Genomic DNA, 72,089 nt, shown 5'->3' on the forward strand with positions numbered 1-72,089 from the left:
ATACACACACACACACACACACACACACACACACACACACACACACACACTTATACATACATGCAGAATACCAGAAAAGAAATTCCTCACAGCACATCATCATTAAAACACAGAACAAAGAAAGCCTATTGAAAGTTACAAGGTGGGGTTGGGGATTTAGCTCAGTGGTAGAGCGCTTGCCTAGGAAGCACAAGGCCCTGGGTTCGGTCCCCAGCTCCGAAAAAAAAAAGTTACAAGGTAAAAACACATTGCATACAAAGGGAAAAATATTAGAATAACAGCTGATCTCTGAGTAGAATTTTTGAAAGAGCCTCAAGCAATGCATTTTAAGTTCTAAAAGACCAGAACTGCCAACCCAGACTAAGGTACCAAATAAAATGATTTGTTATAGTTGAAAGAGAAAGAAAAACTTCCCACAACATAAACAGTCTAAAAAGTGTCTGTCCAGAACACTAAGCCTTAAAAAAATCATTGGAAGCAAAACTTTAGGCTGAAAAGAGGAATAAACATAGTCAAGAAACTATAGAAAGAAAATAAGTAAAGGTATAGTTACCGAACCACAAAGTACTGTGGAGATAACAGTAGAAACAAAACTTCAATGACGTCAATCAACACACAGCTTTCAATAATAACTTTTAAATAAAATGGCCTCAAATCTCCAATCAAAGGATTCAGGCTTGATGAATGGATCAAGAGATTCTGTACATCTGGTCATCGTAGCTTTAAAAATATACATGCCTTAGAGTGAAAGAATGGACAAATACTAGAACCAGGAGCAGGATTGGATTGCTTGTTCAGATAGGCGAAAACAGCCGCACAAAAACAGTACCACCACAGCAACCATAGCAGCAACTCTAACGACAGCAACAAATAACAGTAGCAACGAAAGCAGCAGCAACCATAGCAGCATCAAGGCCAGCAGGCTAGAAACACATCCGGAGCAGAGGACAGTCTTGTTTGGCCTCAGTGGGAAAGGATGCACTTAATCCTGTGGAGATTTGATGCACTAAGCTGGGGAGATACTAGGGTGAAGCTCCCTCTTGGGTGAATGGGATAGGGGATGGGGGAAGAACTCTGTGAAGGGGAACCAGTAAGGGGAGCAACATTTGTGCTATAAATAAATAAAATAGAATCTTAGCACAGTCTGGCCTAAAGTCTTCACCATGAAGACCTGCTATTATGGTGTCAGAAACTTCCATGCAAACTTTCAAAGAAAGGCAGCAACCTGTAGTTCTACCCAGTTATGAACAGTGTGGCCTGGTGATCTTTGAGGTGTAATAGTGGCACCCATATATTGGGAGCAACCAATGGATCTTTGACTGAACTTTAGACTCACCCAACAAGAGGTAAATCACACTTGGTATTGGAAATCTAGCCAACTGTCAGAGGCTAGTGAGGTCATAGATCCTGGAGAAGACCGTACAGGCGCCACCTACTAAACTAGTGAGGTTCTAACTGAGTTCTTAACTGCAGCTCTCACTATGCTCGACAAAGATACTTCTCTTTGCAACAGATGGAGAGGACAGCAGAAAACCACAACCAATAAAAACCGCAGAGCATAATTAACTACGCAGTTTGTAACCTCAACTGACACATCTATAACACAACTCCTTCACTCAGGGATCATAGCAGAGGACTGTTGGAAAGGTTGTAAAATGCATAGGATCAGTAAGTCTACTGTGACATCGTGTCTCTACAAAATATTAGGAAAACAATTCCTAAGAGGGTTTGGTATTGTATGTAACATTATATGGACCGATTATGTTGTATTTACATATTTTATATTATACATATTCATATATATATATGAACACAAAGAAAAAAGCTATACATTTTCATGAATTTGAGAAATATCAAGGAAGGTGTATAGGACAGGTTGAGTGGGAAAAAAGGGAAGCATGATATAATTTTCATATTTTAACCCAAAAACTAAAAATAATTATAAACACATTCAAAGCTATAATGATAAAAACAGTACAGTACACAACACACACACACACACACACACACACACACACACACACACGTAGATCAACAAGTATGTGCAATTACAGCCATCTGAAATCCGATAAAGATGACAAAATTTACAATGGATAAAAGACAGCATTGTCGGCAGCACTGGGAAAACTAGATGGCCTGTAGAAGAACATAATAAAATTAGACTTCGGTCACCCTTACCACTCTCTCCTTCCAACCCCTCCTGATGAGCCCCTTCTCCCTGTCTCCTTCTCAAGTTTGTATCCTCTTTTGAAAATTTATTTCTTTTTATTTTGAGACTATAATATAATTATACAATTCATCCCTTCCCTTTCCTCTGACCAAACCCTCCTCTATGCTTCTCTGAGTCCAGTCAGATCCAGCTGTGCATGTGTGGGTGGAGGGCCATCCATCGGCACATGAACCACCTAACAAAGGTTACACTCTTAAGAAAAAATTCCTTTCTTCCCATACCAGCTATCAACTACTGACTTCATACTCCCTCTAGATCTTGTAATCGCCCCACCCCATCTTTCATGATGTTCACTCAGTCTTGGGTGACTACACCTGTGATAGTCCACTTAGGACTGACAACTAAACAGTCACTTGGTCACTGCACTGTGACCAAGTCATGTGTCTCTCTCAGTAGTAACTACACAAAGACTCCTCAGTCACAATGACTGGAAGCTGCACAAATCTTGGAGTAGAGAGATACATATTTAGAAGGCAGTTTGACATTGTGCTCACTTAGCAAAATAACAGAAGTAGAATCACACTATGGCCTAGGACCTCCCCAGCCATGGGATCTTAGTCACATTTACCATACCAGACACAAGATCCTTATAAGTTGTATTTTAAAGAGCTGTATGAAGGGATTCGTAGGGTGAGGTCTCCAAGGATCCTGAGTACAGCCTTTCCTTCCCAGAAAGCTAGGGTGTGTATCCCTCATTCGGTTTTCATGGTGTCTCTGTGAAGTGTTCATTTCTCCTAGGTAGAGAGCAGGACTCCTCCTGACCAAGTGTTTTTATGATCTACTATCTTATAATCTAGGTAGGAGAATCTCTACACAGGCCCCATGAAAGAAGGCAAATTAGTTTCTATGTCCTGCCCTTAAAGACAAATTCTACAATGACTGCCTTGTGTGGAAAGTAGGGAGCAAGAGAAAGGTTAAAGGGAAGGAGGAAGGGAGGGGAGAGGAAGGGAGGAGGAGGAGGGAGGGAGAGGGAAAAGGAGAGGGGGAGGGAGAGGGAAAGGGAGGGAGGGAGGGAGAGAGAGAGAGAGAGAGAGAGAGAGAGAGAGCTGAGCTCTGTTCAGTTTCTGGAGTTTCAAGCACCTCAATATTTTATAACCATTTTCCATCTTTATTATTCCAAACCCATTTTGACACAATATGAGCAAAACCAGCTATAAGCCATGAACCATAAAAAAATATAGTCACCACACATCACATTCTATAAGTTTCATCTTCAAATTATGTCCACAGCATGACCAGTCCACTGCCCAACAGGCAAACAGTATGTGTAGTCCATACCCTCTGCTGTGGGATGGCTCCTTTTCACACACAAAGGCAAAGCACTTTGTCCTCAGGATGGATGGTTTTCTGGCCCTTTGGTCATCCTACCTGTGCCTGCCAATCTGCTTTCACCACTCAGACTGCTTGGGCATGAGTCCACTTCCTGTTTTCCTTGAATGGCACCAAGCAGACCCAGCATGGAGCAAGCCTGCAGCATATTCTTCTCCAAGAGATCTGCGGACTCTCTCTTCCTTTCTTACATTGCTAGAATGCCACCTTCCAGTTTTCCCTTCACAGTCAAATTGCACTAAGCTACCACCTAAGCACTTAACACTGTCTAGTAGGAATCTGCATGTTCCCTGGGTAAACTGTCACTCTCCTGGGACAAGCACACTCATCCTCTCCTCTTCTTAGTCAGTGATGGCACACACCTATAGCTGCAAAGCCAAACACTGACCCTGGATTTCCCTCCTTTTCTCACATCTCATACTTATTGATTATAGCTTTCCAATACACCCAGTCTGTGACCAGCCTTAGTACTATGACCTTGAAGCTAACCCGCTTGGTTGGTTTGAACTACTAGTCTTCACTCTTGACCACCGTGGCTTTCTGAAACTCAAGCTGCACCATCGGGTGCCTCTGACCACTACTGTCCAGTTTTCCAGTCCCATGCCAAAATGAGGCTCTGAAACCCACCAGGCAATATTCTAAGTGACACCTTCCCAGTGCCTCTGTCCTCAAAGCCAAGTGATTCTTCCAGTTATACTGTATCCTCTCGGCTCACCCACCTCAGAGCCCTTGCACTGTTATGCCTGGAACCTATCATCCCCTCACCACACCCCTGGGTCCCTTACACTCTCCTCCAGCCATGCAAACTAAGAAGCGTATTCTGACAACTTAAGAGAGCACTCTTCTCCAGTTCATAAGTCACTTAACTCTGTTATGCTAATTTGTCTGCATCTTTTACCAGACAAACAGCCTCCTTAAAGGCTGAGGATTTGGGTTATTTTACTTAGAGAAAATACGCCTAGCACAACATAAGTAATTTTTGACAAGTGAACACTGTTTTTTCATAAAAGCAATTTTACTAAAAAGAAAATATATCTTCTCCTTGGGGGAATAAATTCTCAGCCCAAAGTAACACATGACCCTACTTCACACTACATACAGTAATTAACTCAAACTGGGTCAAAAATAAAGTTGGGGCAGTTCAAATTATAAAACCTTAGAAGGAAAAAAACAGAGAAGAAAATCTTTGTGACCTGTGATTTGACAGTAGGTTCTGCAATGTGACGCTCCAAACACAGCAACCGAAGAAAAATAAGTTGTCCTTTCAAAACTGTGTTTTTCAAAGGCTACCATCATAAAAGTAGAAAACATAAGAAACAGGGAAGATACATAAATCATGTCTTTTATAAGAGGCATATTTAGAATACGTAGGGAATAAAGGACTGATCCTTAGAAATGAATAATAAAAACAGAAATAGCATAACTGTCTTTGTTAGGATTTCACTGCTGTGAACAGACACCATGACCGAGGCAACTCTTATGAGGACAACATTTAATTGGGGCTGGCTTACAGGTTCAGAGGTTCAGTCCATTATCAACAAGGTGGGAGCACGGCAGTATCTAGGTAGGCATGGTGCAGGAGGAGCTGAGAGTTCTACATCTTCATCTGAAGGCTGCTAGCAGAATACTATAAGGCAGCTAGGACTAGGGTCTTAAAACCCACGCCCACAGTGACACACCTACTCCAACAAGACCACACCTCTTAATAGTGCCATTCCCTAGATCAAGCCTATACAAACCACCACAACAACTAAAAATGGGCAAAAGAGTTGAATGGACATTTCTCCAAGTGAAATATGGATGAAGGTGGGCCCAAGGGCCTGGGGATGGGGATCCTCAGTATTAGCTGTCATTACAGGGAACCCAGTTACAAACACTACCATTGCCACAATGAATGGGGAAACAGGTGGCAGGAGCTGAAGGGAACACGGAAAAGCTGAATGCCCTCCACACTGCTGAAGGAGTGTGCACAGACACAGCAACTCTGCAAAATAGCTCGGCAGTTCCTCAAAAGAGAAAGCAGAGTCACTATGCACATCAAATCCTGTGCTAAAAGTCTTTTTAAAAATCTGGTAATTGATATGCTTACTTCTAGAAATTAAAAATAGACTGGAGGTAGTCTGGAGGTTCCTCAGAAATTGGACATAGTACTACCTGAGGACCCAGCTATACTACTCCTGGGCATATACCCAAAAGATGTTCCAACATACAACTAAGACACATGCTCCACTATGTTCATAGCAGCCTTATTTATAAAAGCCAGAAGCTGGAAAGAACCCAGATGTCCCTCAACAGTGAAATGGATACAGAAAATGTGGAACATTTACACAATGGAGTACTACTCAGCTATCAAAAACAATGACTTCATGAAATTCATAGGCAAATGGATGGAACTACAAAATAGCATCCTGAGTTAGATAACTCAATTACAAAAAAAACAAACAAACAAAACAAAAACAAAAAGACCCCAAAACAACAACAACAATAACAACAACAACAACGAAAACACCCAATTCTTCAATTCTTCCTAAAAGGGAGAACAAAAATAGTCATAGGAGGAGATACGGAGACAAAGTTTGGAGCAGAGACTGAAGGAATGGCCATTCAGAGACTGCCCCATCTGCGGATCCAGCCCATATACAGACACCAAACCTAGTCACTATTAGGGATGCCAAGAAATGCATCCTGACAAGAGCCTGATATAGCTGTCTCCAGAGAGCTCAGTCAGAGCATGACAAATACAGAGGTGAATATTTACAGCCAGCCATTAAAATGAGAACAGGATCCCCATTGGAGGAGTTAGCGAAAGGATTGAAGGAGCTGAAGAGGTTTGCAACCCCATAAGAATAACAATACCAACCAACCAGAGCTCCCAGTGACCAAACCACCACCCAAAGAGTACACATAGACAGACCCATGGTTCCAGCTGCATATGTAGCAGAGGATGGCCTTGTTGGGCACCAATGGGAGGAGAAGGCCTTGATCCTGCCAAGGCTGGACGCCCCAGTGTAGGGGAATGTCAGTGCTGGGAGGTGGGAAGGGTTGGGTGGTTGGGTAGAGGAACACCCTCACAGAAGAAGGAGGAGGGGGATGGGATAGGGGGTTATGGATGAGAAACCAGGAAGGGGATAACATTTGAAATGTAAGTAAATAAAGAAATATCCAATAAAAATGAAAAAGAAAAAAAAAGATGCTCCAAGTAGCTGTGAATTGTTAAATGAAATCCCAGTGTCTCGGGTACTTCTAAAGTGTTAGACAGGAAGAATTCTGGGGTTCCCAAAATAATACAGGCAATTACTGCCATTATGGCTGACCACCAGAAAGAGCTGGTAAGATCCAATTACTGAAGACACCCCATAATCTCCTCAAAAGACATAGAGAAATTAAACCAGAACTGGCCTAGATTTTTCCTCCCTGGGGATGAGCCCACATAGTTCTGGAACATGCTTTGCAAGCTGGGGAAGAATCGTCATATCACGGTTACACTCAGCTGTGGACCCTGTGTGCAGTACTAGCAGTCAGCAATGGTAGCCATGCCCACTAATGCGATAGTGGTATACCTGTTATAGGAGACGTCAACCACGCTCTGTATGGATTTAATGAAATTCTATGAGGGGAAATTTATGTCTTGTGCTACAAATCTGGTAAAAAAATCCCATGGCTGGGAATGTCAGAGGTCCTAGTGAAGTAGCTATTGCTATTGATTTCTTAAGTTTATGTGATGGGTCTCTCAAACTCTGTCAAAATAACAGAGTTACCATCAGGTTTGGTCAGAGAAACTTCCTTTTGTCGTGGTCAGTGGCCATAACTGTTGATAGTCATAACTGGTCAAATGCTGAGAATAAGTGCCTAGAAATATAGGATGCCAAAGCCTCTTCCTCCTGCACTCAGTGAACATCATAGAATAGGAGACAGAAGGGATATACTTTAGGAGGAAGATTGAGGAGTGACGCTGAATACTGATTGCTAGTCATAATATGGCCACTGTACGTTGGGTGTATACCAGCTGAGATCACCTGCACAAGATTCTACCTGTCGGAATCCTGTAATGGATGGGAGAGGGGCTTGTGTGCCTCAGCCCCTCCTGTGCTATATCATAGATGCTATGGTTTTGTGGGGGGAGTTTCAGCGGGGTAGCCACTGTTAAGGTCCCCATGTTCCTGTAACAATTCCTCACCCATATTCTGTAAGGAAGACTAATGGACCTCATTTAGTCATTTAAAAAGGGAAAGTGCAACAGAGAGTGTTTTGGGAAAGGAAGGGAGATGACGGCCAAGAAGGGATAATGGAAAGGAAGAAACACACACACACAGAGGTATGGAACATCATAATGAAGCCCATTACACATGATTATCATATGCCTATCAAAACCTAAAAAATTAAAGCATGTATTCCCTCAAAATTTCATGCATCAACCTTCACAGCAATCACAATAAGGTAAAAGGGACACCACAATGACCATCAACTGATGTGTGGGTAAATAACTCCACATCACAGATTATCTTCCAGCAAGAAGAAAGTGTTGTTATGTATGTATAAACATTTTAAACATGTTACGTGAAAAGCCTGTTACAGCAGCCATGTCGTGCACAGTTGTGTTTTAATGTAATATCTAGTATAGATAGAAGTTATCAAGAATAATTAAATGACTGTCTAGAACCAGGGGGACAGTAAGTCTCAGGTGACAATTAAAGACTGAAGAGGTTTCTTTCTAGATGAACAGAGTTCTGGATTTGCTTGAATTAATGGTTAATGTAAACTATTAAAATATTACATCTTTGTTTATTATCTGACTCAAAACAGAGAGTCATGATGATTTGCACTTTATCCCTTTCACTGGTGTTTCCAAAGAGCTTAGAATAGTGTGTGACACACAGTAGGTGCTCAATAAATGTTGTGATCGCTAATCCTGTCACAGCACTGCAAAACATCACACAGTCAGACCTGGCCTGATTACCCAACCATAGCAGGGTTATCTGAGATTTTCCAAAACAGATCAATATTTTAGATGGAATCATTTTATTAATTGGCAAAAAAATATTTTTTCTTTCAGTGAGCTGTTTGATAAGCAGAAGTTGCTGCATTATTAAATGTTTTAATGAAGTGTCCTCTCACAGAAATTGTTTCGCCTAAACACACTGGAGTCTCATCTTAATTTTAACTTTGCTAATTAAGTTATACAGAACGATCTGCATGGGAATTTCAGGGAAGACCAATGACAGCACACACTGGCTGGATACAGTGTATTTGATACCTCTTGCACTTCCTAATGGCTTTTAGATACTGGCCAAATCAGGCTGATTATATAGCCCAGTGTTAAAACTTGTCTTCATGAAATCTGTAGTCTATTTCCTTAGGAATCCAGCTATCAGAGCAACATCTGTTTATTTCTCTGCTGTGGTTTGTGTCTTCCTCTTAATTTTACTATTGAAACCGAAATACCATTTAAACCCCTTTTTTATTCAAATTCAAATTTCTTCATCGGGCACTCTGTGGAGTACTGGTTTCTCTCACCTTATGTAGTGCTGCAAAGCTATTTATAGATGCCACAGTTTTTGAATTAAAAAAAAAATGGTTAGCCCCAGAAGGCTACCTTGAAAAAACACAGACATTCAAATAGCCAGTAAAATCAGGAAATGGACCACAAGCTCAAAATGCAAATGCACATTTGCTACCTACGGCTTCCCACAAAGCATTTTATTGAGTTCAGAATTTAAAAAAATATATTAATTTCCCAGTAATCCTAAACTCAAAGCACTGGGATGACATGCACACACTCTTACTATATACTAAATATTTTCACTGCTTCATTCGTTCTGAGCAAACATATATTTCTTCCTCTTCCTCAAAAGAATATGTGTATACACACACACACACACACACACACACACACACACACTCACACAAATCAGACGCTGTAATAAATGGTGTTTAATTGTTGTTAACCAAACGTGTCATTAACTATAAGGAATCATAAAAGACATATCTTTTAAGAACCTTAGAGGTGTTACAGCCTGTGTTTTTCTACATGAAATGTACAGTAATTGAAGGTGACACAATCAAAAACACCTTTGTGCTGCGTATTTCAAGTGAAATGGCCGTGTGGAAAGCTGTGTTTGGGTTTTCTCCTCTTGGTCTATGGTTGTCATGGTAAAGAAAATATTTTTACCTGGGATTGGGAAGTAGTGGTCTGGCCACTGGCCCCTGCGGTGGCTGTGGATGGATGAATGGTGTCTGCATTGGCTCCCGGGACTGCTATCCTTGCCTATGGTAGCTGTGGTCCTTCTGGGAGTATCTAGAGGGAATCTGAGGAAGGAGAAATCGGCACAAAAATGGAAGGGAATGCAAATCCACAGCAAACATTTAAAGCATCGGTGTGAAAGACAAGGAGAGTGGGGAGCAGAATTCCACTAGCCAGCTACCATCCTTCTATTTAAATAAGATTCACAGGAGAACTAGAAAAATTCCACTGCAATCCACTTTGTAAATTCCACTACCAGACAGGATAAAATACATGCAACAGCGCTAAGTTTCATGTGTGCCTCCAGCCAAAACAGTGAGTGCTGAAAACCCAACTCCAGAGCGACAGTGTTGGAAGGGAAGGCTGTGGTACCTAGCTCACAATGAATTATTGCCCTTATTGCAAAAGGGGCTTAGGCCAGGGATCCAGCTCAATTGTTGGACAACACCTGGGCAAGCGTAAGGGTCAGGGTTAGGATCCACATAAAAACAAGGCAAGCTTGGTGATGCATCTTTGTAACCCCTACACTGAGCAGAAGGAAGCACATGAAAGGGCTTCCTAGCCAGCCAGCCTTGCTGAACTGTGAAACTCCAGGTTCACTGAGAAACCTTGCCTCTGAAAAACAAGGTAGAGAGCAATAGAGCAATACTCCAAACATTAGCCTCTAGCCTTCGCATTTACATGCACATGTGCGCACCCATGGTCTCTCTCTCTTCCTCCCTCCCTCCCTCCCTCCTTCCCTCTCTCCCTCTCTCTCTCTCTCTCTCTCTCTCTCTCTCTCTCTCTCTCTCTCTTACACACACACACACACACACACTACATGTAAATGCACAAACACAAACACATTCACGAACATACACAGGAACACACTCTCACGTATGCACACACATGAACCAATAGACATATGCATGCATACAAACACGCATGTGAACACACACATGCAGGTATGTATGCATACACACATGTACACATGCTCACATGCTCACTCTCCCATGCATCCATACACACATGCATGCATAGGAACACATATACAGGCACGCACACACATACACACACTCACACATTCATGTACACTCGCACGTGCACAACAGGTAGGCTTGACCCTGTGCATTATATTGCATGTTTCTTAGCCCTCTTGCCTTCTCCTGTGGGATGTCATGGCCGATGCACTCTTTCATAGGTGTCCCCTCTCCAGATATGGGCTTCTTAATCTTGAATATCCCAGCATCCCAAGCAGTACAAATATATCTCCGTTCTTAAAATACCTTCTGTTTCATATATTCTAGTACAGAAGTACATAAAAGGGCAAACACAAATCCCTACTCTTCCTAACTTGCAAAAGACCATATGCACTCCTTCGGCTCAAAGAAAAATCACATCCTAATCTTTGAGCTACAATGAACATGTATTCCATTTATATTTGTGCATGGAACTTTTTCTGTGGTGATCTTGTTTAGAAGTGACAACTACTTACATATGAAGGTAATTTTAAGTCAAGCTCACATTCCAGATCTTAAAATGGGTATACTCTCAGGCCTACAATGGACTTCTGTTTTCTGTCACAGGACTCTGAAAATAACTGATTGCTCCAGGTTGAGGTGTTCATGTGTTTAGAGGGCATAGATGTCTCCTGCCCATTTTAGAATATATGAGGTTTTGAGTGTGGAGTGGTAGACCTTCATCAAGCCAAGGACTACATGTTCAAAGCCAGTTACCGTCTAACATTATTTTTTTCTCTTTTCCACCGCTTTATGCATGTGGCTCATTTTTAATTGCTTGGGATTTGCTTTCTCACAGTATCTCCACAGTGTCTCTCACAGTGTCTAGAAACCAGAATAGACAAAGATAACAAACAATAAAAAAATGTAGTGAAAAGAAATTTACTCCTCTTGACTCAGAAATATAACATTGAAATACGATTGGAAGAAAATAATTCATATAAAGATTTCAGGGTCCAGGGTAAATGTGGGGAGTCTGTATGGGCTATACACAGCACTTTCTCTCCAAGTTTACAGTTGTTCTTTGCTCTAAAATCACACATATGTGGTTCAGAGATTCATTGCTTTCTGGGCGTTCTCAAGTCCCCAGGTTCCAGTCCCCAATACTCAGTAAATTAATAAGTATGCATGTTCACTCACATGTATGAATTAAAGTTATACAATTCCCTCTTTAAACCACAGTGCTGTCATCACACTAATGACATTTTAAGCATAATAGCAATTTATCCAGAAATTAAGTATTTCGCCAACCTTCAGAATTCACTGGACCTATCTCTATTCTTTTATTTTCAATATTTCTGGATGCATCCAGTTCTTATGAACTCTTTGTCTTCATGCTGACCCTGCAGCAGTGAGGTTTCCCCGAGACATTCATCAGAGGTGTTGACACGTTCCAGTCAGCTCTGCTATTGGTCCTTTATGCAACGGTGTTGCTTCTATTTCTAAATACAATTCCCATTTATTCTTATAGCACATTCATATTATTTGTAATTACCCTAGAATATCAACTATTTCTGAGGAGAACAACGGTTTGTTTATTCTCACAAAAGCACTGGACTGGCCCACATTAACTCCACACTTGTACATTCTTTCTTCCAAAAAGCATCCTTCTTGCACACACTTCTTTTAGATTCTGTGTATGAATAACAGCTACCATTTTTCTTCTTCTATTCCTACTCAGATTTCTTTCCTTTCTTTCTTCTGCAGCATTACTCTGGCTAGGACTGCCAACCCTGTCCTGACTAGAGGTGAAGAGGTGACCAACCTTACCTTGCTCCAGATATTAGAGGAAGCTTGATCTTTCACCATCAATACAATATTAGCCGTGGGCTTACTGCCAAAGCATTTATTGTGGTCAAGTATTTTCTGCCTACATTTAACCTTTTCAGGGTTCATTTTAATAATGAAGGGATGTTGAATTTTGACACATTTTTTCCTGCATCTTATAGGATGGTGTTATAAGGTTTTTGTTTGTTGTTTGTGCTTTTGTTTTATGTGAGTATTCGATCAGCATGCACGCCCATATGCCACAAGAGAGCCTCAGAACCCATTGTAGATGGTTGTGAGCCATGATGTAGTTGCTGGGAATTGAACTCAGGGCCTCTGGAAGAGCAGTCAGTGCTCTTAACCTCTCAGCCATCTCTCCAGACCCCTGATTTTATGTTTTATACAGGTTCTGTCAATGCCTTGTAATGTATTTGCTGTTCTGAAAACATTGATTGTTTGCTTTATTCAGGAAATAAATCACAATTGATGATGAAGGGCAATGCTTTTAGAGTACTGTTGAGTTTGTTTTATTAGTGTTTTATTGGGGATATTTATTCCTGTGTTCATCCAGGACATTGCCCTGTAGAGTGTGCAGTCATTACTGAGCTTTAATAATGAGGTGGTATTCGCTACATAAAAGGAGATTTAAAGTATTCATCCCTCTTCAAACTTGTGTAAAAATTGATGGACAATTATAATGAATTTCTTTCCTAATGTTTTATATACTAGACAAGCATGATTCCTTCCTACATTCTAAAACTTATTTGGATACTCATAGATAAATATAGTTCTCACACTGTATCGAAGTTTGGCTTTACAATAAAAGGAAACCACTACAGAAAACCACAAATGCACATAATGCAGAATTTAATGAATCTTGGGAGCCCAGGCCAGGGTATACAGGTTCAATATTGCTCCTGTACCTAGGACTCAGGGAACATTACAGAGGCATGGTGGAAAGATTGTAAAAACCAGAATACCAAGAAGTCTTATGTGAGACTCTATCTCTTAGAAATAGCTATGTAAACAAGACTAGAACACTGACAGTGTCAATAGACATGCTAAGACAGAGAGGGAAAAATCTCATGGCATATACCCTTAGTCATAGGACTCTCCTACCTCAGAGGAGAATTAGCCTTTCCCAGGGATGACTCCCTAATTATTTATTCAATATCTATGCAAGTCCATAGGAAGTCTTTTGTAGGTGAAGAATATTAGTTTAACTCCCCCACCCTCACCCCAGATTGTGTTATAGAAACTCCATCTGCACTTTGATGGGTTTTATTAGAGGAATGATTAGAAGTATTTTTGGCTTTTGATTTGTGAGTTTCCCATAGATTTTTGTTATCATGAGTCTTACATGAGAACCCTGTACTTACGACAACTGATTTCACCTGGATAAAGGTTCAATTCGATCATCACAACAACTCCACAGCTTTATTTCCTCCTGTGCATTTTGTGGTACGGACGTCCGAATTTATATCATTTTGGTATATGTCTTCTATGACACTTACTTTATAGTTTTTTTAAAGAATGTAACTTCAGCTTTTCTGTTAGTGACAACACTATAAACAAACATTATATTTGTCGAGTATCCTAAGCATGGGGCTCTACCATTAGCTTTGATGCTTCTGCGAACATTACATTAGCAACTGCTGGCTTTGGCTTTGGCTTTAAGAACTCCTATTGGTAATTCCTAAAAGGCATGCCAGTGGTGATAAATTTCTTCAGCATTGTTTTGTCAAAGGAAGGGGTTTGTTCCTTCCCAACTTTGAACCTGCCATTCTTGCCTCTCCTGGGTTAAATTGGGTCTTGTCGCGGTGTCTTATGATTAAATAAAGTTGTCTTACATCTTTAATCAATTCTAGAAATGTTTCATCCATCATTTTATGTGACATTACTTGTATATCATAAGATTTTGTTTTCTTTTTCTGGCTATTAGACTTACGATGAAACTTCTTGACCTATTCTGCATAAGTCTACAAGCTTATAGATATAGAGAATATTTTCTTCACTTAAATTGCAAATACAAAGACAATATCTATTTACTAATCTTGTATTTGCTTGTGTGTGTGTGTGTGTGTGTGTGTGTGTGTGTGTGTGTCTGAATATCTAGGAGAACAAATACATCAATACACATAAAGATATACATGAATATAGGTTAAATTCTGAGCACTTTCAGCCCTACAATCTCTTCATGAGTGTGTTCGCTGTAGTTTGAATCATCCAAATTTATGTGAATCACTTTTCAGTTATAATATTTTACATGAATATGTTTAAATATTCATGTTTGAAGATTTGCCTTTCTCATTAGAATTGTTCCTTCATTCACCCATTTAATATATAAATATAACCAAAAGTCCCCTTTCAAGATTATTCTACTTTTTTTATTTTGTCTATAGTAGATTTATATTTTTGTCATCATAACTTGGACTATATCTCAGCCCTTGAATTCTTTGATGCAGCTTAATACTCACTCTTACAGGCCTACATGCTCACACTTTGCTCAGCAGTGCTCCCTTGTGAGCAGAGCATTTTTGATACTTGCCCGGCATCCCAATGGCGTCCACAATCAGGACACAGTAGTAACAGGAGGCTCTGGCTTGCCAGTGGCAGTTGGGTCACTGGCAATGACTTTCCTTACTCTCTGACTTCAACTGATCTTTGAGGTGACTTGATCTTCTTGTGCTCACAGGTCCACATGGGCCACCCTCCCTAGATGCAGCAGACTGTGTTTTCCACGCTTCTTTCACCATCCTGAGGGGTCTACTCCAACCTTTGCTTGGAGAAAAATGCCAGTCTATACCCTCAAGTCTTGATGTCCACTGATGTCCCATTCTCCACAATAATGTAATTCTGCCCATACACTTAGAAGCCCAGAATGCCTCCGTGTTTTGTGTCTGCTTTTCCTTGCTAGTTTGGTAGAAGCCTTACCTTGTTCTACAGTAGCTGCCTCCTTTGATGACACTGATGGGTGTGTGCCTGGATGTTCTGGACATGGAAAAAGACGAGCAGCCTGACTGCTAAAGTTCACACAGCTGGGTCCAGGAAAGCTGAGGGAGGTGATGAGGAGATAAAGAATGTAGAATCACACATACCGAAAAGCTGGGGTCGGGTAGGGCGTGTCTTCTGATGGAGATACACCAGCAGCCTGAAAACTCAGTATGCTTTTTTTTTCTCTTTTTTTTTTCGGAGCTGGGGACCAAACCCAGGGCCTTGCGCTTGCTAGGCAAGCGCTCTACCACTGAGCTAAATCCCCATCCCCCTCAGTATGTTTTTAAAGCACTATACACATGTCCAGCTAAAGGAGGAAGAACAGGGTTCCCTGATCTCCGTGGGAGGTCTCTATTTTGTAGTCATTTGGGAGGAGAAAGCTGTGGTTGGCAGTTTCTACACACTGCTTTTAGCTATAGGTCGATTGTTCAAGGGGAAGGCCTTGCCATCCCCATGGCCCTGGAGCACTGGGGGCCTTGGCATGGTCATGATCATATCAACAAACACACTCAGGAGTTCATCTCCTCCCACAGGATGCCTCAATTCAAATCTCAGTTTGACCAAACTGCCACTTGTGTGTGAGCTTGTGCAAATCAATCTTGAGCTCAACTCAACCTCTCAGCTACAGACCAGAAACAGGTATTGGTGGCAGGAATAAATGGGATTTTACATGGAATGCAGAAAACATTAGTCTCTGTAGTGCACACTAATTCTCATATTAACAGCATAATTGGCCATAACTGACCCACAGTCTTAGTGAGGAAGTAGGGTGGTGCAACATAGTCTCAATGAAAAGGTAGTAAGTGAAATCACAAAACAAAGTCATAGAGAAAACAGTTAAGCAGAGTCATTCCTCCATGAATTCCTAATGCATGCTAGAAAGCCCCCAATCTAGGTTATTTTAAAATTTAAAGCATTATGAAAGGATTAGATACTCATTAAAACTATCAGTCAACTTTCAAGTTATCTCTCAGGCAATATGGAATTTCTCCAGTGAGGTGCTATGGGGGTAACTCCGCACAGCCCTGTCTCCTTGTAACCACAGGGAGGGGACTGTGGCAGCAAGCGAGTTTCACAGCAGGGTCATGCTTGCTAAGGGTGTCTTGTGTTAAATGCATTCTCACCATGGGATGATCTCAAGCTATGATAAGTTTACTGCAATCTTACCCCACCTAAACTCAAGGAACATTTCCCATCGCTAAGTGACACATCCCATCCCCTGTGACTAACAGTCCATAATAAGATTACAATCCTTCTTTTAACTGTTATCAATAATCCTGTTCTAGAGTGGTGGACAGGTAACCAGGATGTTTTGGGTAGCAATATTAAAAGCGATCCGTGCACCGAGGCTTATGAAACATACTGACAAATTATCTTACCAAGTGTTTTTCACTTTGTATTTCCACCAGACGCAGCACCATCACGTGTGACCTTAATGCAGACAGGTCTAGCTAGCACTAGCTCACTTTGCCATCGTACAGCTGTAACAACCTGCATTTTCTGCCCAGTAAATCTATGTTGAACTCTGTTATCCCGCAAGCAAATTACATTCCCGTTTTGGTGGAGAGTTGAATAAAATCATCTTCTTTAAAAGGTGCTCTGTTGGACTCCAGGTTTCCACCATCACAAATACCTTTACAAAGTCACTGAGGACACTTTAGCTCATTCTTCCTGAAAGTTCTAACCTGGAACCCAAAATTACAAAACCTGATTCCCAGGGGGTGGGGGGGAGATTACATGGTGTAATTTAATTTTATTCTTCTGTCATTTTCAGAGAATATGTTCTATTGGGGGACAAATTTGGACATTCAAAACATTATATGATACAGCACATAAGCAACTGTGGTGATTAGCTTTAGTCAGTATGCTACAAACTAGGGTCACCTGGGAAGAGAGAACCTCAATTGCAGATCTACCTCCCTCACATTAGCTTGTTGGCATATCTGTGGCCATGTTCTTGTCAAATTGATATGAGAGGGCTCTGCCTACTGTTGAAAGTACCACCTCTGGGTGTGGTCCTGGATTATACAAGAGAACAAAGAGAACAAGCCATGAGAAGAAAGTTAGCAGGCAGCACTCCTTCATGGCTTCTGAATCGGTTTCTACTCCAGGTTCTTGCCTTGAATTCCTGCCTAGGTTCCTAGGAAGTGTTAACCAAGTAAATCCTTCTCTCCCCCAAGTTCCTTTTGGCCATTTTCTTATCAGGATAGAAACATCACTAGGATACCAACTTTGATGGTCCCTCTACCTTCCTTTAATACACTGTGCATGCTCTGGTGTTATACTGTAACATGCTAATGCCTGTTTGTTTTGATGGTCACTACCTACACTTTAATACACTGTATTCGTAGGTGTTACATTGTAACATGCTAATGCCAGTTTGGTCAATGTCATTGTGCTGATCAGTTTTGTTTTTGGGGGGTTTTGTTTGTTTGTTTGTCAGCTTGAGGCAAAGGAGAGTGACCTAAGAATAAGAAATTAAATGGAGGAACTGTGTCTTTAGATTGGCTATGGGTAAAACTTTCAGCGCATCATCTTGGTTACTAATTGATGGAGGAGGAGGGCCCAGCTCACTGTGTGAGGAGACATCACTGGGAAAGTTTTACTGAATTGTTTTTCTCTATTCTTCAGCTTGCTTTTCATTGGAAGATTTCAAATCTACTAACTTTTCCTCCAGCCATGCGGGCTACTAAAACTATCCTATTAGTTTTTGTATGGCATAATTCTGGAATTTGCATTTAGTTCTTCAGTATAATTTCCATTTTCTGCTATGAGTCTAATATGTTTATCATCATGTATACATTTCCATGTCCCTTTGAACATACTTATAACTGCCTTAGGTAGGGTTTCTATTGCTGTGAGGAAACACCATTACCGAAAAGCAAGTTCGGAGGAAAGGGTCTATTTGATTTACACTTTCAGATCATAGTCCATCACTGAAGGAAGTTGGGGCAGGAACTCTAGCAGTGCTGGATCCTGGAGTCAGGAGCTGATGCATAGCCATGGAGGGTGCTGCTTACTGGCTTACTCAACCTGCTTTCTTATATAACCCAGGACCACCAGCCCTGGGGGAGCACTACCCATCAGCTATGTCCTTTCCATTGATCACTAATTGAGAAAATGCCTTACAGCTGGATCCCGTGCAGACATTTCCTCAATGGTAGATCCTTCCTCTCTGATGATCTTAGCTCATGTCAAGTTGACACACAAAACCAGCCAGTACAATAACATTAAAACTTCATTTGCCATGATGTTCTCAAGATTTGGTTTGAATGATGGTATCTTTCTTGACGTGGATTGTGTTTTCTTATTTCATAGCACATTTACCGTGTTTGTTTTAATCCACTTTTAGACATAAAAGCAACATGCATAGAGGGCCTGAAGTCTACCTACAATTTTGAAATTGCTAGGAAGCTTGATATTGTTTTACAGACCTCTGAATCTCTATTGTTCTGAACTGTTTTTCTCCATTCTTAGGCTTGCTTATCATTAGAAGGTTTCAAATCCACTAACTTTTAAGACTCATTTTTGTAGTATCAAAAAGTTAATTTAACTAATCAAACTAAAGTCTGTGTCTGGGTCATTAAGTCAACACCTATAAACTCTATTGAAATATGTCAGCTTCCACTTGGAGTGTTTTGGTATTGTTGCTGCTGGATGTAGTAGTAGTGGTGGTGGCGGTGATGATTATGTTTGTAGTGATGGTGGTGATGGTGGTGATGGTGGTAGTGGTGGTGGTAGCAATAGTCTGGTAGAGATTATTGTTTTGTTTCTGTGCTTCCAATAGTCTCCAGCTATCTGCTGTCGAAAGGGAGTCAAAGGACTTGAGAAGTTTCGATATGTTTTAGGACTCCTCTTACAGTAGCATCTTGCCATAATTTATATCCCGATTTCTGGCTGCTTGTTCAGTCTCTAAGACAGTATCCTGACACTTCATTAGGCTATGTTTTTCTACCATCAGATCCATATTAGGGAATGTCCTGGACAGTATACCCCAAACCCTTTAATCCTGTTGCTTTGATTGGTCTTTTCTGGATGTAATGTACTATTTCAAATCTTTTCTTTCCATTTCCCGAAAGGTTACTCCATCTCATGTGGCTGTCTGTCCATTCTTCTTAAATTTCTTAAATTTGATCATTGTTATGACCATAGGACAGTCAGTCCTACCAAGTCATGTCACGATTTCTAGTAACCAGAAACTGCACTGTATATTTAGAAGTTTTGTAATAACAGCCACCGAGAAGCCTGTGAGATTCAAATTACTCACGACTTCACATTCTAACTTTTCTAAACTTTCCAAGAACCACTAAATCTTGAGATGAACAACAATGGATGTAATAGCAAAATCAAAAACAAAACCTAGAGTTAGCTGTCTTAGTTAAGGTCTTACTGCAATGAACAGTCACCATGACCAAGGCAACTCTTACAAGGACAACATTTTACTGGGTCTGGCTTACAGGTTCAGAGCTTCAGTACTTTACCATCGAGGTGGGAACATGGCAGTTTCCCAGGCAGACATGGTGCAGAGGGAACTGAGAGTTCTACAGCTTCATCCAAAGGAAGCTAAGAGCATACAGGCTTCCAAGCAGCTAGGAGGAGGGTCTCAAAGTCCAAGCCCACAGTGACACACCTCCTCTTACAAGGACACACACATAATAGTGCTGCTCTCTGGGCCAAGTATATTCAATTCACCACATTAGCAATAATTAAAATCAATAAAACTGCTTACTCTGATATAGTCAGCCTTCCAGTGCCTTCTATGAGTACCAGAGCATTTCTATGTACCCCATGTATGTCCTTCACTATACTGTAAATCTTTTATACATCCCTTGTATTGTGTAACATGAAGTAAATGTTATGTCAATCAACTCTTAGTTCTACTGTAACATTTATGTAATAATGGCTGTATTGAGTATGAATGATTCGTGCTCTTGAATACTCCATTCTCAGTTGAATCTACAGGTTAGAGAGTTGTCTGCAGTCACAGAAATGCAGCGTAGTCTGCAGCAGCTAGAATGTTCCAGCTGGAATTCACCTTCAGACTTAATCTCAATCATGCAGCAGTGAGAGGCAGGATCAGGTGAGGCCTTAAGAGGTGAGATCATTAGGAGGGGTTACTGTTCCCCCGAGAGCACTGCCTCTCTGAAACTGCGCTGATTTAGGTGAAAATGAGGGGAGGTCGCCTTGTGTGCCCAGCCTGTCTGTACACAGCCACTTCCTCTTCCTTTTCTCCACGGGAGTTGAGCCATATAAGACCCACAGCAGCAGGAGAGGGGACTCTGGTTCCTGCTTTTGGACCTTGGGAACCATAAACTAAAGAACTTCTTTTCTTTGCAACTCACCTGTTCTCAGATATTCTGTTGCTACAACCATGCCTAAACCTTATTTCATAGAATTAAATCCAATTCCTCATGAAGGGGAAAATTAAGTTGGTGATGTAACTGAAATGTGAAATTGGCCCACATTTCAAATCACAATCCCAGAACTTTCTAGAAAGAAGCAAAATTGTGGAGCTTTTCATTCATTCTCTCATATAAGCACCTACTGGCCATGTATAACTATTGTCTACTCACAGGTGGTATTAAAGAACTGAAGTCTTCACTGTATTTAATTTAAAGGTTTTGGTTTCAGGCTGCCACACATGACTTGTGTCCCATGTGCTCCATAGCACAGAGGAAAGCAAACAACAGAGATGTTGAAATAGTAGAAGTCATTCTTGACAAATTAATTAATATTAATGCATTTTATAAACCAAGAAAGCAGAGAGATCAGAGATACTATGAAACCAAAACAGTATTGTAAAATCTTTAAATGCACACACATGCATGTACAAAGACACTCATACATACACATACATATACACACACTAGCACATACAGATATGCACATATACACATACATACACACACAAATACACACACATACACACATATTCATACAGACACATACATACACACATACATACACAAACATGTATACACACACTCTCATACACACATGCATACACACATATACACACACATATACATACATATACACATACACATACTGACACATTCAGACACATACACACGTATACACACTCACCATATACACATACACACATGCACACATATATACACATACACACAGATACACATATACATATATACATATACACACAAATACACACATATGCACATATATACACATACTCACACATGCTCACACATTCAGATACATACAACATATACATATACTCATACATGTACACAAACATACATACACACACATAAACATATACATGCACATATCCATAAATATAAACACTCACACATACACACACACACATATATGACATGTGTTTTAGAATAAAAGACAATGACAAAATTGCAAAATGAGAAAAATGGATTTATTAATAGACTGAACACTTCCCCACAGAGGCAGTGCAGTAACTTATTTCCCCAAATCAAGGAAAACACTCACCTAAATTGTAACTTATGTGTATGGTGGACATGCAAATAAGGTGGAGTTGCATTTTGCGTAGAAGGTAGCATTTCAGCTCAAGAGAAAACCAAGGAAATTGAAAGCGTTCCAAGGATTTTCTTCACACCCTGCCACAAAGTAAAGAGTGGTACCAACTCTCACTAACTTCCTCCCAAGCTGGAATGGATCATGGCTTCTGAGTCAATATCCACTTATAGACACTAAGCACAGTGAGTTCATTTCTTGGATCTTGTGTCAGATTTTCCTTCAAAGACAGTTGTGCAGGCTCATGGAGAGCCTGAGGCTACTGGAAAAACCATGAAGACACCAGACATTCCTTGTCAATCCATTATGAACTAAGTTAGATAGGGACTGGCCTCAAACTATGTTTCCTTGAAATGCAAATTCACAGAACTCATATAGATGAATTCCAAAAACTCATAAGTAAATACAGAATTCTAGTATAACGTATTCAGAGAAATTATAGAAATGATAGAAATCAATGGGTAGCCGGAGAAATAACTCATGAAAGTTCTTGTCTTGCTAGCATGAGGACCTGAGTTGACCACCTAGTACCCACATCAGAGAACTCAGGAAGACAGTGTGGGCATCACCCTAGGGCTAGAGGAGTGGAGGATTTGGAGGTTCATTGGCCAGTGAACCTGAGCTCCAGATCTCAGTTGAGAGATCTTGTCTCAAAATACAATTTCTGAGGAACAACACTTGGTGCTGCCCCAGTTTACCCACACTCTTGCTCAAGAAGGGGCACAAGCACACACACACACACACACACACACACACACACACACACTCACATGGGGGGAGATCAAACTCTGGTTCTAATTATTTCTATTTCAGTTGCACAAAATAAATCAAAACTACCTTTTTCCTTTGACCTCACCAAATTACGGCATCTTAAGCTATCTTTGGAATCACAAGGAAAACAGCATAAGAAAGCTAGAGCATCCCCGAGCATAAACAATTACTGTCGTTCGGAGAGACCGGCCAGCTGAAAGCATGTCCTAATTAAGGTGTCAACACAAATTGTCTGCCTTTGTCTAGGTCTAGAGTGCACCTAATCTGATATGTTTCCCCTGTCTGTATGTTTCTATTTTTTTTTAAAATGTGTGTGTGCAAAATGGAACAATCAGACTTACCTGACTGATCCGGTTACTTCCCAGCGAAGGCGAAAACAAACAAAAGCATTCATTAGCATCAGGCACTTGGAGAATCCCTGAGTCATACCAGCTCCAAATGTGTCAGAGAGGGGAAGAAAACACAACTTCAAGCTTCATTCTATTAAACCTCTTCTAAATAGTATTCTGTGGTGTTTCGACTCCCGAAAACTATCCTAGACGGGCCAGGCTAGTCTAGTACTCGTCTTTCTCTGACTTAACTTATCCGTTTGACCTTCCATCATGGAACCAGTAGAGGTGACACCAGGAATGTGCCTGGTACTTAGCACAGCACTTAGGGAGCCATCATTGCTGTAGACACACTTACCTACTCTTCACGGAGGGCGCCTTTTGCCTCTTAAATTGAACTCTGGTGTGGTGGCATTCTTATGCTGCCTGCGACGGTGGGCGCTCCCTGCTGCTTGATAAGGAGACTTGTGTTTTCATTCCAGGGTGGGATTTTTTTTTCATTTTGAATTATTGTTTGGTTTGCCTCCCATACAGTTCCATTTTGAGCCACCAGTGCATGCAAATTGCCTTATTTATTACCCGAAGATCAGGGTCCTGTGGTTTGTGTGTTTGCTCAGTTCCTCGACGTTATTAGCTTATCCTGGTAAAGAGACTATGGGTGACTCTCGACTGCCTTTTGAGGCTTCTCATTTGTCTTTGTGCTTTGCTGGTACTCCCTGTTATCTTACCACTTGCCATATCTCAAACATGGTGCTTCCATTTCTCCACCAGAATCTGAGAACTGGTATGTGTAGAAAATTGCCATTCCCTGATTGCCAGCCTTTCTCCTACCAGCATTCTGCAAGGTGGGTCTTAGTCTCCAGTCAGAGCTCAGTGAGTTGCTGGGGAGACCCTCGGGAATCCGGAGCTGTCTCTCTAATTTCGTTCTGGGTAAGAGGTCTGACCATATCTGTGACTTTTTTTTTCTTAATCCTCACATCACCCAGACTCTTGTACACAGAGATATCATAAAGTCCCATATAAACTGAGCCCCTCTGGTTCTAAGTGAGATTGATACAGATGGCTAAGTGATAAAGAGCACTTGCTGCTCTTGCAGAAGACCTGGGTTCTGTTCCTAGCACCCACATGGGGATCCAACATCCCTCTCTCCTCTGAGAGTACCCACATGCGTTGTTGTGTATGTACTGACAAGCAGGCACACTTACATACACATAAATTAACTTTTAAAATACCCAAAAGTAGAGGGTGCAGTCAAATGCAGATCAGAAAGATGTCTGGTGAACAGTCCTGATGATCCAAGTTCAGCCTTTGGATCACACATAAAGATGTGAGGAAACACCCAACTGTACAAAGGTATCTTCTGCTTTTCACTTGCACTCAAAGGCACGTGTGCCCTCAACATACATCATGCAAATAATAAAATAATAATCCTTGACTCTGTAAAAACAGAAAAATAAAATTATATGCTCTTTTTAAGCTAATCCCAAAAATACAAAAAAGAAATGTTTGGTTTGATGTATTAATTCTGTTATCACCCACTCTGTCCTCTGAGAAAGCAAAAAGAGGGGAGATGGGTGTGTGTAAGTAGACATTCTCTCACCTAAAAAGATGTCTGATCTTTGGTCCCCTTACAGTTGACGACTTCCTGCAAGATGATGTTTGTCTCTGAAATGTGTCAAGTAAGTCAATGGGTACACTTCTGATTGACACTCTAGTGGGGACCATGGAGATAAATGCTAAGTGAACACCACACGGTATCGCTCACAGGCATTCGTGAGTGCTTTGTTCATGGTGAGCATGCACGAGAAGGCTTCACTCACAGACCTATTGTTGGTTTGCGACGAGCATTAAAGGATAATTAAATGGAACTGTAGGTTTGAAGATACCCTCTAAGGGAGTTGTTAATTTCCCCACATGCTCTGCCTCACACCTCTAAATAATCAAGCTCACGAAGATCTCAGTTCTTTAATAGAACATCAGAAAATGGTCTCGGGGAAAAGCTGCATAAACCCCCAGGGTTCCTGATGATAAAAGAACATTATGTTGCTGAAGATGATGAGGATTTTACTTCCTCTGCATAAAGGATGAGTGCAGTGGAGAGAGCCAGGTCTTGAAAAGCAGAAGGTGACAAAGAACCTTTCACACCTGTGTCAAAGGATGCAGAAGCATTTGGTGCTGTGTCTGACAGTATAGAGGGTCAAGAGGATGGGATAAGAACTAGAGGATGCCACAGGGTGACAAGCAGAAGGTAGGTTTAGGAGAAGCTGTCTTTGTTGTTTTCCTATTGCCACGGCAAAAATATATATATATGTATGTATATATATATGTATATATATATATATGGCTAATTTATAAAGTACAAATGTTCAAAGTAACTCACAGTTCTAGAAGGGCAACTCAAGAACATGGTGATAGTGTCAGCTTGGCATCTGGTGAGGGCTTCCATTGTCACCTTCTGGCATGGCAGATCAGATCATACAGAACACCAAAACAAGTACACACCTCAGGCCTTCCAGTTCCTTGTACTTACAAAGCCGTTAGAGTCATCAACCTAGATCCCAACCTCATGAACTCAGCTAATCGCCAATGTCGTCCACTTTCAATGCAGTTCATGTACAACTGTGGAGAGATAATGTATGACCTGAAAGAAGACACATCAAGCCACAACAGGATCATGAAGGAAATCTGGGGTGAGTGACAAAAAGCCAGGTTCCCTAGAAATGACAGAATCTACAGACTCCGGTTGGTGGCATCTAATTTGTTTCCTGGATCTATAGTTCTAGTCACTGATGCCTAGGCTGACAGTCTTCCTGTGTCATCACGGGGTCTAGGGGACTTCCCAGATGGGCCAAATAAAAAACAAACGATTTTCATTAAGACGAGGTTCCACTGGAGTCCAGCCAGCATCAATCTGCCCTGGTCTGAAATTTATAGCAAGTTTGTACGAAGGTGACTAAATGACATCACATTTCTCTGGTTCTGTGGCCGTGCCTCTCGGCCACCCTGTGGCTGTAGATGCTTGCATAGCAGTCTACGAGACAAGCAGACACGACTGTGCATGCTAAGGAAATAGGAATTGTGAATGAGGACCTCTAGTCCTCCACAGTGCTCAGGCTGGCCAGGTCATCATAAGCCCTAAGGATCTTCCCTGTGGTAGCTGTGATAACTTTTTCCTAGACTAAAGATAGAAAATGCAATTGTTCTGGCTATAATCTAATCTGAATCTAATAAGGAAAAACCAAGTCAAGGGGATGGTAAATATTTAAATGTAAGTCATATTTAGCTATTTCAAAGCAAGCAATGTGCTAGCAAAACATTTCCTATGTGTGCTTTAATTAAGCAAAGATGTGGGGCGGCTGTAAACACGGAATCCTACCATCCACTTTCACGCCAATAAACAGAACAGCTCTTATTAGCCACATTTCCTGAGTCAAGAAACAGCAGTTTCACATCAATGAATTTGACTGTTAAGAACAAAGTGTTTCAAACTTCAAAATTGTCATTCAGGAAAGATTTTTGAGTAGTCTTTTAAAAATTGGCAGTTGTCATTTAATATATGATGTGATCTAAAGCGTATTATTTTTTTAATGTCACCTAGGAGATCTCAACAGCTTCGTGACAGTCTTAATCTTTGGTATAATTGTCTAAATTGATGGAACATCTTTTATTAACTGATGGAGGTGCATCCTGCCCTTTCAGAAGTCAAATAAACAGGTGAGATTATTCAGTTCTAAGAGTTCTCAATTCCTTTGTCTCATCTTTTTTTCCCCTCTCTTTGAACTCTTCCCAAACTCTCTGATAAATGATAGAAAAGGCGGCATTGTTTTAAAAGACAAGAAGCACCCAGAGTACTTTCTCTCAGACCTTCTGAGTTTTGAGGACAGGTGGGTTGTGCTGGCAAACCAGTTGGAGCTTTTCCAGGAGGGAAACAAACATTGTTCACAGTAAGGAAACTTATCTGCTCAGGAAACAACTGAAGTGAAACCGTGTTGGGTGTTTTAGAATGATGGAGATAAAGCAGAGGAAAGTGTGGAAATTTTTCACAGCGTAATCTGTGTAGGGTTATAATAGTACTTTTATAAGATTGAACCAATCTGATGGGCTTCGAGGATACTTGGCAGCTTTCTGATACAAGCTACCCATGGACTCCGGCGAGCTGACCATGGTAAGAAGTCTCGAGAAAAGAATTATTGGGAATGTGAAGGCCAACGAATTACAATTCAAAACTTGTATGACATGTTGATGATGCTTAAATCTCTTTGAATGGAAGTACTCAGATTCTGTCCCCAGCTCAGTCTAAACTTAAATCTGTGTGTGCTCGTTTAAATTGTTACCAGGGGCAGTGGTTGGTACAAGTCAGCTAGCACTGGTATCTTCTTCTGGGGCTTAAAAACAAATACGCATTCTACACATGCCCCTGATCTCCAGCACCATGACAGTGATCCTGAACGTTGTCGTTATGTCTTGAGAAACTGTGAACTACACAGCACTGAAAAGGCAAACTCTCAATAAAGCATCCTCAGTGGTACCAAGAAAGGGGGGTCTTGCTTCCACACTGTTTCTCACAGAACTACCGCAGGGGTATAGATGCCAGCACGTGAGAGCCAAAGCAAAGGAAGCATACAGTAATAAACAATATAAGAATCATTAAGAAAAACAATAGGATGGGAAGCTACAGTCATTGGCTCCAGATTCTTAACTCTTCAGACTTCTCACCCACAAGAAGCTTTGTGGCGTGCCCCAGATTTTAATAGTCTAACCATCTTTTTGCCTTTTTCCTTTTCTTTTTTTTTTAAACTCCTTTCCTTAAAAGATGTTTGGTTTTGAATGTTGGAATATGCAAATCCATAGGAAAGACCAGCTTTACCGACCATCCCTTTGTGTTTGGGTATACATTTCTGTATGTCATGATATTTCCGCACGCACTGGCTTCCTGGCATGAAAATGTTTATTGCGCTCATTAGCTAAGAGGGTATCGGCACTGGTCCAATGAACACAGATCTGCCTTCTGATTTCAGCCATTAAATTGCAATGGGATTCACAAGCTTAACATTGTGGGTGTGAGAATAATAAAATGGGACTCCATCTTTAGCCCAGTTACCATGGATGCAGTTAAAGGTCATCATGGCAGCTGCTAACTAGTTGCCTTTTGAACAGCGTTCCCCCTCTGCTGTGCGTTTTTTTTTTTTTTTTCTAGCACTTCCTTAGCTATAAGTCAGTCGTGGAATACCTCCACTATTTTAGTGACACACTAACCTCCTCTTTAAGACAATGAACTCCTGTTTTTCCAGACAACCGTTGCCAGGGCCCTCCGTTTTTATTTACATGATACGGAAAAGCTACGGAACCAAAAGGCAAAAGCCTTAATAAAAATACACGTGGCTGCTGCCGCGGCATCCTGAACTACTTTCTCATTTTCTGCACACCGCTCTACATTCCCCAACCCAAAGGAAAAAAAAAGTGTATAGTAAATTCCCATCTCCGTTTAAACTGGTAATGGGTTCAGCCACTGATGCATTCACGGCGAGAGACATCAACTTCTTCATTCGGCCCCAAGTCCTAGGAGTTAATTCCGTGTACTGCATGAGGTGTCAGGGTAATTACTGCTGATCAGCCCTATTTCTTTGCACTGCCTAGCTTCTCGCCCCCTCCCCATCACAGATGCACCCCCCCCCCCAGTCACAGACGCAGCGCCACAGCACCGCAGCGCTTAAGTTCAGCCAAGCTTCTTAATCGAAAAGGTTTGGACAATGTTGGATTTGCAAAGAGAAGTGAGGGAGAGGAGGAAAATTAAAAGTAGCCAAGCAAAATAAAGTGCATGGCAAGAAACGGAAAGCAATACAGAATGTTCCTGAAGTCAACACTTCGTTTCAATGGGTTCTAAAACTCCTGGCTCGATCTCTCTCTCTCTCTCTCTCCTCTCTCTCTCTCTCTCTCTCTCTCTCTCTCTCTCTCTCTCTCTCTCTCTCTGTGTGTGTGTGTGTGTGCCCCAGAACCTTGCCTCAAGCAACCTCACTACAGGGCTGTGTTTTGAAATATTTAGGAGGGTACATTGTTTAAAAAGAAACGTTTTGGGAAAACTTACTAGGGTTTTTGTTGCTGTTGTTGTTGTTGTTTTCGTTGTTGTTCTATTTAGCTATGCCATAGCTATGTGTAGATGTATAAGCCAGAATACAAAGAAATTTACTAAAAAAAAATGTTGTGCCTCTATTTTAAACATACATTTATATAACGTGTCATTTCATAAAAATAAATTAAGTATTATATGAGCCAAATGTTTCAATTCCACACAAGAGTGGTTTCTGGGACTCTTGGCAGGGTGCCACTATATTCATTTTTATTTCAAACACAATGTGAAGTCTTTAATTTTAACATACTTGGTAACTATAATGGTTAGAAGGCATTTGCTGTACTAATTCACCCTCATTCGTTCCTGATTCTGCAGAGGATTCACTCGGGAACAGAAAAAAAATATGTTGATGAACAAAAATACTATTAATTCTGAAACCAGACACCGGGACCCGATGCCTCAAATTCGTGGCTCTAATTTTGGTCCCTGGCCTCTGAGTTCAATAACGTCCAACTAGAAATACGGAGGGTGGGTGATGTCAGGTCCACGGCCACCTGAGGCAAATTTCCGTCGTGGATTCTTGCTCTACATCAGAGACAAGAAAGGTTCCCCTTAGTGCTTTGATGGGAGCCTTTCTGTGTCTGCCCCCACTTGATGCCAGCCAGGCCCTGGGCCAAATTCACACAGAACTCCTTCCTTCTCTGCAATCACACTGGCCAGCAGTCAAAAGTAGACATAGAAAAGAAAACTGGAAAGACCAAAGCATCCTTGAATCTTCCATACCCTGCTAGAAATGGGAAAGGCTGATCCCAGTAAGAGGGGACAGTGTGGTATTAATAAGTCGGTACGTAAAACCACGCATGACCAGAAATGGTCCTGGGGTTCCAGTGACCTCAGTGGCAGAGTGATATTTCTTCATTAAAGGGGATGGGTGGAGGTGGCAGGAGAAAGAAGTGGTTTTCATTTGCTGGGCGGCTGTATTACAGGGACACCACAATAACATGTTTCAAGCGACCATGGAGACCAGCTCCTCTCTTCCGACACTACACTTCAAATCAGAGAATTTCTTCCTATGCCTTGTTTACTGTTGATATTTTCTGGCTGATTGGAGAGGGATGACATTTTGACAATTTACTGTAGCAGTAAGCACTGTACAAACAAAAGGTGCTGATGAGAACTGGAGCCCATTATTATGTAAATGATGGCTGAGTAACACAGAATCCATCTCCTAGTCACCATCATTGAGACCAGTTTTACTCAATGATAATAATTTTCATGATTGCAGACTTCAGAGTGATCAGAAATACTCTTTAGCTGTTGCATTTATCTACTGCTGGTACTTGACCCTTAATTAGATTCCGAAACTTTTTTTATATAATAAAGTAAAATACAGCTGACATTTCTGTTCAAACAAAGAGGCTCAGACACAGAGGGGCCAAATAAGATAAAGGTATTTCAGACTTACCTCTCTGTATTTATAGTAAACACAATTGCACGGTGTGTTTGGAGAGCAAGCCTAAAGTTTAAAACGCAGATGTGCATTTTCCAGTGATTTCAATTCTATGCCTGGGCTCTGCTCTCCTTAAATGATTCAAAAAAAAATCTCTGCATGCAGACTCATCCCGGACACGTCATTAAAAAAAAAATCTTCTCGAAAGACATTTAAATGAGCTCTGAAAATAAGTTTCGTGCATTCTTCAACTCTTCTGTCTTAATATCTGGGCAAATCAAAGACAGTCCTCAAAGCTACAACCAGTGATGAGACCCTGAGGCAGCTCGGGGAGCTGCCTGGGTTTGTAAAGGTCTATCTTTATCACAAATTTTATTCTCGCCTTCAGAAGAGAAAGCCAGGGCAAGTTTCAAAATAGTATTTGGATGTTGATAAAGAAAATTGATTGGCTTAAACAGATATCTAGCCAAAGCTACAGAGCCCAGCACCATGCGGGTGTAAGATTTTTTATTTTTTTATCTTGCTTTATTTTATTGGCTGGCTGAAGCAGAGGAGCCTTTGGCTAACACGTTCTTAGTCCCTTGAAACCCTCCACGCCTATCTATGCTCCTAAGTGTTAGTTTATCTTGGAGTTCCTTCACTGTTTCAGAGCAGTAGGGGAAAAAATGAACTTCATCTTGAATATGTTAATAAATACAATCTAGCTTAAAGGGGGCCATTGTATGAGGCAGGGTTTTTTTCTTTTTTTAATATTTCCTTAGATATAACCCTTTCTAAGCAGACAGCTCACAAAGGCAATGAGCTAAGAAGGTAATTACTTAAGTGGATTTCACGAAGGGTAGAAAGATGATTGTGCCACATTAAATAACAATTGTGTCCTTAATGATGTGTTGGGTTATAATGCAAACATCCCTCCACCATCAGAGGCTGGCGCTCTGGTGGACCTTCCTAATGACTCTGGGGGCTCGCATCCTGCACTCACCGGGCTTTCAGAGCCTATGTAAACATGAAGGGCAAGGTATATTTTTTGTTTTTAAACTGCACAGCCTACAGCTGCATGGCCATTGACAAATTAGCTATAAATTGCTAAAAATACTTCACTGGAATACAAACAGGGCTGCAGTTTCAATGCTTAATAAACAAAAAATCAGAAATGGATTTATCTTTCGAGACACTTCCACTCCAGGATACAAGTTTCTAGCAGGGTCCTTATCAGTTGTGTTGATTCATCCTGATTTAGGAAGACTAGGAGAATGGGGGTACAGTTGGAGGGAAGGGACAAGGCTGTTTAAAAATTGTTTTTGAAAATTGGAGAAAGTATAATTTAACATTTGGTGTCACCCTTGAATAGAAACAGGGGATAGCATGGCAGTATATCAGGTCTCCTATGCTGTGAGTACCACAACCACAGACTTTAGTGTAGGAGCAAGGAGAGAAGCTACTGAACATAGCCATGTCTGTGGTGGGACTTACCTGGCTGCTACCTAACCTTGGGGACAGCTCATTACTGTGGTTCAAGTTGAAAAAAGATTAAAGGCAAACACTCCTCACCTCTAACTCTTTTCGTTCTCCTTAGCTGTGGTTCTAAAGATTGTTTTTCCCACCATCTGTAATAATTTCTTTTAGTAGACACCTCCACAAGGTCACTCATTTCTCAAAGTTAGTGTTAATAAATTTGAATAATAGGGTTTAAATAAAACGCACCAAATGTAATAACTACCCAAACATTGAAAGAATACTTTGTGCTAAATTGTAATGATTTGATTAGCAATTTTACCCACTTCAGAGAACAAAGATATAGTATATCTGGAACAAGATATCCTATATCTAAACTTCTAAAACTTTTTTCAAAATGTGATTTACTACAGGAACTCAAATAAACAGATTTCTTATTTTTATATTTCTTTGCTATCCCCATGGAGTGAGGACTGTCCTGCAGTTGTAGAAACCTGCTTCAGAGAGACTCCTGGGCCAGAGGAAGTCTGTGCTGTATGGTTCAGGTTGACAGATACCTCAGGAACATTTCCAGTCCAGTTTCACTAATGCCTTCCCATCCTGACTACCCTAACGTGAGTGCCTGAGAGGATCCAAGACCTTGGCTTTGCTGATCTGACTCCCCAGTCCACCTTCTGCACAAGAAGCGGCAACAGGCCTCTGTGTCTAGGTCCTGGTTCCAACCATGTGGACCCCAGAATTGATAACTTCTCAACCACAGCAGAACAAAGCACATAACCGTGCATCATCTGTCTGCAAACCAAGGCTTATTTACTGCTTGAGTAAAGCACAAAGGGGGCGACTGACCAGTCAACATTGAAGCCAAGGTGTCACGATCTACCCCACCCCAAGGAGCACTACAATGCAATGGTACTGTGGTGACTCCTCCCTTCGATAATAATCTTTCTAATCCTCAAGTGGTAGGTGTGTGGAGGTCACATAATTTAATTGCTATAGTGAGCAGTTTGCCTGGACCCAAAGTATCCAGTATTCTGTGTCCATTTTCCAGGCACGGGGAATAAAACAAGTAACGCAAAAATAACCTAAAGTTATAATAGCTAGAAAATATAGAAACAAAGTAGCAAATATTTCAAAATGCTTCCTGCTTTGCTTGGCTCATGGCCACCCAAGCAGCATTGTCAAGTGGGAGGAACGAAATCTCTGGTACTTGAATCTGTTTTTTGAGGATTCAAACCACCTCAATAATAGGTTGCTTGTGCTTTGGTTTCTAGGAGAAACACACTTAAGTAACAATAGCAATTGTACAAGGCTGATCATAGGCAGGACGCTCTTCCCAGCAGGTGATTTGTGTAAACTTCTCAGAACAAACCCGAAATTGGGTTTCTATTATTTCCGTCCTGATTTTACAGAGTCATTTGAATGTCTAAAAGCCAAGTGACTTGCTTGATACCACAAAGCTGGCAAAGGAAAGACCTAGATCTGGACCTAAGCTTGCACCACTGAGCTACCTGCCTACCTTCTACAAAAGCAGTGGCCCCAAGGCAGGTGTGAACGTAACCCAGATAGTTACACACCTATGGAAAATGCCTACAACATTTATTCCTTTAAGATCAGGTGTTCAGATGTTTCTGTCTTCTTGTGAGACATACATAAATCTCCAGTTAATATTAGCAGTCTTTCTTCTATCTTCCCACTAGAATATCCTGAATTGCAGCCTCAGTCTAGTGGCCTACATGTATCTATATTTAACAATATTCTGTGTGGAGCAAAATTCATTCCCTAACTTTTGGATGTTAGCAAGCTGATTCATACATAAGATACTTAGAAGAAAAGAAAAGTTCTCTTCTCAAAGCAGTTCAAGAAAAGATATGAAGTGTTGCTATAGGTAATTAATAAAACCCAGCTCGCAGTTCCTTCCTGCCCTTGACCATTTATGTTCCCAGATAAACACACACACACACACACACACACACACACACACACACACACACACACACACAGCCTCTATATTTAAGTATGTCTTATGCAACATAATAGCTGGGCAGCTGGCTACCCTCCATGTTGTTAGAATTTAAACCCTCCCCCCAATAACCCCAGTTATTACTTACTATGCTTCATCTGAGCTGCTCTCAGCTCCAGCCAAGTAACCCTCTGGGCCATGTTCTGTTGGCTTAGAGGCCCTGATGACTCCTCTTGCTTCTCTATCCCATGGCCACCCCTGTCTCTCCCTCCTTTCTCCTCCTGCACATTCTTCAAGGCCTGGTGGCTCTCTCCTTCCTGTCCCTTCCTCTTAGTCCCAAGCCTGGAAAACCTAAACCCCGCTTATATCTTTTCTCCCCAATTATTGACTGCTGGCATCTTTGTTGACCAATCACAATTAACTGGGGGCAGGGATCCTCAGTACCTTACATGTGGAGCCTTTAGTGCAAACAGTTTTGGAGGAACCCAAATTAACAGAGTACAAACAGCATGAGGTCAAACCCACTACAATAAAGTGTTATGTTAAAATACCCAGCATATAAAACATTGCTGCCACATTAAGAATTGCAAGGCTGCTCATTGAGAATGTGTTGTTTTGTTTTGTTTTGCTTTGTTGTGTTGTGTTGTGTTTTTTTTCCATCTTTAAAGGAGTTTCTTCTAGATTGCTGCTTTGTGTTCCCCATCAAAACAGTTGGCCCACTTACACTTTTGGGAACACACAACATGACTTCGCTCCTCGATCCCAGATAACCCTACAATGGAGACTGCTTTGGTAACATACGCTGAGACCCTGATAGCCCGCAGTTCCCCTGGGTCTTATGTGAAACTGAGCATCTTAAGCACACAGACTAGAGAGCCCTGTGCTCACAGGACATCAAAGACACTTTATTTTCTTACACAATGGTGGTCTCAAACTGTATTCCCAGGAGACACAGTTATGGAGCAGGAGGTTGAAAAGAAAGACCCGTGGGTACACACCCAGTGCAGAGTGGAGGAGAGTAGAGCAAAGCCAAGGCAGGGGAACTAGATGGGCTGCTGCAATTCTGAACCAGCTTACAGATAACCCTCAAGAACTCGGAGCTGGAACAGACCTTCGAAGGCCCTGGGCTGGTGAAAGTAAGTCAGAGCTTCCTCTATCTCCCAGTCGATGGTATGGCATATCCTCAGGAAAGATGTGGCAGAGGGAAGCAGCTCTCTTCAGTCAAGGGCAATTTCAAGAGAGGCTGATTCTAGACAGTTGTCAGCTGCCACCCTGCCGTTTGTAAATGGAAAGGGGTTTCAGGATCTCAAAGAAGGTGAATGCTCAATGTATTGCCCATTTACATGCCTTATCTCACCTCAAGCCTAGAATGGAGTGCCATCTGACTTAGTGCAGCAAACACATTCAGAGCAGTAACAAGCATGGCCATACCAGTCAAAAAAGGGTTCCTCAAGGTCAGTGTCCGCTTGGTACTAAACTGGTTCACAATGCCTAATGGCACTCACCTAGTTTGACACCTTTTAAATTAATTAATTAATTAATTAATTAATTAATATTGGAGCTCGGGGGGGTGGGTCTGGCTGGTTCATATTGTTGTTCTTCCTACAGGGTTGCAAACCCCTTCAGCTCTTTCAGTCCTTTCTCTAACTCCTCCATGGGTTGGGGGCTGTCCCCATGCTCAGTCTGATGGTTGACTGCAAGCATCCTCATCTGTATCAGTAAGGCTCTGGCAGAGCCTCTCAGTGACATCCATTTCAGACTTCTGTCAGCAAGCACTTCTTGGTATCAGAAGTAGTGACTGGGTTTGGTGACTGCATATAGGATGGATCCCCAACACTTTTAGCACGGAATCTCACTGCAGGGTAGGTGGGGGTGAGGTGAGGACTCTAGTTACCACAAGGTTTGTACTTCTACCAAGTTGAATACTCTAGGTAGAAATTGCCCTTTGATCACGACAACAAATTATTAGAAGTATACTTGAAACTAGCACAGAGTGTGTATTTGTTTATGGCAGCTCTGGTTTAAGACTTAAATAACAGAGCAAATATTTAAGATGTTCATTAATTTTCTCAAAGTGGAATTTCTAAATAAGGCATTGTCTTCAGAGTGACCAAGACAGTGAGGTTTTTTTTTTTTTTTTTTTTTTTGGTGTGTGTGTATATGTGTGTGTGTGTGTGTGTGTGTGTGTGTGTGTGTGTGTGCCCATGAGTGCTCATGCAAGGATAGGAAGCCAGCATCAAAGAATGCCCCTCAAAACAGGAGTTACAAGCAATTATGATCTTCTCAATGTGTGTTTCTGGTCTTTAACTTGGGCCTTCCACCAGAGCTGTGTACACACACTTAACGACCAAGTCCCCTCTCCAGCCTCAAAATAGCCTTTGAAAATGACAGATAAATTAGGTTGCTTTTGTGTCCCAAAGTCTCCACACTTCATATGTGGGAAACATCACTAACACTGGCTGAAACCCCTCTCTCATCTTCAAACGTTGCCTCCTACCAATCACTTATCCCATCCGCCATGTTGCCACAGACATGAGGGCCGTTTGGCTGCTGTTCAGCTACTTCCACTTCACCCTGCACCTGCTGGGCACCCTGCATTTGGCATTTTTCCTCCAGACACTGACAAGGCTCCACTCAGACAAGCTGCCTGCACAGCACAACCTCAGCCTCTCAGCCCTCTCTCATGACTGCTGTCTCTTCATAGCTCTCATAAACTGCTAACAAGGAAACACTGTGTGGCAGCATCCTTTACAAATATATAAGTAGACACATACATACATTTACACACACACATACACACACACACATGACCACATAGGTACAATATATGCACACATACATACACAAATATACACAATCATACACTGTGAGTAGTTGATCCATATTGTCATGTCTTTTAAATCATCTTTCTACTATTTATAATACCAAAAACTATATAAATAATTAGTATACCTTTTTGGTTAGGGAATAATGATAGGATGATAGGGAAAAGTCCATACATGATCATCAGAGATACACGGTTTATTGTCTGTAGTTAGTGAATTCTTGGTGTAAAACCCACAGATACCAAGGGCCAACTGCATATAGTTATGTATATACATCCTGCACATGTATATAAGTGTGCAGACTTAAATGTATATGTGCACTGAACTTCTTTTCTCTGGAATCTCAATGAGTCTTGGATCAATTCCGAGTACATAGCAATTAGTCATTAAGCAAAGATTTGTAGAGAGAAGTGTGGACCAAAATTTAAGCTTGAACTGAACCAATGGACGTAGTGTTGCTTGCTATAAAGGTACAAGATTGACATTTGAATAAAAGAATGAGAATTCATCTTAGTTAGAAGAAAAGCATCTAATAAGTAGAAGTGAAAATGTCTATCTTAAAACTCATGATCAAGAGTTCGCTGGGCACCATATTCCAAATTCCTTGAAAACAAGGCCCATGCTCCGTTCTTGTTTGTCTCCTCAACTCCTAGCATCGCACCTTAAATGCCTTATGCACTTACCAAATATTTGTTGAACTTATTTGACTCAGCCCATCAATAAATCCCAGTTGGAGGAAGAAGCTGTAGGTACCTGATGCGGCATGAATGCAGAAAGCGTGTGTGTTTCCAGAGTCACTACACTTTTTTAAACATCATTTTTAATAGCCTTAGACTGGTGCACCAATTTTCTTCACTATGTTTTCAGGCAGAGACTTAGAAAAAACATTCAATATTGCAATGCTGTTTAAGAGAATTTTCTAACTTTCCCGGGAATGAAAAGAGCCATTGACAGAAGCTGAGGAGTAAGCTGGTCAACATTTATGGGGGAGACTCTGTGCTCGGCGTGCAGTGGGCAGAGCTGCAGTCTTAATGATCCAGAGGAAGGCTCAGGAGGTACTTGGCCTTGGGAGGGAGGTGTGTGGGGAGCCTGGCTGAGTTTCTTTATTTTCCTTTGGTGAACCAGCCACTCTACCTCCTCAGGAGAAATTGGTAGTGTGCCTTGCCATGGATGAATGGCTGCCCCTCCTCTTTTAGAATACATCCTTCCCTGGGAACCTTGGAAAACTGAGTCCTTCAGTACTCTTTGAGAACTCACACCCAGCGGCCACAACTTTAGGATGTCCAGACAATGAGAATGCAGACCTAGGCAACAAGAGACCAGCTTAGGAGAAATGAACATCCCCCTAAAATGTCCAATAGGAAATACCCACCATACATTCAAACACACAGCCAACTATATCAGATCCAGACTAAAGTTCAAGAGAGAAAAATCAACCAAGGGCAAGAAACTCAAAGAGTGGGAAGCAGCATCTGACACGTGCAGAGACTCCATGAGAATGACCAGTGGCAGGAAGAGAGTCCTTGTTGTTGTTAAAACAACAAGCAACTTACTGAGAATGCTCATTCTAAAATCTGTGCACATTTTGAACATGAGAATATGATAAAAATCATCTCTAATTTCACTATATATTATAGTCCAAAATCTTTCTCCTCACTCCTCCCACTCCTGTAGTGTGTGTGTGTGTGTGTGTGTGTGTGTGTGTGCGCATGTGTGTTTGTGTAGTGTGTATTTGAGGCTAGTGCAGGCTAACGTCAGACTGTCAGATTTTCACACCTCCTACCTCAGCTACCAAATGATGAGATTATAGGCTTGTGACAGCACTCCAGGCTTCCACAGTAACTGTGTGCACACGTTTATGTCTGTATATTCAATTCACCCATTCCACTGATATTGAAGAACCAGCTATGGTGTCTGCTGTGAAGCATCCACTAAGGGTGAACTAGAGTTCCTGAGTGTCAGTGTCTTATCTAGTGACAGACCAAGATTTACAGAAATATGATACAAGAACTTGGTGTGGACCATCAGGAGGCTGTGATAAGAAAGTAAGGAGAGGGTCACATCGTATAAGACCTCATAAAGAGGATGGCAGCCGATCTGGAGCCAATTGGGAAGGGAGGGCGAAGAAGCAAGCTCAGGCAAGGATGGACCCTGCCTGGAAGTGTGAACTTAGTCAGGTGTGGGACTAGGGTCCAGTAGAGACTTCCCACACCTCGGTGGGTAGATGGGAAATGCTGAAGTGGATGATAGAGAACACCACAGATTCCTGAGAAACAGAACAGAGAAGACTCTGCTGAGCTCTGGTAGTTTCGTAGGGAAGAAGGGAAGGAGCAGGAGGAGAGGCTGGAGATGTAGCACCAGGGCCACAGGCCGTGGTGGTGCAGAGAAGAGTAGGTAACCTTAGAAGACTTAGAAGGTTCCGTTCACCACAGACCATGATTCAGCTCTCATCCGATAACACGTCACGATGAATTGAAACCTCGTCTTCGGGAACCATGGAACAGGATATAGCACAGCTCCGAGCACTGTGAATCTGTGTGCATTTTAGGCACAACTCAAGACATGAGGGACACCAAGGTGGTAGCAAGACTTTTCTCTGTTTTCGCCACCTTCCTTAAAACGTTTGTCTTCAGAAGGCGACAGCATGGATGTGACTCCTTAGGTTTCCTGTACTTTAGTACTCGGCTGTCCTAGTACTTGCAATACTTTTTCTGACCCCGCTCTTCCACCTCTCTGCCCCATCTCCTTTCCTTTATCTTCCTCCCTTCTCCCCTCTCTCTTTCTGTCCCACAGAAAAACACTAAAATTGTCCCTTATCTTTTCTTACCCAGAATTCATGGGTAGCTACTTCTTCCATTTCCTCTCACCTGATTTCTCTGTACAAATCTTTATGTTTAAAAAGAGTGCAAAAGGAATCCAGTGAGGAAGACCATACCTTCCATGAAGGTCTTTCCTTATTCTCCTGGAAGGAGCCCCGGTCTATAATACTGGTTAAAGTAGGGAGAGGGACAAGAATTTGGAAGGGATATTGACAAGGATCGTAAGGAGAGTTCTCTCTGAACAACATACAGGCATGTACATGCATGTGCACACTAAAGTCTTGATCTACAGTCTCAGTTAAGACATGCGTATTTTCTTGAGCATCAGTACTTTAGGTCAACCTTTCAAAGACTTTCTAAGTCAATTTTATCACCTCCCTATTTTTTTCCAGTAGATGTGGCCAACCTGTCAGCCACACTGATGTTTGGCTAGTTTCCGTTATAGCCCACAGCATTTCAACGTTGCTACGGAGGTATAAAGAGGGTTGTACAGGAAAGGTCTAGAATGCAAAGTGCTTTATTCATCATAGATACATGCTTATATAATGTAGCCCCTTGGGGAAAGATAGACGAAGACCCCAAAGCAGCATTTTAAAGCATGCTTCAGATTAGTGTACAGTCTTTACCCTCTAACAACAGGGTCTGCAGTTCCCTGACTGAGGACAGGAACAGTCCTAAGTAAATGTATGTAGGTAGAACTCAAGAGGCTGGCATTGAGGTAGAAGTGAAGAGACCCCTCCACAGGCAAGGCCATTAGCAGGTGTTTCAATTCTCTAAATGATTAGCATCAGGTGCAAAAATATAATTACTACGTGAGTCAAACCTTCTCCACCACTTGTGAACCTTTCCGTGTGAAGTCCTGTCAACCTTGGTTTTGGTTTGTTTGTTTGTTTTTTTGTTTGTTTGTTTGTTTTTTGTTTGTTTGTTTGTTTGTTTGTTTGTTTTAAAGCAGGAATCAAAGTCGAAGAAGCCTGTGTGTTCCAAACCTGATGACACTCACCATCAGCCACTGGTCAACAGTAGGTACCTTTATGCTAAACCAATGCTTACAGAAATCGGAGAGGGAAGTGGGGGGATTAATCAATTTACAAACTGCTCTTTTCTGCCATGCGTTAATCTTGAGGCAAGAAAGAAAGAAAGAAAGAAAGAAAGAAAGAAAGAAAGAGAGAGAGAGAGAGAGAGAGAGGGAGGGAGGGAGGGAGGGAGGGAGGGAGGGAGGAAGGAAGGAAGGAAGGAAGGAAGGAAGGAAGGAAGAAAGAAAGAAAGAAAGAAAGAAAGAAAGAAAGAAAGAAAGAAAGAGCGAGCCAGTGCCCTTTTATGAAGCAACACTTACTCTAGTAGGAAAAAAAAACAAAAACAAAAACACCTGAGACTGGACAATAGGCTTGGGCATGCTGAGTTGATCACAGTTGGCCAGGCTTCCTCTCTCTCTACCTTCTCAGGGCCTTTGCTACGAGCACAGATGCTGTGAGTGTCTAAGGGAGGGAAGGGGGCAGGATACACACTCAACTATTTCTGCCTCCAGATCATGGAGCGTTTTTTTTAACTACATTGCCTGTGCGTTAAACACAGAAAGAGCTATCGAAGTGGGTAAAATCCCTGCTTGTTGCAAAGCTGTAGGTATTAGGGTTCAAAGTCAACACTGGGATGCGTGGCTATGGGAATGACCAGACAACCCTGTCTGATGCTTCATAAACAAAAAACCCACACACCAATACTGCATCTGTACTTTTCAAACCGGTTTACAGAAAAAAAAAAAAAGGAAAAACTAACAAAAGTTATCCAAAACTATCACATCTAAAAGTCATTGTGTTCTGGGGATAGGGAGGCCTATACTGCACCAGAGGTCTCTGAAGGCTATGGAGCAGCATACATGGATAATTCTGTGCTCATGGACACATGGACACGTGGCACATTCTTTAGCTGTTTGGTTTAAACCACCACAGGGCTTGGTCTTTCGCTCTAAAAGCTGGGCCTTATCACTCCACAATGAGGTGGACTTATATTTGAATCAGTGTTTAATTCCCTTAAGCCAGCCCTGAGGTACTGTCGGAGTTGGCAAGGGGGGCTCTAAATTGATGTTTTAATTGCTTGGTCCGTTCATCAGGGGGGTAGACACAGGGTCTGTGTCGAAGGCTTTGAAATGGTTGTGGGAGAAGGAAAGGCCACTGGTACATAGAACCCATTCATGGCTTGTTTATGGTCTCTACCTGTGGAGGGCAGGGCCTGGGAAGGTGTAGCCGTAAGGAAATGGATGCGAATTTCTTGTTCATCAGATTCTGTCCAAGCCAATTTGATTCTAGAGAAATGTAAAACTGGAGGGGGCCTTGTGAATTTGAAGGGAAATATTGCTATTATGCAAAATAAAATAAATTCGGAATTGGTATAAAAATAGAACATTGACAAGGTTTCTAGAAAAAATAGTGGAGGGCTATCCCTCTATCTATCTATCTATCTATCTATCTATCTATCTATCATCTATGTATCTATCATCTATGTATCATCTATCTATCTGTCTCTTACTGTGAAGTGTGTAACTTGGTGAGAAGGATCAAAGCCACAAAGGCACTGCCTGTTAGGAAAGAAATCCCAAGCTATTGCTAATGACACACAATGGAGCTCCTCTGGGCGCTAGAGTAAGGACTCAGAGAAATCAATGAGACTGATTGTACTCAACCAAACCCTTGACTTTGTGTAGTTAAGTTGAGAAATTCAAGTTAACCATGGCTTTGGCTCCCCTCTATAAAATGCTTGGGTTGGTCCATACCCAGGGAACATACCCCAGCCTAAAGTGATCACATGCCCAGCCTCCAGCACAGCTCCACTGGGGCAGATGGTTTGGGGAAAGTAGAAGGTCATTAGCGGCCTCATCCCCATTATCATCAGCCCAAAGACCATCCCGATGCACTCTGCTCTAGGAGGCCTAGAAAACCCGCATCTTTCATAGTAATGACTTCCAGTTTACAGCCTTCGTTTGTTATATTTCCTCAATAGCTGTTGTGTTGAGATTAACTGCATAAATGGTCTGCAGCTGTCTGTTATGAATTAAGGGAGTTTAATCAAAGTATTTCTAATGTACAGCATAATGATAATACATGGGGGAAGTAGTATTTAAGAGATAATGATGGCTTCAGAAGATCACTGTTGTAATGTTTAGTGCACATGCCTTCAGCATTGAATTTGTTGTTGTTCTGAATATGCTTAATGGATCACTGAAAAGCTGCCTAATGCGGGATTGTTTGATGGGGCTGACAGAACTGGAATTAGCCCATTGCTGTTTACTGCATACAGCCATTAAGATTAATTGCTGCCAGATAATTTTGACTGTTTTTATCTTCTGGAAAAAGTGTCACTAATGGGTTTATAAATTGGTTCACTATTACTAATAGTAAGGCCAGTGTGACAGGATAGAATGTCAGCTAATTCTAAAGATAAAGGTAGGAAAGTAGAAAGTACTGTACGGCTTGCTGGTTTTAAGGGATACTGTTATCTAAGAACAGACAGACTGATATATGATGCTCATTAATGCTCCTTCCTGAGGTTCGGGTTGAACCTAATAGATGCTAATAAACTCTTATTTGATGTCCCATTAAAAAGCTCAATCTGTTTTCTGCATTAATGCCTGGTGTTGTTTATCACAACTTTGATGACTGAACCCCAAATTCTAATCTATTTTGTCTCCAAGTGTTATCTGAGCACCTGGTCGTGATGCTCAGAGAACGAAGAAAGTTCGAGAATTTATAAGTATATGGTAGGAAGCTCTTCTGACAGGTGTTCCTAATCCAGGCATTGTGTGTGTGTGTGTGTGTGTGTGTGTGTGTGTGTGTGTGTGTGTGTGTGTGTGCAGTGCAAGCTTCTAGAAACACTATGTGAGTATTCTACTCATTGTACAGAGATTGCTCACACTTAAATTTCCAAAATTTAGGTAATTTAGCTTAGTGGCTAGAAAAAATCTAAACATACTTATCTCTTACCACATTCTAGAGTTTAAAAGATTCTGAGCATATTCTTCTAAGAAAACAAAAAGGATGTAACTGTTTTCCAGGGATATGAGTCTAGTAAATTACTCACAATGACCCTATAGCTGCCACTGGAACTTTCAATCGTAGCTCCTTGTTTGTCTAGAGAAGTTACTTCCTCAAAAGGTCTGTCATGTGGCCAGCTTGACACACTGCTAACAAACCTTTCATGTTGAATTTCAAGCATACCCTTTACATCTGAGAGAGCAGGAAGTAAATAGAAAAAATATAAACAAATAAACTACAAACACTTAAGATGAGCAAGGAGTAGGTAATGAGAGAGGGAAGGGGAAGGGAGGGAGAGAACTTTGAAGACGTTTCATCAATAGTGGATCCTGGGAAAGGATTAAGCATTGCTTTGTGAATTCAAAAGCATTTTTTTTTTGTTTTTTTGTTTTTTTAGCAAAAATACCCTTTCTATTCTTTATAGTGTACTTCAAGTTTTACATTGAAAAACTGATGTACTGAGACATATATAAAGTTATATATGAAATTGTTTCTTTTTCCTTACGGTGAAGGAGGAGAAAAGGCACACAACCAATGTCTAACTAACCCTCTCTGCACAGTGTGTAAGGGGACAGTGAATCAGGCACCATCTTGGATAAGTGGTTTTCTCTTACATACTTTACAATGTGGAACTTGGTTGCAATAGTTAAAGTAAAACAGTAAGTCATATGAAAGAGTTTGCAATGCCCCTACAAGTCTTCAGGAAGAATCTTCATGTCCCTCCACTGTCCTGGTCTTACTCATTATTCTAAATCTCAGGAAAGTGGACAAAGACCACTATTGGCTTCTGCTCTAAGGAGGAATGCAATCTCTTCCTATTTAGGCTGCAAAAGGAAAGCAGGCACATTTTACTGAGAGGATTTTAGAACTCAAAGATGTATGAAAGCTCTTAGCTGCATGTGGCAAGATACACTAGACAAATGCAAAGACCTTTTCTACTCAAGAAATCTCTGTTTCACTCTGTCTCAGGCTTGCCCGAGTGGTTTAAGGATTAGGAGTTATTATACTGTCTATCTCTGACAACTTTTGTTACCTCCAGATGTCCCCATGTCATCCTCTGCCCCAAGAAGGAAATGTGAGTCCTTCACTGGCTTACCCTGCAGTCCTCGGAGTCAACAGAACATTGCCAATCAGATGTGTGCTTCAAGATTTGAAGGGAGATGTGTCTCCCACTATAATTTCAGTCTCTTTCAGAATCAGGAATGCCTGGGTTGGGGTCAAAGACAAGACACCGGAGCTCTCTCATAAGAGCTTGTATGTTCCTTAACTTGTGAATGCATCTATCTATTGGACTGAAAATTAAAAAAAAAAAAAACCAGACCCAGTTATGGTTGGAACCTGCTTGCCATCCTAGACAGTGGAGATGAAGATACATAAACTAACACTGGGGAGCACAGCACACACACACACACACACACACACACACACACACACACACACACACCCGTTTCTCCCTCTCTCCCTTTCCCTGCACCCTCCCTCTCCCTCTCCTCCACTTCCATCTCTCTCTCTTTCTCCCTTTCCCTCTCCCTCTCTCTCAATGCTCCTGCCTAGGGTGAACAGGAAGCTAGACTTCCTTGAATACAATTGAGAAATGAGTACTGAGATTTGGACTCAATCCAGGCCCACGGTTTTAAACAATCTCCATTTGTTCGTCTCAGGAACAAAGAGGGAAGTTTCCCCAGCAGGTACTTCAAGGCTCTCTGTGTTAGGGGTATTTAACAGGGACACCGTGGCTCTAGGCACACAGCACTGCTGGGAAGGAGCTGTGTTTGCAGCATCCCTTGACATCTGCCTCATTTCAATAATTTCCAGCCATCAAACCTCTGTCTGAATGAGCATTAGGAAACAGAGCCATGTTTGGTTACTAATTTGAGCCTCTCACTCACTCACGCCTTTCTCTTTCTCTACAGTTTGAATTTCCTGCTGGTGAAGGGGCCCTGGTGATGATTTGAATGCCTGCAGCTTTCTATCCCTGTGACCAGACCAGACATGTTGCTATCATCTGCATCCTCACAGGAGGGACAAGGTAAGGCCGGTATGGGTGTCTACCATTCCCTTCTGTTAACCGTCAGCTTGCTTTTGAGCGATGCAGACACTCTATGCAGTTTCTCTATGAAGACACGAGCTGAGACTGAAGCCTCATTTCATATGAGGCCATGCAGGGTCATCTGAAGTCTCTCCCAGGTGAGATAATGGCTCTTCACTTATTACAATCCCGAATTTGAAGCTGTGACCTATGAGGTGCTCCATGCCAATGAACAAATGCTCTGAAATGATTTGCTGTATGACAGGATGAGCTACTCTAACTTCCCAGAAGGCGTGGAATATTTCACCTGTGGATGAGGCACCCCTCACCATCTCTTCTGATAGGGAAACTGAAGCAGCAGGTAATAATAAAAAATGAACATCTCACGCTAGCACCGACACCAGTGAGCCACATGGCACCAGCGGGGTGTTCTCACTTCAGCAGACTTTCTGGCCCAGGGCTCCTGAAATGTCTATACCTGACTCACTAAGTTCCTGTGGCGGAGCTCTGCCACACCAGCCCCATGCAGCTAATATGGTTATAGTCGCAATTCCCAGTAACCCGGCAAAATCAAAAGTCTTGAGGCTTGTAATTTATCAATCAGATTTATATCAGCAAATTCTCACCCCACAAAATGTCCGAACAAAGAACTCAGAGCAAATGGATATAAACTGCCAACCAAGATAAGACAAATTGTCCTGGGGTTGGGGATTTAGCTCAGTGGTAGAGCGCTTGCCTAGCAAACGCAAGGCCCTGGGTTCGGTCCCCAGCTCCGAAAAAAAGAAAAAAAAAAAAAGACAAATTGTCCTGTAAGTATCCATTCCTTGTAAGGCATTCATAGCTACCTGTGGCTATTTAAAGCCACACAGATCTTGGTCGTCCTCCTCTTCCTCCTTCTTTTCTTTCCTCTCTTCTCCTCTCCGTCATCCTCTTTCCCCCTCTAAAATTCTCCTCCCACCTTTTTTTTTCACTACCCAATCACAGACCTTGCCTTATCTTGTTCCAGCCCTCACCTGCATATAGACATCAACCCACAGGAAACATCTCAGGAGAGGAGTTAGCAGGACCAAATCAGATCTACATGCAAGACTGGATCAGAATGCAAAGCTCCTGCTGGCTCTGCCTCTCATTCCCACCTACATTTTACCTCATGGTGGCTCCCATGTTGGTCATTGTGGTTGGTCCATCCAAAAGAATCTAGAATATTCAGAAGCACTCTAATTTAGTACTGTGTGTTCACTACTGTCAGAGATCTGGGAATGCCAGTCCTTAGCTTACCTTGGTGGCAAATGTCTCCAGTGTGTCTGGTCGCTATGCTTCATGTCTCTGTCTGGAGTATAGGCTCAGATTTAAGGAGTTTAAGATCACATCCTGGGTTTCTACGCTTTCATTTTGTGCCCTGGAAAACTCTCCCCTTGACATTGCAGGAAGTGAAGAGAGATGGAGGAGCAGTCCGCGGCCAAGCCTACTGTGTGTTTGGTGCTCTTTCTTCGTTCTTTGTTCTATGAAGCCCCACAGCATTCTGTAATGGTTCTGGGGGTTCTGGGAGCCTCCTTAAGTATTAGTGGTCTGGTGGGGAGAGTTTCTCCCAAGCCTACTCTATCTGTGAATGGTGGCCAGCACTTCTCTCTGCAATTCTGAGGAAAGGAAGAGTAAATTAAGACTGTCCCCCAAACCTACACAATTCCACAAGAAGTACCTAAGCAGACAAGAAGGAATATTAAAACACTATAAATGATTGCATGTAGAGAGTTGAGGGAAGTTGATCACTTATTCATCCTTTGTCCAAGTCAAAGAGTTTCTTTGGGAGAGAGGCTTCTGCCCACTGATTAATAATCAACATTTGGAAGGAAGCACGCTGTCTGATTGACAACTCCTCAAAGGGGCTTCATTGTAACTCAGCTCAGCTCACCTGTAGCAAATGACTTTCTTCAAATCATCTTTGACTCCTGGAAGTACTGATCTTTCCTTCTCCTATGGACACACACACACACACACACACACACACACACACACAATTGCAAGGCTCTCACATCAAAAGAGATAAAAAGTAGTTTATTCTGAAGCCAAATGTATCTGATCATGGCTGAGGAAACACAGATCTAAGTTATGCCAGGCTCCATGTCCACACTTGGATGCTGCTTCATGGAGTTTCATAGTAACCAAGCAAAGAATGTCATAAATTAAGGCAATCCAGGACTCGAGCCTAGGGAACCCATATTTTAGGTAAGTCTTCCTATCTTAGTAAACCTAATGAAGATGATCCCTCACAGTCAACCCCAGGGATTAATCTAATCTAGATAATCCCTCAAGGGAGTGCCTATAGGCTCCCAGTTAATCCCATCACTTATCAAGTTGGTTGTCCATATGAAGTATCACACACACACACACACACACACACACACACACACAGAGAGAGAGAGAGAGAGAGAGAGAGAGAGAGCTCTCAGATCCTAGGGCAAAGCATATAATTGCAGTCTAGCTTGGAGGAAGAACAAATTTAGGTTCCATCAGACGATTTGCATGTGCAAACACGCTATGCCCACTGAGAAGTAAGGAGGAAGAAGATGGGAAGAAACAAAGATAAAGGAATAAGGCAGAAATAGAACGATGGCGGAGGCATTTCAGAAAGTATTTCCATTGGAAAGTCTAGTTTGTGAGTCCAGGATGTTAAGGGGAATGAGGTCAATTGGTAGGCCTACCTAGGGTCCTCTAAAAGCAGAGTCTGGAGCTGTGGAGGCAGTAAATGCAGTTAACATAGGCTGCATTTATGAGCATGAGAAAAAAATGTAGGATATGAGTTCAAATCCACTAAGCCCCTGGATAAGTTTATGTATACTACATTTTAGAATCATCTGTCTCCTCTAGTCTTTCTTCTTCATATTGTTAATGTCTGTTCTCTCAGTACTGTGTAATTACATCGTTTCCTGAATAGCATGTATCTTAAATACCTAAACTGAGATCATCTTGAACAGTACTAACCATTGCCTCAATGATATAGTGGCCTTAATGTCATTGTCCCATGCTATAATATCTGACCTCATCCAGACTAGGTAGCATGTGAGAAAATTATTCTCCAAGTCTGCTCTTTTACTTAACCTGCAAGGACTGGTGATGAGACATCAAAAACCAGTAACATAAATATTCATCTGAATCCTCTGAAGGGCTGTGGAGCCCCATCTCCAGGATTCCCAGTGCCTTGGATGCACAGTGCAACATGATAACTGAATTTTCTAACAAGGTTCTTAGTGGTGCTGATGTGGATGCTCTGGTCCATACATGCAGGGCCTGGGAAGAGATGGGCAGCGGTGGAATTAAGAGTCCATAAAAGGAATGAAAGACAAGTAAGTCAAGTGTCCTGAGAAGCCTTCAAGCAAAATGATCTTGTTTGCTAAAATCACAAAAGAGCCAGAAACTTAACAAGTCTCCAATCACCCACTGTGCTGTGACCAACTGTCTTAGCAAGGGACAAGAGTAAGGTGGCAGCATAATAGAAGAGATTCCATTTTATATGAACAAGAACAGCCTGTTGTCAAGTAATCAGATTAGATCAGCATGGCATTGCAATTTTGTTGTTGCTGTTGCTGTTTTTGTTGTTGCTGTTGATATTGTTGTTGTCATTGTTGTTACTGTTTGTTGCTGTTGCTAATGATGTCATTGATGCTATTGCTGTTGTTGATGCTGTTGTTACTGTTGCTGACGTTATTGCTGTTGTTGCTGTTGGTTTTGTTGTTGTTGTTTTTGATGATGTTGCTGCTGTTGTTGCTGCTGTGGATGTTGTTGTCATTGTTGCTGTCTAACTGTGGCACAACATGAGAATCTTTGACCTCATAACTTTAAAAAGCCAACAACATGGAAAGCAACGGAGGAAGAGAGCCTAAGGACAGAAACCATCTTAAATGACAAATGTGTTCAAACAGAGATATCACAATGAATCTTCGTCAACACAAATTCTTCCTAAATTGTGCTGTCACCCTAAATTGGGATGAACCTTGCTCCATGCAGGACAGGCTGGAGAGATGAACCAGGGACGACAAACTGTAGAGGACCTGGGAATGAGAACCATAGAACTGTCTACACCAAGTGTTCTAAACAATTGATGAATTATCTTGATCTTTTGAGGGTCAGGTTCCTTTCCTTGTGTGTAAGCTAGAATAATAATATCAGCACACTAGGATGTCACGAAGATCCAAAAAGATAATAAAAGACAAGTACCTTTAAGGACTGTAAAGTGAAAAGAGAGCTGGTTTTGGCTGAGCAGCAGCAAAAAGAACAGATCACCCAGGCACTTCTGGGATTAAGCTGGAAGGTGGTAGAGAGTAGATCCCAGGCTGAAGTTTAATATCAGTACAAGGATGATTGTGTTTGGAGCTTTGGTGATAGCAGTTCAGTTCAGTTCACGGAAGACTCAGTGTTACAGTCCTCAGAGCAAGATCCTTCTCTTATCTCTTTTACCTCTGTTCTCTAACCCAAAAGTTCTGGTGAATGTCTTTGATTGATAGGGATCTTTGCCACAGAGAATGTAGTTGAAGATCTGCTTGTGACACTGTGCTGTGGCTCTGTTTAACCTCGGTTTTCACTCCACCCATTAACCAACATGATCCCCCATGACCGTTCTACCCGTAACTGTTTCTAACTAGATTCTTGGCATCTGGTAATAAAGATTTTGGTGTTTTTTTTTTAATTAAAGACAAAAACCAAACAAATACCAAAGACAAAGACTGGTTATTTTTCATACCATTTCATTGAAAAGAAGCAGTTTCTCAAGAGAACACTAGACAAGAATAGGATTTAGGTTACAAGGTGTAGTTTTTGTTTGGTGGGTTGGTTTGTGTTCATTTGTGTTGCATACATCGCAGAAAACTCCACCCATTCCTCACATGTATGGAGATCAAAGCCGTACCCTGATATGCAAATGGGAGGAGAGAAAAGTTGGCAAAATTCTTTCCTAATTCCAAACAGAAACCATTTAGAGCTGGATTCATGGGTTCAAATGGAACCTATGCAGTTACTCGTGGCCCTGGGCTTCCAAAGATCTTGTACACTCCTAACTCTCTATATTCATTGTTTTGAATATTGTTCTTTATTACTTAGGTATGCAAAGTATTTTCATTTTATACTGGGCCCAGGTCTCCAGGTTGGACAATGGCTTTCTAATACACTCTCTACCACTGATCACAATAGTAGTCTCCCAGAGCAGATAAACAGATGAGGACAGCTATAGTTTACTACAGCGATACACACAGAGAAGACTGGTCCCAAGGCCCTTCACTGGTTAATCTCTGGCTTGGAACACAGGTTTAGTGTAAGTAGTCTGTTTTCAATAGTGAACAGTGTTGTAGCTGAATGGCCATGGCCCTACACCATTGACCTAGACCTCTCAATCTCTTAACGGCACCAGTTTGTAAACTTGGGTAAGAGCATGTGGCTATGCCTCAGGGCTTTTATCAACATCTTATTAGGTAGTGTGTAGGAAGGCCCTCCTGCTTTCTGTACAAACATAAAAGAAGTAGATTTTGTCTCATTTTTATTCTTAGAAGGAGGGTATTCTGTTGTTGTTAAATATTTACATATGTTTGGCATCAAACCTATGTAAATTTACATATGACTGGCATCAAAATATTGGGTTCACATGATCCTCCTACCTCAGCCTGTTACTGTACCTGTACCTGTGGCTACAACTGTGTACACAGTTGCTAGGGTACAGGTTTGTACTACACCTCATTCTAAGTCACATTTTCTGCCAGGATATTAACCCTTCCTAATCTGACCTCGTGTTATTTGCAAACGCCAACAGGAAATGTCTCTGGGAAGCTTCTAGAGCATACATTAGAACAAGGAGGAAGTATTTGAATTATATGCCCCTTTTTGCCCTTTCAAAAACCAATCCTTTTGTGATAAAATTAGCAACACTTTGAGAAAAATAAGAGCCGGTCCCTTCTGCCAGACTCTACACCCTCAGTGTTGAGTGCAAACCAACAACAGAGGTTACATGGATCATGAATTCCATACCAATATACATACCTCTTACACACACACACACAGTTGGTCTCAGACATTGGGGTTGAGGGGCTCATATGTGTCAGCTCAGGTCCATCTTAAGTCCACTATCAAAACTTAGATGACTTTGGTGTGGATCAGTGACAAAATGCTCACATATCATGGTTCAAGCCCCGGGGTTATAAAAACATAATAACAGCATTAATAGTTGTTATTATGATAATGTGACAAACAACCTCTACCTAGAGTAATCTCTATACTAAATATGTTCTTTCCCCAAAGCATGTTTAGCAACTGAGATCACAGATCTTAGGACTGAGTCACAAAGAGCTGAGAGTCTAAAGTGTGGATGTTTTCATACACATATAATATTCATATATTTGTTGACCTAAAATCTCAGAAGCTTAAAGATCCACTGGAGCTCAGGACCATCCTCCAATCTAAGGCTTTGAGGACAGGTAAGACTTCCTAAGCCCTCAAAGACTTTCTACAGTACTACAGAAATATTTTCAAACCCATGCTTAATGCATTTAAATTCATAATAGCCAGGGAATGGAATTAACCAGGATGTCCATCAACTAATGTATGGCTAAGGAAAATGTGATACAAATACAGAATGGAATATTTTTGGGTGAAAAGAAAACACAGATAATGAAATTTGCAGATAAAAGGTAGAACTGGAAAAAATTATATTGAGTAAGGACACCCAGATTCAGAAAAATAAACATGGCATGCTCTCTTTCTTATGTTGAGCAATCTAGAGTGCCTATGGACACTGGAAATTGGCAACCACATGTCTGAATGCTTTAATGGCTGGGGCTTCTAAAGTATAGGTAAATTGAATCATAACCTGCACCTTATTCTCCCTATTCTGACATCATGTTATCTGAATATTGGAAAAGAACATTTCACTGAGAAACTTCCAAAATGTATAGCATAACAAGAAGAACAAAGTATATTGTAAAAAAGAGAAATGTATATTCAAAGAAGAAATATTTTAATTATATCTCCCTTTCTTCCCTTTTAAATCAATCCTTTTGGCTAACATTAGCAATACTTTGAAAAAGGAATGTCAAGAGGGAGACTATCAGGGCAGAGAGATTCAAAAATGGGGTGGGAGGGTGTAGGGTCTGGAAAAATGAGGTATGTTGGAAGACTTAACCAAAATAGAAGTAAGTGAAAAACATATATAGAACACTATTATTTTTCAACCCAGAGGCTAAATTTACTAATACAAAAAAAATAGAATGTGGATGATGTTTAAGGAGAGGGGGAATATATGTTTGTTGAAGATGTAAGTAGAAATGGGATCGGGAAAGAGTAGGGAATTAGATAAAGCTAAAATAATACATCTTCCATGGGTCTACAATGTTGCTCCTAAAAGACATGTGTTTTAAATGAAAGTCTCAAGCTCAGTGTTAAGCATGTGGTACCTCCCTGTAAGTTATTGGTCAGGGAGGTCCTAGAGGCAGCCAAGATGGCATAGGTTATTGCCATTGCTCATAACTAGATGGTAAAACCCTGTTGTTGAAGACACCCTCCACTTTCAATGTAGAAAATAAGAGCTCAACCCCAAGTTGACCAGTAAACTTTTTTCCCTTCTGGCTGGCTTACATAGTGCCCAAGATAATATTCAGGTTTCTGGAAGAGAAAAGTCATTAATAACCTTATCCATTGCTGGACACTGCATGCTGTAATAGTGACCTGTTAGCAAGATGTGCCCACAAATGCAACAGTGGCATGTCACTTATATGAGTAAACAGCCATGTGTGATGGGACATGAGCTTGCTCCTCAGTAGAGAGATCATGCCTGTACTTAAAACCTGGTCAAAAGCCTATGACTGGGGACATTATAGACCCTAGGTGGGAACCTACTGTTGTTATTTTGAAAAGTTATTACTTTCTCAAACTGCATGCTAAATGTGTATGCTTATATCCACACATCAGTGCTACTCTCAACTTAGGTCAGAGAAGTTCATTTCTGCAGTGGTTAACAGTTAATATAGAGACAACTAACCTGAGTGCCGAATATAAAATAACACTGGATTCTCAGGTGTGGATAGATCATCTACATCTGATTCCTCCTCATTCAAGACTCAGAGAATGTCACAGAACACGTGTGGAAAGAATATAAGAGCCACCACATTGCAGGAATAGCTATGAGATGGTGAATCTAGATGTGACACGGCTGTTGCTCACATCAAAGCAGCTGTGGCAACTTGCACAAGACCCGTACAAGATCAAACCAGTCAAAACCCAAGTATGGATGGAGGCAGGGTCTCTGAGACCCCACACCTATCAAAGGAGCTATTGGTAGTTGATGTTTGCTAAGGGAGAGAGAGAGGGAGAGAGAGAGAGAGAGAGAGAGAGAGAGAGAGAGAGAGAGAGAGAGAGAGAGAGCTACTCTCCTTTGGTGCTAGAGGTTTTCTCATGTCCCAGTGCATGGTCTGAACCATGCAGATAAGGGTAGCACTAACTTGGGGTTATTAATATCAGAAATGAAATTACAAGATGGCATGGATTTATGAGGGAGACAGGGTGGAAATATAGTAGTGTCTTAGTTTGGGTTACTATTGCTGTGGTGAAACATCATGACCAAAAACAAGTTGGGGTTATTCAGCTATCTCTTCCATAACATCAAAGAAACCAGGACAGGGACTCAAACATGGCAGGAACCTGAAGGCAGGAGTTGGTGCACAGGTCACGGAGGGGTGCTGCTTATTGGTTTGCGTAGCCTGATTTCTTCTAGAACCCAGGACCACCATCCCTGGGATGGCACCAACCACAATGGGCTGGGCCCTCCCCCATTGATCACTAATTGAGACAATATCTTACAGTTGAACTTCCTGGCAGAATTTTCTCAATTGAGGCTCCCTCCATTCTGATGACGCTAGCTTGGGTTAAGATAACACCAACCTAGCCAGTACATGTAGATAGAGACAATACATTATATACATATATAAAACTTTCAAAGAATAAAGGAAATATTTACAAAGGAGGTGGAGGAAGAAGAGGCCAACTCATGTAAGAAAGCTCAGTGCTTTGCTACTTCTGTTATTGACATCAGAAGTTGCTGCTATAATGGTAAGAGTACAGAACGAGACACAGACACTATCTTAAAACTGTGGATTAAGAGCTGGAAAGGCATCTTAATGTGTAAGGCACCTGTCATGAAGCCTGACCTAAGACGCATGTGGTAGAAAGAGAAGTTGCTCCTGACCTCCATATGCATGCTATGACATGAATATGCACTTTCCAACACACACAATGAAAAATTAATAATGTGCATGATCTAAGGCATACTCCTAAGTATTTTCCAGTGCAAAAACCAAGTGCAAAAGAATCAATGGGAAAAAAACCATCAAGTCAGCTGTCCATCAACATAGCTTATGTTCCCTCATGATCCACCGTGTTGCTGATGGCTCAGCTTACTTTCAGGGTTGTGAGTTTTGCTTTGGAAAGCATGATTGATGTTGTCAGGCCTCCATGGAATGCATCATTAGTTGTTGGTGGGGAAGCTCAGATGGTAGGAGCTCCATGGTAATGAGACGAAGGTTAGAGGTTCAGTGCCCATGTGGGCCACTTAGCGTTTGTCTCATTCATGTCCCCAGACTATTCCCAATATGAGCCACCTGTCCACAAAATGTGTCTCCAAGAGGGGAGGCAGGATGTATAAAGAATTTGACTGGTCCTCTACAGATCAGTCATGTCTGGAAATCCACCCTTCTGGGAGCCCCTGGTGGCTAATGAGGAACAGGGTAGCATTCAAGAAACTCATTCCGATGACCACCTTGTGCAACTGTCCCTTCATTTACATCCTCAGAAAAAGCATCAACAAATGAGATGGTGCCAGACAGACAGTGGTAAGGTGCCCTGCACTGCAACTAAACAGTGTTTGCTCTTCACTGTACAGAAAACACCCACCACATGTGCTTGTGAATTATTCAGTCAGTGAAGAATGTAGTGGCACTATAATCTCTCCCCTTAGGAGATTGAGGCAGTACTCTGTCTCTGATTCAAGCAGGAAAAGAAATATTAAACTGGAAAATACTCAGTTAAGTGTACTTGAAATTATAGTGGGAAAAGGAAAATACTTCTTGGCCTCCTAGATAAAGTGTGTGTGTTACATTCAGAATCGTTCTTCGTAATTTATTTCTGTTTACCTCTTACACACTCACCAACGTTCAGTTCAAATCCAGCTGTGTCTGTAATGGACCACAAGTGCACACAGATCCCTGGTATTGCATATGTCTCCATCCCTATGGATAACTTCTCAGGTGGGGTGGGTTATTAATGTCTGATGCTAAGGTTTAAAACCCAAAGTCACATGCACTCTCTGTGCAGGTTGTGACTTGTGCCTCCATTTCCCTTTTTTTGTTTGTTTGTTTGGTTGTTTTGTTTTGTTTTGTTTTTTTTTTTTGCTTTGACTATCAAGTTCAGTACAGAAGTACAAACTGGCTCCTGAGGTTTTGTGGATGATGAAATTTGCTAATTTAAAAAACCCTCTAGAAAATTACCTGAAGCATGTTACTTGCTTAATACACACAAAGCATTCTTTTTCATCACCATCTTATTAAAGTCTTTAATTATAGGAAGGATTTGGAAGGGAAACCTTTTAAGTCCTTGTGTAACCACCCTACTCAAGTTAGTCTGAGCTGGTTTCCTTCCCCATAACTGGGACTCTATGTGAACAAAGAGGCTGAATTATGTACCAAGAACACTCCTAGGGCTTGGTTAGCATCAACATAGATTGTGCAATGACGTGCTCAAGAATTCACTTGACATATTTTCATGTTTCACATCCATTTGCAAACATGTAAGTTCTGTATCTTTGATCAAAGCACTTGCATGTGCTACTCACCTGTTTGGGATCACATGGCAATGCTTCATCAGCCACAGCCATTATCTCTGACTTTGTGAAGAAAGAAGGAAGTCTTTGTAGCAAACAAAATTTCTTGCCATGCTCTAGATATCTATTCAAAGCTTTAGCCACTTGGCAAAACCACACACTTCAATATGTTCAAAACAATGGAACTGTGCCATTGATGGAGGGCTATACCTTTAATCTCAGCATTTGTGAGGCAGAGGCTGATGGGTCTTTATGAGTTCTTTGCCAGCCTGGTCTGCATGGTGAGTTCCAAAATGGCCAAGGCTACATAGAGAGATCCTAGCTCAAAACACTACTGACATTATTAATATTATTCTGTTATGCTTACAGTCAGGAATCTAGCATAACTATCCTCTGAGAGGCTCCACCACAGCATACAATGAAAAGAGATGCAGAGACTCACAGCCAAACATTAGATAGAACTCAGGGAGTCTTAACGAAGATTTGGGAGAAGGATTGAGGGACCTAAAGAGGACAGAGACTCCACGGGAAAACCAACAGAGTCAATTAACCCAGAGACTGAATCACAAATAAGCTGAACCTAGGCCCCCTGCACAGATTTAACAGATAAGCAGCTTAGTCTTCATGCAGGTCCTCCAACAAATGGTGAAAGGGCTGTCCTTGAGCTTGCCTGCCTGCCTGTAGATCCTGTGACCCTAAATGAACCACCTTGTCTGGACTCAGTGGAAGAGGATGTGGCTAGTCCTTCAGGGACTTGATTAATTGATTGATTGATTGATCAATCGATCAATCGATCAATCGATCGTGTGTGTGTGTGTGTGTGTGTGTGTGTGTGTGTGTGTGTGTGTAGGTGTTAGTGATATGAGGAATGACACCCAGAGTGGGGCTTCTCCTTCTCAAAAGAGAGGGGGAAGGTGAAACGGGGGAGGATTTGCATGAGGGGGTACTAGGAAGAGAGGAAGGGCTGATATAGGGTGATAAAGTGGATAAATAAAATAATGTAAAATAAAGAGAACCCAAGAATAAGCAGACTATACACAGCTGACAAAAGAATCAGTGAATTATAAACCTAACTTGAGTAAATCACTCAGAATATAGCACACATATACAAAGAGGTATTAAAAATAAAGAAAAATAATGCCCCGTATTCATCAAGTAAAAGTATCTTAGTTAGGGTTTAATTGCTGTGAGGAGACACCAGGACCAAGGCAACTCTTACAAAGGAAATTTAATTGGGAATGACTTAGTTTCAGACTTTCAGTCCATTATCATCATGGTAGGAAGCAAAGCATGGCAGACAGGGTGCTCTAGAAGGAGCTGAGTATTCTACATCTCAATCCAAAGGCAGCCAAAAGGAGACTCTCTTCTGTACTGGGTGGAACTTGAACACCAGGAGACCTCAAAGCCCACCTCCACCACTGACGCACTTCCTCCAACAAGGCTGCACTTCCTCCAACAAGGCCACACATCCTAATCATGCCACTTCCTGTGGGCCAAGCATATTCAAACCACCACAAAAGGCTCCACCAAATTAACAGAACTAAGAATCAAGAGAATATTTGAACATAAATTCATTGCTAATTTTCCAAAACCAAGGGGCTTCTGAATAAAGAAGTCTCACAATTTCTAAACAAATAGAAATAATTTTATACAGGCACCCATCAGATCAAAATTAAGAAGCCTAAAACAAAATGTCTTAAAACAGTAAGAAATAAAAGAAATATTGTCCTCAAGGGAAACACAAAAGTAACAACTATGGACTTCTTGTCTAGTCTAAAAGAGCCTGAAGAAAGTTGAATAAAGGGTCAATCTATATCCAACTGAACTACCATCCACACATGGGGAATAAAATAAGGATGATTTCAGGTCAATATTTAGAGATTATTATAGACATAATCTCTTATGCAAGAAACAAACACTAAAGAATACATTTAAGTAAAATTTAACTCAAATATGAAAATGTTAATTATAAGAAGAATTGATTATGTTAATGTGTGTCATTAATAACCCACGTCTTCAGGAGACACAGTCAAAATTCCAGAATGAATGGAGAAGGGGGTCCCAGAGGTCCAATCTATGGAAAGTCAAAGGCATTATAAAGTGTTTATTACAGCTGGAGGAAAGAAAGCCACCCTTCTTTGTGGCTGATAGGGACACAGTTTTAGGTCCGTGTCTCATGAATGGACACACACACACACACACACACACACACACACACACACACACACGAGTGGCACTAATTGGACTCAGGGTTATTAATAAGAAATAAAAAGGAAGATATGAGGTTGGGAGAGACACAAACCAGGAGTTAGAGGGAAGTGTGTTGGGTGAATATAATCAAGTATGTTGTATAAATGGCATTGAATTTTCAAAGAATATAAAAGGCAGTAAGTAAATACAAATGAATCTAAACTTCATTACTAAAAGTACACAGCTATGTTGAAGAGCTAAAGTAAAAATTCAAGATGCCAGGTAATGGAAATAATACAGGAGACAGTGAAAGCTGAGAGATTCAATTCTTCCCTATTCAAGGGTTGAAATGTTAATAAACTTATAAACTCTACCACATCAAATATGGTTGTTAATGTCTAGCAGGATTATGATGCAAGGTTTTGTGGGATGCAAAGCTTATACAGTATAGAACGCATATTATTTCCTCTTTAAAGAAAAATAAAGTCACCTTAAAATTTTTCACATCTCGGGGCTGGGGATTTAGCTCAGTGGTAGAGCGCTTACCTAGGAAGCGCAAGGCCCTGGGTTCGGTCCCCAGCTCCGAAAAAAAGAACCAAAAAAAAAAATTTTTTTTCACATCTCACTAAACATCTGAGCTGTATGTGAAGGTTGGAGGGAGTGCATACGTGGAGGGACTAGAAAGTTTACTCTTTCTGAGTTTCCCATAGTAAACCCATCTGGAGCGTAACCTTTATAAAAATCAAAATGAAAATGCTTAACTCTCATTTAGGTTTAGAAAGGAAGGGAAAAAATATAGAAATGTCACCAAACTAGTACAATCAAAGAAAGAAGAAAATAAGCAAAAGAAATCACCAAAAGTCTAAAACGACCAAATAGAGCAGTAATTATAGTTATTGATCCAACCATTCAACTTAATAAGTTAGAAACAAAAAAATCAAAAGAAACAGGAAAAATTTAAAAGATAGACATTTGGTCAGTGCTAGAGTCAAGGCTTGGTCTACAAAGTACTTCCCAAGCCAACATGGGAACCTGAGTTCAGTTCCTAGACCAGAATAGAGTATGGTGACTCTTGTAATTTCAGCATCAGCGGGGTGGTGATAGGATAGCAGAAAGAGTTTTGGGACATGTGGGCCAGATAGTTTAGCTCACTTGAAGAGTTCACAGCTGGGGAAAGACTTCATCTCAACAAAAAGGTGGGCAGTACCCGAGGAATGACCCCGAAGTTTTACCTCTAGTCTACACAAGCGCGCGCGCGCACACACACACACACACACACACACACACACACACACACACACAGAGGTCACTGCCAGTGATTTAACTGACCTCTGACTTTGAAAGTTGAGAATTAAATAGTCTTCATTAACAAGACCTCTTACCTATCGGAATGCCAAAATATTAATAGGAGTTTGTTCACTTTGAGATCTTTGTGGTTTATACATCTCCCCTGGAAAAGCTCAAAGCTTCAAACACTCTTCAAGTTAACCAACCATTAAAAAGATGATTTATACTGACTCTCCCTGTGTTGGCTAATTACTCTGTGGCCTGAGACACCTCTTATCTTTCTGACATGTCATGGGAAGAAACAGGAACCTTTCAGAATGGGGTAGTAGGACTTTGCAAGTGCTATGTGTCCTGGGGAGAGTGTCATATTCAACTCCATGAGGCTGAGTTTCACATTCCCTGAACAGAGACTTCACCATAACACAGTGTATTCTTGATTTGAAAATAAGTTTTGAGTCGGATAAATAGCTCAGTAGGTAAAATGCTTACTACACAAGCAAAGAAGACCTGGGTTTACATCCCCAGAGGCCATGTTCAGGGCCTGTCATGAAGACAGACACCTGCAAACTCAGGACGGCAGGGCTAAGACTGGACAAGAGAAGAGAAGCTCATGGGCCTGTTTGGCTGAATAAGAAACTTCTGATTCAATGAGGAGAGAGACTTCTAAAACAGACAGGAGTTGATCGAAGGATGACATCCCAAGTCAAACTTGAGTCTCCAATCACATACACACCCAGACTACCAAGTACACGGGTACTTATACCATCACCTCCACTGTCATTGATTGATGAGTGGATGGATGTGTGGATTGAGTGAGTGAGCGAGTAACTGATTCACTAAAACAAAAAGAAAGAGTGAACTTCTCAGGCTGGTCAACTCACGGTTCTTTTATTCCATTGTAAGTTCTCTTTTCTTTAAGCACGAGGGTGTATCATTGCTTTTACAAGACATGGTTGTTTCTAAATGGGCTTAGGAATCACCATGACTATATGTTCAAAGTGGCCCATATCCAATGTACGGACCCAAAAAGGTCGCCTTGCACTCCACCCGGGGTTCCATTCTAGGTGTGCTCCTCAGAAAGGAGAGAGAGAGAGAGAGAGAGAGAGAGGAGAGAGAGAGAGAGAGAGAGAGAGAGAGAGAGAGAGAGAGAGAGAGAGAGAAGAGAGTCTTCCTTTTCTATCTTGCCTGTCGCCTGGAGCTGGGAAGATGGTTTTCATCACACAACCGATTCAAAGCAAGCAATATTCTGTCGGGATGAGGAGCCCCTGAGCTGAGCAGGGCAACAGGTCTGACTCAGCTCGCTGGCCTCTGCGCTCCACAAGTGATCGCTGCCTCAAGTAAAGGTATAAATTATCAGGCTGCACTGGGATTTCGCCTCAGCGCCTCGCCATTAACCTTCCACCCTCCTCACCAGCAATCACGGTGCAGAGAAAAGGTCCGCGTGTGGCCCGGCAGAAGGGAGCGCCAAGGTTTTGCTGACTTTTGAATTAAGAAAGGAAAAGAAAAATATCCTAACTGTGTCACATAAAAGGTATAGCAATTTGGGGTTTGGTTGTTTCCTGTAGAAGGTGTATGATTTTTTTTTCAACCCCTCCTCTATTTTTCGCTTAAAAAAAATAATTGTTAAGTTTTTCAACATTGTGGCCTTAGGAGGTAATTTGCTAAATAGGACAAAATTAGCTGATTTTTGGACCATTTAAAAGAACATTTCTTTTGAAAGCATATAAAATGTATTAAAGCAATCTCCGAAGTCTTTACCCCTGCTTGAGATTTTAATTTACTCTGAGCTAATAAATTATCCCCCTTCACAGAAGCTATTGAAAATTTTCGGTTAAATCCTTTTTAAATTTTAATGTGTTCAATTGAATCCCGAGCAATTTCGACACACACACTCACAGCTTGGGGTGGTCAGCCTACCATGTCAAGGCTGAGAAGGGGTCAGATTAGCATGGACCCCTCGGCCCCCTGGGATGGCCAAGGTGATATTAACCAGTGTGATTTCCCCCACACATACAGTTTCCGACTGTTGGATAATTACTTCTCCACAACAGCTTTTAACAAATGCCCCTACTCGAAGGCCAAGAGCATTTTCTCTGCCTCTGCAGTGAGGGAGGAGGTGACAGAGCAGAATGGAGGAAGAGGTGCAGAGGGGAGCAGCCACAGGCTGACATCAGAAGCGCCCAGAGCTCTGGGTCACTTTGGTCCTGGGGTTCACTGAAGCAGAGGCTCAGCTTAATCTCAGGCAGGGCCCTACACTACCTCTGAACACTTCTCAGAAATATTTTTTCAGGCTATCAATTATTATATTTCAGCATCGCATCCTGGCTCTGGGGAACCCTTAGCGAGCTGCAGCAAAAATCAATCCAGTTTTACAACTCTTACCTTGCCGGAGCCCCAGCTCTTTATCTACATTGCCCGTAATTTAAAGATGCCATATCTCTCTCCGTGGCACAGATATCTTCCCAAGTATGACATGACCTTGATAACAGCAATAATCTTTTTTTAAAGTTCACACAGGCGAGCCTGTGCAGGGTTAACTCTGGAGGCTGCAGGCGTCACTGTCAGCCTGATAGACCCTCTTGTCAATGGAGATCTTTCTAACTGGTTAGTTACACCGACTGCTGTGTCATCCTTCTTCCCCCTCCACTCACTGTGGATTTTCTGTAACAGCAGCCTTTGGGTGTTAGTTTTATTTCATCAAGGGGAAAAAAAGATCTACTGCTGTTTTCTAAAACTCACGAATTGTGCATGGAGCCCAAGTCTCATTTGGATAAGTGAAAGTACTGCCTGCATATGATCACGCGATATTTCAGGTGCATCCTTCATTTGTATGCTAAGGAAACAGCCCTAAACTCAGAAAATCATCATATACTTGTATACTATTTGGAAGTGCCCGCCTCCAAAGCTGCGAGCTAGAGGCTTGGTCATATGGCTCTACCGGCAGATAATGGAGTCTCTAGGAAGTGGGAGCTGCAGAAAGGAAGCTGGGTCTTGGAACACTGTGGAAGCTGCTTTTGGAGTTCCCACCCTTACTGAGTGTCTCCTGTTTCCTGGGTCTGATGAAATGAGCATTTCCCTCGGTGGTGCTCTCTGCTATAGTTTGCTCTGTGTCAGGTGCAAAAGGGACGGACTGAAACCTCTCATAGCATAACCCCAAACACACGTTTCCTCGGGTTAAGTTGAACGCCTCTGGTGTTTGAGCTGACTGGCATAGATCACACACAGCCAGGGAAGTACAGCGTAAGGCAAAGTCCTAATGGGAAAGTCATAAGTCTCTCCTCAGATAGAAAAGAGCTCAGGGGGCTATGTGCAGCTGTATAGCAACTGGTGAGTGGTAGGCTGAAAAGGTTCTAATCTTTGTGGAAGAAATAAGAACCAAAGAGGTATGCATGCCTTGGATCCACAATGCAAAGACTGGTTTGTACAGGTGCATGCTGGGTGCTATAGGTATCAGTGGTATGAGGTGCAGCTGAAGTAAAGGCCTGGCTTCGCTAGCTTTCAGGTTCCCTATTTGGCAAATGTGTGTGCTCAGTTGCGGGCCATCTAGTTCTGGACGTTCCATTCAAGCATTTAACAGAAGGGGCACCTGCTCTTCTGGTCTTTGAGCAAGTCTCCACGCAAGGTTTTGTTGTCTGTACTGCTATAAAACCAAGTTCTAGGACGCCTATGTTAGGGGTTCAGAACTCTTAAGAAGAACTGGCCAATCAAAGATTCCGAGCCCCAGCCTGAGAGCCAGGCAGTCTTCACTCATTAGGTCATCTTGATTCTTGGTTCCAGTCCATGGTGATGATGCTGGAAGGGTTGGGGAAAGCAGTGTAGAGTTCCATATAGATATGCTCCTTCTATTTGTGAGGAAACATTAAAGAATTTTCTTCCGTAACCATTACCAAGTGTGTGAAGACAGTGCCAGCAAGGCTGTGTCTCTCACTAAGTTTCCCTGAGAGGTGATGTCTGCTAATCAGAGTATCCATTTTCCCACAGTTTCTGCCATGTGTTTCACAGCTTTCTGATCCATAACGTTTAATACAGCTTGGTCATTTCAATAAATCATACTCAATCAGTTAATTGCTACACAATGTTTCTCTCACACCGTGGTAAGCCTATATTTTCTTAGCATCGAAAAATATATGTATCCTGATATTGTGATATTGTGGTGGTGCAAATGACCATGTCCTCTATAGGCTCCTGCATCCAAATGCTTGGTCTCTAGTTGGTGGAACTCTGTGGGAAGGATTAGAGGGTGTGGCCTCATTGGAGGCGTTGTGTTACTAGGCGTGAACTTTGAAGTTGACAAAGCCCGCATTTATTTCTAGTTATTTCTCTCTACTTTGCTCTAAGCCCTGAGTTGTGAGCTCTCAGCTACTGTTCCAGCTCCACGACTGTCTATTGGCTGTCACACTTCCCACCAAGATGGCCATGGACTCTAACCCTCTATAGTCATGAATCCCACATGAAATGGTTTCTTTTATATGTTGCTTTGGTCATGGTGTTTTGTCACAGCAACTGAAAATTAACTAAGACACAGCAACAACTCCACCTTCTATTAAATAAAATTTGCATAATATATCTTTCCTATCACCTCTCTATAAAGATGCAATTGAAGGAAATTAAAAAGTATATAGTTGGGTCAATCTGTTTTCCAAATTTCGCATTTAGATCACATACACTTAATATCCTTGTTTACTTAGTAAACCTTTACTCTCCTACATTATGTTCTGCCTTCCTTGCTTCTCGATTTCTTTGCTTTCTCCCGCTTTTCTGTAGTGACCCGAACAACTTTTTGAAATTCGATTTTAACTGGCGAGTGTTTTGAGGAAATACTTTGAATTATCTGCACTTTTAGATACCATTACATCTTTGATCGATATAAAAATGTTTTAATATTTACATTCATAATTAATCAAAATAGTGCCTGGTGTTCCTCCTGCTTCAAAGACACAAAGAACAATCTTTATTAGTTCCGAACATGACGTTTTATACCTGTAATGTCTGTGAACCCAATCTCTGCTTCCCACCCACGTGACCATGACCTTGTCTTTCTGTTCAGCAACTTAAATTATACCTATTAGTTAATGGATGAATATAATTATACCTATTGGTTTATGGATGACTGTGACTATTGGTGAATGAATGAATATGATTATTTCTCCATTTTCCTTATCTTCTACTGATTCTAGTGATTAACTTGCAGGATTCTTCTTTGTTTGGTGAGTCTGTGTGTGTATCTGTGTGTGAGTTTCTGTGTGTCTGTGCATGTGTATCTTTGTGTGTCTCTGTGTGTCTCTGTGTATACACATGTGTGTATGTATGTTAGTGTATATGTGTGTGCACATGTGTGTGTGTGTGTGTGTGTCTGTGTGTATGTGTGTGTGTGTTGGGAGGAATTTCTTTTATTGTTTTGCTTTGTGTGTATATATGATTGGGTTGAACCCAATCGCTAACAGGGGAGGTAGGATCACAGTTACCTGAATGTGTGTCTAGGATATAACATTTAATATCTGGAAGTTTTCTCTGTAGCCAGACAAGACTGCCCCTTTTCTGGCCTTTTGTCTTTTCCTGAAGCTGTGAGAAGGGAGTCTCCAGGTTGTTCTCTAATATTATTTTAATAAATACGAAGCCAGAGAAATCCTAGGATCCTCACCAGTGTGTCATTTTGCAATTCCCACATGTGCAGGTCAGTCTGGTTCTCTCCTCAGCTTGCTGGGGACTTTCCTTTTCAAATATGATGTCCATGGATTTTTTACACGTACTCGCATGAGGAGATGTGTATCTTCTCCATATCCCTAGAAATAAACCATTTCCCCCTATTTGGGGAAGGGGGTCTATTGGGGGTTGCATGCAACCCGGGCTGTTTTCCAGCTTACTTTATAGCTGGAGGTAACTTTGAACTCATGATTCTCCTGCCTTTACCTCCCAAGCACTGCAATTACAAGCGTATGCTGTCAGAGCCTCCTATTTTCTTAAATCGTGATTTAGTTTTTTACAAACTTACTTTTCTATGACAGTTCCACCGTTACATCCATTAACGGACAAATGAGTTATATTTTCAAGTATTGAACTCTACCACATAAGTAGCATTCATGTTCATTAAAATTTGAAGGCAAATATAAACAACAAGTAGTTCTGATGATAACTGTCTCATTTTAATATTTATGTGGAAGCAACTGCATCATAAATATTGAGTTATGCTATTACCCCTGTCTATCCTGGCTTTAATAAATGTAAAACCCACAAATATTGTTACTTCTACCTTTTATTTAGCTTTGAACTTAGGAATACAAAATGTATTTCCTCATTAAAACTTGAAATATGTCTATTTTTGTGAATAAAATCGCCAGCTATAACGGTGCTTCCTCCAATGGGTTCTATCTTCTTTGCTTTTATAAGGGCAGATAAATATAAAATTATTCACATACGTATCAGCTAGGAAGAAGCAGTGGACTGGGATTGTGTTCCTCATCTGCTTGTGGTTTCCCTTTTAATTATGTGAAAAAGAAATGAAGCTGAAGGAAAGAAATAGGAATGGGAAGTCTGTCTGAGAGAGGAGAGAAGAAAACCACAGAGGCAAGGGAGATCTTTAAAAGGGTCTTGAAGGATCAGTTTGATGCTGTAGCTGCAAGCCACATTAAAACAGTTCCTGGCATCCAGATGTAGCAATTCATGGAGTAAGAGTCATTAAAATGATGGCCTCTTCCCTGATAATCACTGCAGGTTAAGCCCAAAACAAGATCCATTTCGAAATCTGCAATGGATTCTATTTGGCTCCTGACCATCTGACAAAGCAGCTAGGACGTGTCAGAAGGTAGATGGCAACCAAGGAGACATCTCCCTCCAATGGCCTACAGTCAACAATCAATCATTCAGAGACCTCAAAGTGTGGCCTCACAGCGGTCTTGTGGGCCTTTTGTTTTTCTCCACCTACCCCCTTCAGAGACACACTATGTATCCCTGGCTGGCCTGGAATTCAGTACGTAGACTAGGCTGGCTTCAAACTCACAAAAATCCACCAGTCTCTAAAGAAGAGATATTGTTTGTTTGTTTGTTTGTTTATTGTTTGTTTTTAACCCACAGCCATCTAGTAACAGAACAAACTGGATTTGCTGAGAATCAGACCACCAACTGCAAGGCCAATAGGTGGCTCATCACTGACAAGCTCCAAGTCCAGTCAGTCACCCTATACCTGATGGGCAGTCTGGACTTTCTGTGCATGTGAGGCAGAGCCAAAGTTGTCCCCACTCCCCATTATATAAGGTTCCAGTCTTCTACTTGTTACACTGCATCATCAAATACTCAGACCTTACATCACAGATGCTAGCACAGCCAGCTGGATGAACCTTAATGCCCACCGGCCAAGATGCAGTCTAGTTCGCAAATCTATTGTCAACTTCCCACTCTGTAGGCAGGCCATTCAGTCCCAGACTTTCCCACATACATATTGAGAAGAAACTCCTACTCATACCCTTGGTGGAGATGGGCTGAGTAGTTGACGTGTGTACAGCTCAGTGCTTCTCCCTCTTGAACCAAGAGGACAAAACTGTATTAGAAAATGCAGAGAGGGGTTGGGGATTTAGCTCAGTGGTAGAGCGCTTGCCTAGCAAGCACAAGGCCCTGGGTTCGGTCCCCAGCTCTGAAAAAAAGAGAAAAGAAAAAAAATGCAGAGAAAGATTAAGGCAGTAGGGCTGGGGGAAGTCTTGATGGGACGATAGAAGGAAGGAAATAAGGGAAAGGGAGGCAGGCAGGCCACGGAGAAGTGGATGGAGCAGGGATGTTTACTGCCTGCTGGTTCTGATCACTTTTCTGCTTTGTTTGCTGGACCCTTGTTACTGCCTTTCATCTCTATACCAACCATGAGAAAAATACGATCTACTCATATATGAGAGTAGTGACGTAGGTAAGTCAGAACACTAGAAGAAAGATTAATGGGCTTGCGGAAGAAGGCACAGTGATGTTTGCGCCCACAGGAACCTGCAGCAGAAATAGAAGGGGACCTTGGCTGGACCCAAATGACCAGAATCTAATGTGTTATACAGTGGCCTAGATGCTGATCAGATCCAACGGAAATCCTGGAGCTCCACTACTTGCCTTATAAATGGATATCTTGGACTTGGGAACACCTGCAGCCCTTCTCTGTGTTAAAGCAGATTTAATCTAAAGGCCTGTAGCCTCAGGGCTTGTAACACACAATTCCCCTTGTGGCCACCCTCACCTATGGTGATATATTCTGCCCTTTCACACCTTCATTATCTACTGGAGGACATTCAGATTTGCATTCTCAACACAGGCTGAACCCTGCCAGAGCCCACAAGTTAACAGACTGACCTCAAGTGACAGGCAGTTTTCCAGAGTCTGTACCCAGAATCCATCCACTGCGAATCAGCAGCTCTCACTTCATGAAGAGCTCACTTGATGGTGAACGGAGCACCTGAAATAACTTAGCACTACACACTCGCCTCCCTGTGCTAATTCCACCAGACACCCATCTCTTTCCAAAAGCGTTGTACCTTAGCCCGGCTCCTCTGACAGACTTCCAAGAAATTGGGTTATATAAAATTAAGGGTTTAAGAAAAGGTAGTCAGTCATTCGACCTCAAGTGAGAAAACTGGCTTCAAACCTGGCCCGGGATCTGGGCCCAGAGTTCTGTGGCTGTGGTGGGTAGTGATAATGGGTGGTAAGAATGTTCCCGTTTGGTTGGACAAGTTGAATCTGGCATTCATGGGTGAACACAGTTCTCTATGCTGCAGTAGAATCTTCACTCTGCAAGCTGAGGAAAAGGAGTGACTTCTTGGGACACACCTGCGCTCTCTCCTCTCCTCTCCTCTCCTCTCCTCTCCTCTCCTCTCCTCTCCTCTCCTCTCCTCTCCTCTCCCTTCCACATCTTCCCCTTGGAGTAAGAAATGGAAAGAGTCATTCCCACCTGGGAGGGAGGGAGGAGGGACAGTGTTCTCCAGGGCCTCTGGGCCACCTCTCAAAGGCTGCACTCTAGATCTCTGGCCATGCCCTCGGTCCCAGTCCACCACCTATGTCTTTCTGTCACCTGCAGGGACTCCCCTGCTGTGGTGGGGCTCCAGGTGAATGTGGGGCAGGAGGAAACAGGTGCCAGAGACCAGCACCTATATCCAAAGAGTCCTCGGTGGGTAGCACTTCGTTTCCGTGCTTTGACTAGTACAAAGCAGAGCCCTGCCCAAGAGAACCCCAAAAACTTGGAACTCCTAGAGGTTTATGACTTACATGTAAGACATAGGGAAATGGCAGAAGGAAAGGCCTTACCAGAGTTGTAAGGCTGCAATGGTTGAATATCTGGGCATAGCAGGAGCAGAGAGAGGGACAAACAACCTGAGTCTTCACTGGGCAGGGACGGGGCTGTCACACCTGGAACCCCACACTGCAGGTGACAGAGAGTGGTATGGGTATGGGCTGGGATTGAGGGCATGGCCAGAGATCTAGAGCACAGCCTTTCAGAGGTGGCCCGCAAGCTCTGGAGACCAATCTCTCTCCCAGTGAGAAGGGTTTGCTTCATTTCTCACTCCAAGGGACAGATGAGGAGGGGAGAGGAGGGAGAGCGGGTGAGCCCCAAGAAGTCACTCGTTTTCCTCCACCTCCCCTCATGTTAATGAAGGAGAAAACGAAGGTGAGGTTTGCTCAGGTGAAGTGCTTGCTGGGCATGTACATGAAGATCGGCCTGGCTTCTGCCCTTGTGCTGAGAAGAGGAACACACAAGAAAGGGAAACAGGCAGATGAAGTTCTGGGCTCTTCTATTTAGAATTGGCACTGAGGACAGACCTAATGACAAAGGGTACACACCCATGACAAATGTGCCAGACATTTGAGGGTCTTCGGGCTGTCAGTGGTCCCTTGACCACTGTGCTCTGTCCCTCCTCTGAACCTTCCAACAGCTCTACCTCTCCACTTAGCTCTGGTCTCCCAGGACAGGCACGTAGCAGGCTCTGTGGAGCCCTTAAAAAGAAAGCTGATCAGTGGTCTGAATTGTAGGGAACAAGTAAGCTTTCAGGAAAAAAACAAAAACAAAAACAAAAACCCCAAAACTAAACAGTAACCATATTAGGTTTGCACTACTATTACAGGATGAGAGATGTTCAACCTAATCCATAAAAACAGGCCATTAAAACACAGAAAACATCTCTATGGCCATGAGCAAGAGACTCACACTGGGGCAAACAACTGTAGTCTTGGTCACCCATGTAGTCTATAGAATTATTGTCATTTTCATCTTTGTATTTAGTGAAAATGAGCACAAAGTAGCCTGGGTGTTCAGGTGCTGCCTATAGTCTTAGCTACTCAGGAGGCTGAGGCAGGAGGATTGCTTGATCCCAGTCACTTGAGACCAGCCTAGAAAACACAGAGAGATCCCATTTAAAATAAAATAAAAAAATTTTAAAGTGCGCACAAAGCTAATCATTGGAAAACTGTAGTTTATATTGTGGAATCAATTTTTCTTATTGATTATGCTGCAAAAATTGGACAGAGCCAAAGGAGAATGCACGGAAGTTCTGCAAGTTTAGTTACTTTTTTTTTCTCTTCTAAAAAAAGTAGAATTCTGATGCAAAAACTCAAAAATTGTCCTTTCTCAAGAAAACATACCCATAGAATAAATGAAATGTAATTCTCTTTTGTTTTACAAAGAAAAACAAGGCAGAGTAGGAATCACATGTTGGGGTCAAATAATATTTTATTTAACCCCTTGGTATTTTATTCTATTAAAGCCAATCTATGTTTATAAAACAAGCACATTATTGTCATATAAATCTTTAAGGACTTCCAGTGGAGAAAGAATACTCAAACCTCCCAGGTCCTAGGGATATGGGGGATTTTCTACTTACAAGAACAGCATCTTTAACTGGATTCCTGGCTTTTCATGTCAAACTGTCCCTGCCAAATGTTTGAGAGCCCTCTGACTCATTCTAGGCTGTTAAATTTCTAGGCCAAGAGGAAAAAAATTACTCAGGAGTATAGATTCAGTTGACTAAAAGGAAAAGGAAAACTGTGATAATTTGATAATATCATTCATCAAACTATGTTTCTAAATAGCAAGCATGCATTTATGCATATTAAAAATGCATGGTACCGCATGTTCTGTCTACAGGGCTGTCAGGCAGAGAACCACTCTGCCCTGGAAAGGCACAGCAAGGGCCAGAAATTTCCTCAGGACTCAGGTCCTTTCTGGTCAGGGTTTGATCAGTTTAGGGCCAGAAGGCACTGACCTGCTAGAGAGAGGGTGACCTTGGGAAACATTGGCCTTTATTTCCCTAGAAAGATCTGTCTTTGTTGAGCTCCACAACTCTACCTCTGCAGCTGCAAGGCTGAAGGAGGAGCGACCCCTGGGTGATGGAGGTTAGAACAGAAGAATTGGCTGGGCCAATCACAGTGCACCTGCTAATGAGGCCAACGTGTCTGGACGCAGCAGCTCAATTTGCATTTATCACGAGAGGGAGGAATTAGCAGTGTGAGTGTCAGAGAGGGACAGATGTGCCCCAGCAGGACCTGCCACCTCAGATACCCGCTGAGTTACCAACACCAGGGAGGCTGCCAGCCCAAGGGATGCCCCTATGCCTCTGCCAGACCTGGCAAAAGAATAGAAACAGATGTCCTTCCTTGGGGCCCTGGGGTCCTGGCTAATGGATGGGGGACAAATTAGCTGGTGTCCCTGGGGTGCTGAATCCCCAGTGCTTAGAGGCTGTCTGTTGTCTTCTAGTCATGTTGCCCCTCGTGTGTCTGACTCCGTACCCTCAACCCACCCACATTCCCCGTGTTCTTGACAGATGCAAGGGTTTTAGCAGACTCTTCACAGAGTCTGTGTGAGCTACTTCCTGAGTGTCTCCCAATTCTCCTTAGTCATCTCCTGTTTCTTCCAAACTACTGAAAAGAAGGAGAGAAAAAATGGAAGGGGGAGATGAGTGCGGTTTGGAATAGCTATAGTATCTCCTGGAAGCTGGGGGGGAGGTC

The 72,089-nt window shown here is 41.8% G+C and overlaps 1 long non-coding RNA gene across 2 annotated transcripts; it reads left to right on the forward strand.

The window, feature by feature from the left end:
* The first annotated feature begins 10,635 nt into the window (after positions 1 to 10,635).
* On the forward strand, positions 10,636 to 51,893 carry LOC120094678 (uncharacterized). Of its 2 annotated transcripts, none has more exons than XR_005489126.2 (6): positions 10,636 to 24,099; positions 24,804 to 24,848; positions 25,778 to 25,859; positions 26,768 to 26,883; positions 45,687 to 45,802; positions 46,809 to 51,893. It is a non-coding gene; the product is annotated as an uncharacterized LOC120094678 (long non-coding RNA). The 2 variants fall into 2 exon arrangements; XR_010054781.1 differs by having other exon boundaries at positions 10,637 to 24,099; positions 49,088 to 51,893.
* Positions 51,894 to 72,089: the final 20,196 nt, after the last annotated feature.

The sequence above is a fragment of the Rattus norvegicus genome, chromosome 9 (assembly GCF_036323735.1).
Source record: "Rattus norvegicus strain BN/NHsdMcwi chromosome 9, GRCr8, whole genome shotgun sequence".
Taxonomy (NCBI): Eukaryota; Metazoa; Chordata; class Mammalia; order Rodentia; family Muridae; genus Rattus; species Rattus norvegicus.